At 34.2% G+C, this 67,672-nt stretch overlaps 5 protein-coding genes across 5 annotated transcripts; 2 read left to right on the forward strand and 3 right to left on the reverse strand.

Annotated features, from left to right (window-relative positions):
- Nucleotides 1-4,374: 4,374 nt before the first annotated feature.
- Nucleotides 4,375-12,130, forward strand: LOC131652976 (ATPase family AAA domain-containing protein FIGL1). Its single transcript, XM_058922980.1, has 13 exons — nt 4,375-4,779; nt 7,340-7,478; nt 7,583-7,969; nt 8,239-8,477; nt 8,781-8,908; nt 9,006-9,124; nt 9,205-9,297; nt 9,501-9,602; nt 10,038-10,140; nt 10,876-10,959; nt 11,033-11,128; nt 11,217-11,344; nt 11,442-12,130. Exons 1-13 carry the CDS (start codon nt 4,523-4,525, stop codon nt 11,541-11,543), a joined length of 1,977 nt encoding a protein of 658 aa, XP_058778963.1. The 5' UTR covers nt 4,375-4,522; the 3' UTR covers nt 11,544-12,130.
- An 11,549-nt stretch (nt 12,131-23,679) lies between these two features.
- LOC131650652 (uncharacterized protein At4g02000-like) lies at nt 23,680-24,477 on the reverse strand. The gene has a single exon (XM_058920358.1). The coding sequence runs from the start codon at nt 24,475-24,477 to the stop codon at nt 23,680-23,682; it is 798 nt and encodes a 265-aa protein (XP_058776341.1).
- A 1,418-nt stretch (nt 24,478-25,895) lies between these two features.
- Nucleotides 25,896-28,901, reverse strand: LOC131647451 (uncharacterized). Its single transcript, XM_058917340.1, has 7 exons — nt 28,795-28,901; nt 28,438-28,621; nt 27,072-27,207; nt 26,702-26,786; nt 26,531-26,578; nt 26,330-26,430; nt 25,896-26,237 (listed from the first exon to the last, which is right to left on the reverse strand). The coding sequence occupies exons 2-7, from the start codon at nt 28,604-28,606 to the stop codon at nt 26,102-26,104; spliced, it is 675 nt and encodes a 224-aa protein (XP_058773323.1). The 5' UTR covers nt 28,607-28,621; nt 28,795-28,901; the 3' UTR covers nt 25,896-26,101.
- A 3,128-nt stretch (nt 28,902-32,029) lies between these two features.
- LOC131650653 (pectinesterase inhibitor 2-like) lies at nt 32,030-32,545 on the forward strand. Its single transcript, XM_058920359.1, has one exon. The coding sequence runs from the start codon at nt 32,030-32,032 to the stop codon at nt 32,543-32,545; it is 516 nt and encodes a 171-aa protein (XP_058776342.1).
- Nucleotides 32,546-43,608: 11,063 nt separating this feature from the next.
- Nucleotides 43,609-55,959, reverse strand: LOC131652977 (sulfite oxidase-like). Its single transcript, XM_058922981.1, has 13 exons — nt 55,179-55,959; nt 48,150-48,217; nt 47,951-48,066; nt 47,811-47,873; nt 47,083-47,119; nt 46,894-46,975; nt 45,982-46,100; nt 45,792-45,887; nt 44,860-44,970; nt 44,669-44,770; nt 44,440-44,487; nt 44,135-44,350; nt 43,609-44,045 (listed from the first exon to the last, which is right to left on the reverse strand). The coding sequence occupies exons 1-13, from the start codon at nt 55,285-55,287 to the stop codon at nt 43,929-43,931; spliced, it is 1,284 nt and encodes a 427-aa protein (XP_058778964.1). The 5' UTR covers nt 55,288-55,959; the 3' UTR covers nt 43,609-43,928.
- Between the last annotated feature and the right edge of the window lie 11,713 nt (nt 55,960-67,672).

The following is a 67,672-nucleotide window of genomic DNA, read 5'->3' on the forward strand; positions in this document are numbered from 1 at the left end:
GGGATCCCCGTATAGAATATTTTTATATTTTCAGTAATATTGGATTGGATATTGTGATGGTATTAAAACATTATGTAGTTTGAAACTATAATGGAAGACCAAAATTTTCAATGGGAAACATTTTGAGAGTGGAGTATGCTTAGCAAGGATGATAATCTCTCTCTCTCTCTCTCTCTCTCACACACACACACACACAATTTCATATAATTGCATTTTATAATCATATATTGTTGGGTTTTTGCCTTGGTAGCAATTTATTGATTAAGTGTAGATTTTGTTAGAATCAGCACTACAGATTTTTCTTGTTGATAATTAAGGCTGAAAACTACGGTGTTAAAATCCATATCGTATTAAATTTGTACATTTACACATCTTGTGTAAATTTGATATTAATTCAATGTATTGCTTGATTATTTTTGGATAGCTGTTTGATTCGATCTACTAGCATATTTTATCGATTTAAGGTGACCCGTGTATATATTGTTCGATAAGCATAATCAATTTTATATGCACATTGCTTCTGCCACGCAAACTAATTTTTCTTTTAAACTTTGATAAACTTTTCAAAGTTATTTTTCAAATCGATCAATTTCATTTGAGAGGTCTATTCACCCCCTTCTAGATCGTTGCATTCTCATCCAACAATTGGACTTAAAGATGGTCTTTTGATTAGGTCTAAGCGACCCAAAAGTTTGGGAATATGGGCAACGCTGATCCAAAGGGAGCATTAGTAGAACCCGAATTTTCAAAGGCAAAAATTATGCATATTGGAAGGATAATATGTATGTACACTTGATGTTTGCAGATAAAATGCTTTGGATAATGATCACTGACAAACCTTTTATTCTCATAAACAAAGTTGACGGTGTTGTTAAACTCCTAAAAGATTGGTCAAATAATGAAACCAAAAAGATATCCATTGATTTAAAGGCAGAGAATATACTTATCTTTGTGCTAAGTGATAAAGTATATTACTCTATCTCACATCATAAGAGTGTACAATGAATGTGGAATGTTCTTCAAGTCCTTTATGAGGGAACTGAAGATGTTAAGGATTTTAAGATTCATAAGTTGGTAGAGGAGTATGAACTTTTGCACATGGAACCCGGTGAAACTGTGGAATCCTGCATACTCGTTTTCTCTATTTAATAAACAAGTTAGATAATTTTGGAAAGTTCTTTTTCTAACAAAGATTGTGCTAACAAAATTTCAAGGTTTTTGTGCAGGGAATGACAATCGAAGGTTACAACCATTAAAGAGTCAAATAATCTTACTAATTTGGATACCACAAAAACTATTTTGAAAGCTAAATGGACATGAGAATGAACTGAAACGACTCGCTGCAAGCGAAGTAAGCTCGAAAAAGAAAGAGAAGGTCAAAGAAAATAAGTAGGATATGTCCTTGAATGCTTAGTTGTCAAAGACAAAAAAAAAAGTAGATGATGATATTGATAGTTCTGACAAAGAATCTTCCAAAGAAGGAGAAATGGAGTTATTCGTCAAGCGCTACAATAAATATATAAGGAAACATGAGCTCAATTATTCTGACGAAAAATTGATCAACTTCAAGAAGTCACATCCTCATAAGAAGGAAAATACGAAGAAGAAAGAAGATATCACATGCTACAAATGCGAAAAGTCAGGTCATAATCGAACTACGTGTTTAAGAAATACGAGGGAAAATTGTGCCAAAGGTCGTAGGGATTACATCGTTTGGAAATAAGAAGATGCGAGACCTTCTTCATCGTCCAATTATAGCTCAGATGGTGAATGTGCAAATCTGTGCTTGGTGGCGCACTTGAAAAGTAAAAGACTTGAAGGTAAATGATTCTGATCCTGATTTCAAACCTTTTTACAAACAATTTTCAAAAGCATTTAGAGAAATGCATGCAGACACATTATGTGCTTTTAAGGAAATTTCTCTTCGAAGAAAAACTATTTCAAAACTTGAAAAAAAGATTAGTGATTTTAATAGTGGTTTAAATTCCTTAAAGGAAGAGCATGCATCTCTTCTTAAAGAGCACTTTAATGTTTCTGATACTTTTGTTGAAAAAGTAGTAAAGATAGATTGTAATACTTGTCCAATTTTGAAACTTGAAAATAAAAACCTTAAAAGACCATTAACACAAGATATTTCTATATCGATTATTGTTTCTACCTCTTCAAGAAAAAAAGGAAATGATTTTATGAAAAATTCTCGATTTGATAGAAGGGACAGAAAAAGTGTTTCATCTAAAGCAACATGTCACTATTGTAGGGATAAAGGTCACGTTAAGCATATTTTCCATGTTAGGAATGCCAAAATTTCGAATGGTACAATGACATGGATACCTAATTTTTCCTTAATAAAAACCAGGACCCACTATCTGGGTAACTAAATTTCATGTTTGGTTTTATGTAGGAGTGTCTTACCTCCACAAAAAGGTTATAGTTCATAGAAAGCGGATGTTCAAAACACATGACGAAATATGCTTCGATGTTTATCAAGTTTGATCATAAAGAAAATATCATGTCACTTATGAAGACAACACAAAAGATAAAATAGCAGGATAATGTGTTGTGGGAAATCCCTACACAATTACCATATAAGGTGTTTATTGGTTAAAGGGCTTAAACAAAATTTACTTAGCATTAGTCAATTACATAATAAGGGGTATTATATTGTTTTAGATACCTTAAGTTGCGTAATTGAACATAAGGCAAGTAAATATCTTGTGTTTAAGGGTTATAGAGTTGACAATCATCTATTTGATTGACTTGAATTATGTGTCAATGTATGGTACTAAATTTTTAGTCGCTAAGAATGAAGATTCTTAGCATACATAGACGTTTAGGACATATACATTTTAGCTTAATAAATAAGATAACATAAAAAATATAGTAGTTGGTCTAACAAAAATAAAGTTTTCTAAAGATAAACTTTGGGATGCTTGCCAAATGAGAAAGCAAACAAGAGTGTGTTTTAAATCAAAAAACATTATTTTAACTTCAAAATCTTTATAGCTTTTCCATCTAGACTTGTTTGGCCCTTCAAGGATAAGAAATTTAGGCAGTAACTATTACGAGTTTGTAATTGTGGACATGTATTCTAGGGTTACTTGAATGTTCTTCTTAGCCCATAAGGAAGAGATATGTTTAGAACTTTTGTTAAGTTTGTTAAACTTGTCCAAAATCTTTATAGATTGAAAAGTATCACACTCTGTAGTGATTGTGGTGGTGAGTTTGAAAACGATTAATTTGAAAACTTTTGTAATGAAAATATGATTACTCGTAACTTCTCATGTATGAGAACTCCACAACAAAATGGCATTGTTGAGCGCAAAAACCATGTTTTAGAAGACTTGGCTCAGACAATGATAAGTGGAATGAGTTTGAAGACTTAATATGATTTGAAGGTGAGAAATATACTTATCTATGTACTAAGCGCTAAAGTGTATAACTCCATCTCACATCATAAGAATGCACAAACTATGTGGAATGCTCTTCAAGTCCTTACGAAGGAACTGAAGACGTCAAAGTTGATAGAGGAGTATGAACTTTTCCGTATGGAACTCGGAGAATTCGTGGAATTCATGCAAACTCGTTTTCTCCACTTAATCAACAAGCTTAACAACTTGAGAAAGACATTTTCTAACAAAATATTGAGATCTATGTGCAGGGAATTACAACCAAATATAGTACCATCAAAGAATCAAATTAATCTTAGTAGTTTCGATATCACAAAGTTATTTGGGAAGCTAACCGAACATGAGAGCGAACTGAAACTACTCTATGAAAGTGAAGTAAAGTCAAAAAAGAAAGAGAAGGTAGAAGAAGAAAAATGGGGATCTATTCTTGAAAGCTTAGTCGTCAAAGAAAAATAAAAATAAGGACGTATTTGGTAGTTCTGACGAAGAATCTTCTAAAGAAGAAGAGACATGATTATTCGTCAAGCGCTATAACAAATATATGAGGAAATATCAACTTAAGTATTCAAACAAGAATTTGATTAATTTCAAGAAGTCTCATTCGCACAAGAAGGAACATAAGAGAAAAGAAGATGTTACATGTTTTGAATGCGAAAAATGAGATAATTGTATTATCATGTGTTTGAGTCTCAATAAACATCATAAAAAAAGATAAGGAATTCTGCAAAATGAAAAGAAAATACGCTAAAGGTCATATAACCTATATCGCTTAGGAAGAATAAGATGGGAGCTCCTCTTCATCTTTCGACTTAAGTTCAAATGATGAATGTGCCAACCTATATTTAATGACACATAAGAAAAGTGAAGACTCCGACGCATATATCCGTCCACCTCTTTCATTTTGCCACCCTAAATAAGAGTATTAAATCAAAATTATGCTTTTAAAAAACTAAAATTTGGATTGGGGGCGCGAGAAAGAGGTAAAATGGCGGGAGAAGAAGATTAGGTTACAAAAATCAAATCTCACTCACTCACTCACTCACTCCCTTCAATCAAAACACACAGATTCAAATTCTTCATCCATTTCATTCCAATTCTCACCCACTCGAACTCAAATGGAAGAATCTCAAAAATGTTGGCGAAAACAAGTAGACGAAAATCTCAAAAGACTACACTCTCTCTTGTTCGGCGTAGAACGCGCCATCGAAAACCACGATTTCTCCTCCGCATACATCCTCTCTCTTCGTCTCATCGGATTCCTTGATTCTCATTCTCAATCGGAAACCGATCAAGCTTTCATTCAACACATTCGTCGTCAAGCCTTAACCTACCTCCACACAGCCAGAAAAGCGATAACTCCAGTAACTAATCGGTAAATATTAATCGTTTTTGTTATTTCTGGATCTGTTTCGGTGATGCATTGATCGTAGATAATGTTTATAAGTTAAGAAAATGAAGTGACCTAATGTAATTTGTGTTGATATTATTAGAATTCGGCGATAGTTGTTAGGAATTTTGTGATGTATGTATATTACGGTAATGCTAAGTGGTTAGGGTTTTTTTAGGTCATAGAATTTGATGAGAAATTTTGGGAGGGATGTTAAGTAAACAGATGTGGTTAGAATTTTTTTTAAAAAGATTTTGATGAGAGTTTTCGAAATTGGAGAGTATTTTGTTTTCGGTAGCAGCGACACCTTTGAAAAAAGATGTGTCTGTATCAGTGTTGATGTCCGAAACCGACATGACACTAATGATTACGTTTAATTTATTCATTTTTTCAAATTATCACTGGTGTTAGTGTGTCAATGTTGGTGTCGTGTTTCCGGTGTCTGTGCTTTATAGATTTTGTTGATAAGTAAAGGCCGTTGTGACAATATAACTGATATATATGTATTTTGTAGTAGTTTGCTCTGAATTTTTCTGAATTTGAAGATATATATCATGTATTAGAGTAATGCAATGAGGTTACAATTTTTAGTTAAAGAATTTGATCAGAATTTGATGAATTGGATTGGAGAGTATTTATTGAATAAGTCAAGGCTGTATTCTGTTTTAGTTTGAAATATACTTTTAGGCTTAGTTGTTTATAGAACTTAATGAGAAAGTTGCCTAATTAGAAAGTAATTGTTCAAACAGTGGAACATGATTATCACATATGTATTTTGTTTATATTTGATGTATCATTTAGTTTTTTTTTTTTTTTTAATTTGAAGCCATATATCATATATCTAAGTAAGCCAACGCTGTTAGATTTTTTAATAGAATTTGATCTGAATTTGCTGAGTTCAGGAGTTATTGTCGGATAAGTCAAAATTACTGGAACAATGGAACATGATATAAATCTATTCTGTTTTAATTTCATATATATATTTTTGTGGAATTTAAAATCATATATTTGGGTTATGCAACGTGGTTAGATTTTATTTATTTATTTTGTTTTTATTGAACTTGATCAAAATTTTCTGAATTCAGCAGTGTTTGTTGGATAAGTCATGACTCTTTTAACAATGGAACATGATATATGTACCCTGTTTTAATTTGATAAATAGTTATTTTGAATTTGAACCTACATGTTATATATTAGATTTAGAGTAACACATTGTGGTTTAGAATATATATATTTTTTTTATTTAAAGAATTTTATCAGAACTTTCTGGATTGGAAAAATTTGTTGGATAAGGCAAGGCTGTTGGGACAATGGAACATGATATATGTTTTCTGTTTTAGTTTTATATGTAATATGTTTTTGAATTTGGAGCTAAATGTTATATTTATTAAAAGAATACAACACTGGTTCAAAATTTGTTTTAGAGAATTTCATCAGAATTTGCTGAGTTCTAGAGAAGTTGTTGGATATGTCAAGGCTTTCGGAATAATGTTACATGATATGTGTATATGTGTTCTGATTTATGTTTGATATAATAAAAATAATTAAAAAGAACTGGACTTGTTGTCGAAGAGTAAGAAGTGATGTGTGCTAAGTTAAATGAATTAGGTTTTGTTTGCTAAGGTTTGATGGTAGTTGTTGGACAACTCAAAGTAAACTACTGTTAGAGTCTTAATTACTTTGAGAGTGGTGTTATGTGTTTGCATTTATTTGAAACTTGAAAAATTCAGTCAAAATTTTCCAAGATCTGACTGTGAGCTGTGTAGATTGTGCATTGATAGCTTATTAAAAAGACAAATAAAAACTGAGTAGTAAAATATTCACAGAAATAAGGTTAAATAGGAGATCTGTATTGAGTAAATTTTGCGTTTGGCTTTATCATGCAAATGACAGTAAGCTAGAACCTAGGGCCTAAAAGAGGATCTGGGTTTTCCACATGAGCATGCTGTGATATTCAGGGACAATTTGAGTGCTGTTGTTTGGCAAAGTACCATGTTTATCAAAACTCAAGAGGTGAGCAAGCATATTTATATGAGGTGTCACTTCTTGAGGACTGAGACTAGAATCAAAGTGCAGAGGATTGTCACAATATATTATAGCAGACATATTAACTAAACTAGTCCCAACGAGAAATTTCATGCATATTTTGGATTTGCTCAATTTTGATAGATAGAAATAGCACTAAGGGGCTAGAAAATGACAGAAGTTGAAGGTGATTCTATAAATGCGATGAGAGGATGCTTTTGTTGTTGGATTGTAGTCTTTGTAGCTTCTTATTTATAATAGTGGAAATTCTGGCATTGTCTGTAGATATAGACAGCATTGTAAAAATCACGTCTTATGACTTCTCTTTAAGTGTTTTGTTTTTTGCTAATTTTTACCTAAACACTCTCTTGGTTACTTTTAAAATATGTGATGCAATGTTTAAACTCAAAGGATACTTGATTGATTGATATCAATTTTCTCCCATGTTTATATGCCTTGTCAATTTTCCTCTTGCTGTTGCCATGTTTCTCAAGATTTTTATTCCTATCTATTTCCTTAGCCAAGCTTTTGAGCAAGTAAAGAGGTCATCAGGACCTGTTTTTGGCACAACAGGAGATATTGACATTGACAAGATACGGAATTCAAAATATTTTCAAGCTCTCCTCAAGCCATCTAAAGAAAAAGATTGCAATCAATTGGTAAGAAACTGCACTGCAGTTGATTGAACTCTATTATTTTTGTTCCTCCGGATTCTAGAGATAATGTTTTTCGAATATACATACTTTTTTTTTTGTAATTCCAGGTTGATCAACTGAGGAAGCAAAACAAAACAGAAAAGGAAGCCTCAAAGGTAGGGATACAAGCAAAGTTAACATCTTTGTATGGGAAAAGCAGCTTGAGTACTAGTAATGGTCCCAAAAGTGTTTTCAACTTGAAAAATAACAGTTCCGAGGACTGCATGATTATTAGAAGGCCTCAATCACATCCCATCAATACAAAGGGTCCCGACTTCTCTTCTGTTATTGATGTTGAAGGAGAGGAACGGGCTTATGGAAACACTTTTTCAACAAAACGTGCACACACTGAAAATAATAGCCCAAGAGTTGGCTATGTCAAGTCACCTTCAAGCAAGGAAGAAGTTAATCCTGATGTTGCTGGCAATGGGTTCGTTACTGCCAGAACAAAGTTGGTATAGTTTTTTTACCTTATTCATCAAATTTCTCTCTTCCTCTTTTTGTTATTGATGACTATGGCCTCTCAAGAAGAATGATATACTTCCTAGATGAAAACTTTATTATCCATTCTTTATAAGGAAATACCCTTTAAAGGTGAAGAGTAAACTCACTCTATTAAAAACACTTTTGTCAGTCTACTTCAGCGTTAATATGACAATTTTTTCCTTTCTTATGTAATTCTTTCTTATGTAGAAGAGTTGATGACATAATCTTATTTGGGCAGGAAATGGATGTAAAGCAAAAGCGAGGTGCAATCGGCTCTCCCAGTGCATCTGTCTCACCCCAATGTGACAACAATTCTGCCAACAGGCTATATGGTGGGAGATCATATGGTGTTCCACGACGTGGCATTCGTGGTAATTTTGTCCCCCCTATTAAGTCCAATGGGAACAATACTGGAAATACAACTTCCCGAAATGCTGGAAAGGGTGATGATTCTTTAGACGAATCAACAAAAAAATGGTCAGTTCTGAGATCTTCATATTAGTGCATCTTCTTACTTCTAATTCCTTATCTGGATTATCTCAAATTCATTCTCTTCGTACATTCCATAAGTACAAATAAAGATGTCTCATATTTTATTGTAGACAGTCTCAAAGTGTTCAGATCTTACAAAACTACTGGGGATCAACCCTAACTTAAATTGTCATACTGGTCTATACTATTTAATTCCTTTTTCTTGTCCATAAGTTGTTGATGATCTCATGATTGATGATTGGCTGGATAATGTATGCACTCTTCCTAATATGCTTCATATTTTTGCAGTTTGGAATTCTTGTGTGGTCCTGATGGTGAACTTCCTGAGAAATTAAGGAATTTAGAACCTCGCCTCATTGAGCATGTTAGTAACGAGATTATGGATAAAGATCCCAATGTCCACTGGGATGACATTGGTAATATAAATAGCTGTTTACCTTTGTGCTTTGTTTACCAAATTGGCAGTTCGAATGAAAACTTCTTATTCTCGTTCACTGATTAATGACACTGTAGCTGGATTAGACCATGCCAAACGTTGTATCAATGAGATGGTCGTATTTCCTCTGCAACGTCCTGACTTATTTACGGGCTGCCGTTCTCCTGGGAGAGGCCTGCTTCTATTTGGTCCACCAGTAAGTTCAAATTTTTCTTACTGATGTTGTAATTTTCAAAGGCTCTGTATTTGATCTGTCTTATATACTTTGAATGCTAGGGAACTGGTAAAACAATGATTGGAAAAGCCATAGCTGGGGAGGCAAAGGCAACCTTCTTTTACATATCTGCAAGCTCGTTGACCAGCAAGTGGGTATGTTTGATATGCCCTTGCTCTAGCTGTTTATTTTCAAGATTTGCTGATATATTTCTCCTAAATCATCTTGTGCTGTTTTCTAGAATCTTTTCTGAGATGGTTTTCTGCAGTCTTTCTCAACTTGTGAACTGATCCTGTCAAATTCTAAATATTCTATGGACAATATTTTCAATACCTGATATATGTGCTGATAATTACAGATTGGTGAAGGTGAAAAGCTAGTAAGAGCACTCTTTGGAGTGGCCAGTTGTCGTCAGCCAGCTGTAATTTTTGTTGATGAAATAGATTCTCTCTTGTCTCAGGTATGCTTATGCCATGGCCAATAAAGGAAACATCAATATTTATTGCCGTAATAGGTTCATGTTCAACTATTTTTGTGGGAGTTTTTAAATAATCAAGGAATAGATTATCATCTATAAAGAAGTTAATTATTTAATGACATGAAGTTTCCTCTTGTTTTGTTTAAGGCTAAGATTGGTAATTCAGTTTTGGTAGTTACTTAGTTATAACTACCTTAGTTTGTTAGGTTATGCTACTGGATGTGGTACTTACATTAGTGATTGTATATAAGTCTTAATTCCTTCAATGAAAATAAGTTGTTGATCCATTAAATTTCCTCACTCTCAAAACTTCTCTGATCCAACTAAGTGTGAGAATTATCAAGTATCGTTGTATTCTAGTGATATTGAATTCCTGTGTTCTAACTTCTAACATTTCATAAATGTAACTTGTTGCAGCGTAAGTCAGATGGTGAGCATGAATCAAGTAGAAGGCTAAAGACACAGTTTCTTATTGAAATGGAAGGCTTTGAAGGTGGTAACGAGCAAATTCTACTTATAGGTAATTGTTGAGCCACTGGGCCCAATTTCTTACTTTTTCATTTTTTAATATACTCCATTTTAGCTCACTAACTGTCTCTGTCTCCTTTGTTATACTTTTAATGGGTGGATACTAGATAATGGTGACCTTTGTTCAACAATATTTACGATTTTATCTTTCAAAAAAGTGATCCAGTACCTAAGCAAAATATTAGGCTTCAATGTGATCCCTGTCACTAATATAATTTAGTTTTCTGCTTTGTTTGTGTATTCAAAATAAGAAAGACTAGCCTATGATTGTTTCATTTGCTTTCATATTATGAAAAATGATTTATTAACGACCACTTCTACACATTCTGATTGTAATTATGGGTATTATAAGGCCTCATATAGAGTAGTATGAGATGTTAGGTGAAGTATTTAAGTGGCTTGACTCTTTTCCCTTGATAGCTAGCTTTTAAAGGGAACACACGCTCTAACCTATTTGTAACCTTTTTGCATGATTACATATTGTAAATGTTGTCTCTTTGGTTTACTTTTCTGTACAATACAATGGAATGAATATTTCATTTTATGCATTGGAACCAAGATTGATCTTGTTATGAATTTGTTTTAGGTTATCATATATTAGATATTTTATGATATTTGTGATTTTGAGGCCAAGAAACTGCTCAATTTGATTGTAGTTAGTCTTTCTCACAGAAACTAGAACTGTCATACTATTTGTTATAGAATTTGGGTTAAATTTATTATACAGGGGCAACAAATCGTCCTCAAGAGCTTGATGAAGCAGCACGGAGGAGACTTACTAAAAGACTATATATTCCTCTACCATCCGCAGGTGATAATAATGATTCTCCATCTCTCTACAAACCCTTTTAATCCCAATCTAACGAATAAATTTGGTCTTTTAGACGCAAGAGCTTGGATTGCACGTAGCCTTTTAGAGAAGGATGGATTATTCAATCTATCGGAAGAGGAAATGAATATTATATGTAACTCAACCGATGGTATGGACAATTTTCCAGTTAATCACAGTATTTTCCAGCCTTTTCATGGTTTTTGTGATTTATTTTTACTTGGTAACTTTCTTTTCAGGTTATTCAGGATCAGACATGAAAAACTTAGTGAAGGACGCTTCAATTGGTCCTTTGAGAGAGGCAATAAATCAAGGTATGGAAATTGCAAAGTTGAAAAAGGAGGATATGAGGCCAATAACTCTTCAGGTATGCAAAAAAGGCTACATGCTGGACCTAGAAATTTTAAAATTATTTGTCAGATTGATTATTAAATTTAAGATGTTTTTTTCCCCACTTTTTGCAGGACTTCAAGAATTCCCTGAATGAGGTGAGGGCTTCTGTTTCACCAAATGAACTTGGAAATTACGAGGAATGGAACAAGAAATTTGGAAGCTTATCACTTTAGAGGATGTTTTTTCATTGTAAGAAGACTAAGTATCATTTTCAACTAGATCAAACATATAGAGATTTACCTTAATAATTTACCTACACAGAACATTTTGGACGTTATTGTCTGTGCTGATATGATATAAGTAGTATGGAAAGAAAAAAAACGTCAACAAAGTTTTGAATAAAAAAATGTCTAAAACTGCTGAAAGAGGATATAGATGAATTAGAATTGCATGAAAGAAGAGAACTTCTTGAATGGTAGGCTGTGAGTAAAACCAATAACGAACACTAGAATCATGCTTAAGAAATCACAAAACGTGATGAATGTTAAGAGTCTCAATATGTGTTTATAAGTGAAGACAATCCTCATTTTATAAGTCGGTTTTGTAGAGATGAATTATGCTAAATCATAGTTCTTATCAATGAGTTTCTTAAGAATGCAAAATCATAGCCCAACACAAGATGCAGAGTTTGCTCAAAAAGTTGATAGTGGTATCACATGTATTGGGAATTATGCACATTTTTTTTACATATTAAGTAATTCAAATTTGCCAAGAGCAAATAATCTTGTAGCTCAACACTTTGGTCCAGTTTGGATTTTGTTTTAGTTATTTTATATTTACCTATCAAAATAGTAGTTGTCTACTTGATTAAAATCAATTGTGCTTTCTTATTTCTAAAACTTTCTTGTAAGCGCTTATCAATGGCCGGTTAAAAATTAATGCTATAGCTTTTGAAACCTATAAGAATTTAAGCTAAACTATACGTACTCAATTAATGTTTTAAAAAAAGTTTTCTCATAAATTTATCTAGTACTTTGGTATGAAAGATGAATCCAAACTCAAATTAAAAATTTCGGAAAAAATATCACATTATTTTTACATGGGAAAATTGACCACATAAGTTAGGGGTGTAATCCGTTTGATTTAGACTAGTTTTTGGTAAAAAATATCAAACCGATGATATTTTTATTGATTTGGTTTTATTTGATTTTTAACATTTTTTAGAATTGGAATCGAACTAAACTAATTGGTTTGGTTTAGTTCGACTGATCGTTTTAGAGTGTTTTTTTCTAAATATTATATATTCATTATTGTATTCTCAACTATCATATTTTTTGGTATATTTCATGCTCTCTTTATTAAAAAAAATTACAAGTTGCTTTTCATTCATATGAAACAGTGACATGATTTTCAATACATCATGAAATAAGTTCACTATCAAATATAAAAGTTGACACTTGACATCATGAGATTGGGAAGAGATTTAAAAACTTGACAAATAGAACACAACAAAACAAACGTCAATTAACATGTTTCACACCTTAAGCATACATCAAAACTATTTTGTAATAAGACTATAAGAAATTTTGTTGAAGAAGAAGAAACAAACGAAAAGGTAAACAAATGAAAATTAACAAAGAGAACTTTAACATGAAGAACATGACCATAACATATCAAAATGATGGTAGAGAGAAACAGTTGCAGTGAGCAGCGAGATCAACAATTCAGTAAAAGTAAATTTTTGCGACTTATGGTTTATATTTTCATTGTTTTGGAGTTTGGTTCTAAATGCGTGTTTTACTTAAGGAAATGAAATAAAACCAAGATGGAGAGTCGTTGAACTAATAAAAAATTTGAGTTTAATTATGGGTGAAATACAATATTTAGAGGATAATTATATCTCTTGATTCGGTTCATCAGTTTAGCGGTTTTTAAAAACTAAAATTGAAAACCGAACTAACTCACATCAATTTTATTGGTTTGGTTCAGTTTTATAATTGAATCAGAAACAATCAATTTATTTTAGTTTGATTTGATTTGGATTCTCAATTTAATTAGTTTTTTCTGATCCTCTTTAATCCCCAACACAAGCCATATTTTGACATGTCATAGATAACACATAGAAAGATAAATGATTACATCAATTTTCTTTTAGCATAAATGTTTAAAAGGATAAAGTACTCCAATATGAAAAAAAAGATACAAATATTTTTGAGTAAAGAGATAAATTGTTATTGAAAGGGTTGAGTTAATTTTAAGATTATTTTAGGTTAGAAATATGAAAAATTATTTTATGTTTCCTATTAAAAAGAGCATTAAGTTCATGTATATTTAGATTCATGTATTTAGGGAGCTGAACTATTATTTATTTTTCCTTATAAATATAATATGCATAAATATCATGGTTGCTGAGTGTTTTACTCACTCAAGTACATTAAGAAAATTTCTTATTTCTATTTTTTATATGCATTAGAGTCCCTGATCTAAGGGACTCAACTTCCTCAAATATTTCTTAAACTAATTTGACTGGGCATTTTCTGCTGTCAGTAACCTCAAATCTTGACTGGGCACTACATGTTGTCAAGTTCTTCAAGTTAACTGATATCTATACTTTTCCGACACCCGTCCATAGAGTTCTGTACAATTTCTGGAAGTCATTCGTACAATTTTCTGCCATCGTTGGTACATCTTTGCACATTTTTCAGCAACCTTCTGCACAGTACTAGTCGATGTCCCTGCATTTTCTGGGCTAATTTCTTCACTGAATCTTATTTTCTTTGGTATCTTATACATAAATATTTGGTGGTTGCTTCTTTTTCCTTTATGAAAAATAATATGAAAAAATCATCAGATAATTATAGTGTGGCGTATTCTAGTAAGCTTTCACTATCATTTGAATTCCATGTCTCAGAAACACCTTCATGCTTATTTTGGATATTAGATTCAGGACCCATTAATCACATGACACCCTTTTCAAAATAATTCTCCATTTATCCCCCTTGTCCCAATAGTAAAAAAATTCTACTGCAGATGGTACTCTTGTAACTGTAGCATGCGTTGAAGATATCCAAATAAACCCTTCTGTAACTTGAAAAATGGTCCTCCATGTTCCAAAAATACCTATGAACCTTGTCTCCATACAAAAATTTATCCTGTAATATGACTTTTCATAATGATTGTTGTATATTTCAGTATAAGGAGTCAGAAAAGGTGATTAGATGTGCTAGAGAAAGGAATGACCTTTACTATATTGAAGAATCAACTCAGTGTAAAAAGTCCATTTGTCCCACTCATTTATGTCAGAGTCAATATTCTCTAAAAAGGAAAAAAAATCTTTCTTTTTCATTGTCTATTAGGTCATCCTTCTTTTGGAGTCATTAAAGTTTTATTTTCATCTTTATTCAATAAGGTAGATATTCATTATAATGTGTGCGAGTTTGTTAAACATAAGCCTCTACCTTTTCTATTAAACAACAAAATAACTCCTTCTACCTTATTCATTCAGATGTTTGAGGTTCCTCTACCAATCCACATGTTATAGGTGCTAAGTGGTTTGTGACTTTTATAGATGATTATACCCGATTTACTTGGGTGTTTTTACTCCAAAACAAGTCTGATGTCAATACTATTTTTCCAAAGTTTTTCTACATGATTAAAAATCAATTTGGAGTAAACATCAAAAGGCTTAGGTATGATAATGAAAAAGAGTACTTCGATCATGCTCTTATTTATTTATGTCAAAAAGAGGCAATTATCCACGAGTCTTCTTGTGTTAACAAAATATAACCGCAGAAAGAAAAAATGGGCATTTATTAGACCAAACCTGAGCACTAATGTTTCATCAAAATGTTCCAAAATATTTATGTGGAGAGGCTCTTCTCACTAATACATATCTTATTAATTGATTATTCTCAAGAGTCCTATGGATGTTCTTTATTCTTTCTATCCTAATTTGACAGCAAGTAGTAATCTTAAACCTCAAATCTTTGGGTGAATCTCATTTGTCCATGTGCATAGTTAAGACGAGAAAAAAGTTGAACCTAGAGCCCTAAGATGTGTTTTTATCGAGTATTTCTCTACTCAAAAGGGATATAAGTGTTTCTACCCTCCATATAAAAAGTTTTTTTTTGTGTCGTAGGATGTTACCATTCATTAGGAGGAATCGTACTTCACTCAACCTTATCTTCAGAGGGAGAATTTTAAGGAAGATAAGATTGAAAATATAGATAGTTATGGTCTTGAGTCAAATACATTCAGTTTTTCTAGTATTAAGTCAAATATGTTTGGCCATTCTAGTCATGAGTCAAATACACTAGATCTTTCTGGTCTCGAGTCAAATACACTAGATCTTTCTGGTCTCGAGTCAAATACACCTAATCCTCCCAATTTTGAGTCAAATAGGCCCAATCTTTATGGTCTCAAGTTAAGCACACTTGTACCAAACCCATTTGAGGCTGAAGAATTAGGAGTTGAGTCAAATCAATCAAATACATCAGTAGTTGGACATGGACCCAAAGTGAATTTAAGATATGGTAATAATCTGGTATACATGAGAAAGTCAAAGTCCATTCCTTAATCGAAACTACAGATGATGACCTAGACCTTCCGATTGATTTTAGAAAAGAAACCAAAAAATGCACCAAACAACCTTTATACCCCCCTTTCAAACTATTTTTCTTTTAAAAAATTCTCACTTACCCATAAATCCTTCCTTACAAACCTTAACATTACTCCCATACCTTCTAATGTTTTTGAGGCATTGTCTGATGAAAAATGAAAGAAATCCATAAATATTAAGATGAACACATTGAAGAAGAATGAAACTTGGGAGTCAGTGACTTTACAAGAAGGAAAAAGGTCAGTTGGATGCAAATGGTTGTACACAGTAAAATATAAAGCTTATGGATCAATTGAAAGATATAAAGCCACGTTGGTTGACAAAAGGGTTTACACAAACCTATTGAATTGACCATTCAAAGACATTTGCTCAGGTTGTGAAGATGAATAAAGTTAGAGCAACTTTGGCACTTGCTGCCAATTATGGTTGGGATTTACAACAATTTGATGTAAAGAATGCCTTCTTACATGGGGAACTTGAGAAGAAGATTTATATGCAGGTACCACTGAGGTATAATAAAATGTGCCTGACAATACTATTTGGAGGTTAAAAAGGAATTATATGGTCTAAAACAATCACCTCAAGCATGGTTTGGAAGATTCACCAAGGTTATGACATCTTTGGGGTACAAGCAAAGTTAAGGGGTTCACACCTTGTTCATCAAACATTCATTACAAGGGGGAGTAAGCCAAGATATTTGAAATAAAAAATCTTAGAAAGCCAAGTACTTTTTGGGAATCGAGGTGGCATATTGTCGAAAAGGAATTTTTATAACTCAACAAAAATACATTACAAATGTATTCAAAGAGATAGGGAAATAATTGTGTAAACCTGCGAGCGTTCCTATCAATCCAAATCTTAAATTCGGTAATACAGAAGAAGATATTGCAGTAGATAAAAAAATGTATCAACGTCTAGTTGGGAGATTCTTGTCTTACTATAGACTCGATATTTCATATACTATAAGTATGGTTAGTCAGCTCATGCATTGTCCTAAAGAGATCTATTTACTAGCAGTTCATAAGCAGTATCTCAAAGGAAATCAAGGAAGAGGAATTTTGCTCAAAAGAAATGGAAATCCAACCCTTCAGGCCTACACTGATGTAGACTATGCAAGTTCAATTGTTGATAAAATGTCCACTACAAGGTATTGCACCTTTCTTGGAGGAAATATTGTGTCTTGGAGGAGTAAGAAGCAAAATGTAATAGCATGTTCTAGTGTAAAGCTTAATTTAGAGCCATGGCACAAGGAATTTGTGAATTAATTTGGCGCAAAATTATTTTAGATGATTTGAAAATCAAACGGGAATGGCCCATGAAGCTCTACTGTGATAATACACCAACTATCTGTATAACTCATAATCCAATTCAACATGATCGAACTGAGCATATTGAGATTGATAAACATTTCATTAAGGAGAAGCTTGATAGTGGGTTGATTTTCACCCCATATGTATCCTCACAATGGCAACTTGCGAATATTCTCACTAAAAGGTTGAGTAACTTAAATTATGAACGAATTGTATCCAAGACGGAAATGAAGAATACTTATTCACTAGTTTGAGTGGAATGTTGAAAATAGGAAAAATTCATTGTATGTTTCCCATAAAAAAAGAGCATTTGAGTCTTTAGGTTCATGCATATTTAGATTCATGTATTTAGGGAGTTGAAGTATTATTTATTTCTCCTTGTAAACATAATATATAATTAATTATGTAGTATGTATAAATATCATAGTTGTTGAGTGCTTTACTCGCTCAAGCACATTCATAAAATTTCTTATTCCTATTTATCACATTTTCTCTTGACAATTATTTAGAGATATAATTAATTTGAGGGTTATTTTTTTAAGCGTTAGATAATTGCTTACTCGAATAACTTCTTGTGCGTTATGTTAGAGTTATACAAACACTTCTTTTCACACTTATGTGATATTGTGACTTTTCTTTGGTATAATATATTTAGATGATTAGGCTGTGACTTGATTTTATTTAAGAAACTAGTCTTTTTATGAGGCAACTAGGTCCCTTTGAACAAGACTAGTTTAGCTTTAGTATGGTAATCTTGTTGAGATACAAGTGTGAATTGAGAATCTCATATTACTTGAAAAAGTGGAGGTTTGACACTTTATAGGTGAGAGAATTCATATATCCAACGTTTTAAGGTTTTTGGTGAATATGTGATGTCTCTCTCGCTTGTGTTTTCCTCTTGACCTACTGCGGATGATCCTTCACATGACTCATAAGTGGTATAAAAGCCGATGGTCCGCGTAAGAGACCGACTCTTTCTATCGAATCTTCCTAACATGGTGGTTGTCAGACAACGTGTCATGTTGAAGTACCCGTGATGTGGTAAATGTGTTAATGAAGGTATACGTGTATGTAGATTTAAGAGTTTCTGTTTGAGTGGAAATATAGTGAGTAGACTCACACTTGAGGGGGATAATGTTGAGAAATAAGTTTGAGTTGAAGTTCCACATTGCTTGAAAAAAGTGGAGGTTGAACACTTTATAAATAAGATGATCTATATACCTAAAACTTTAAGTTTTTGAGTGAATTTATGGTGTTTCTCTCCTTGTGTGTTGCTCTCGACCCAATTTTAATGCTTCTCTTTATGAGCCATCAAATTTGTTGTGTGAGCCATGTGAAAAATCCATAAATGAGTTTTGTTTTAAATAAATTTGGCATCTACCATAAAGCAATATGTGCATATAGCTTTCTTTTTTTATGAGAAATGAGGACATTTTTGTACGTGATAATAATTATACTAAGTATTTTAATATTCAACTACTACACTGTCCCATATTATACGCAAACATTTATCTTTTAGATTTATTAAATAATTAATATGACTTTTTTTTTGACAAAAACAAACTTAACGACTTTCATTCATCAAACAAAGTTCAATACAAGGAGGTATCATATTAAGGAAACTACGCCTAGACCAAGAATTGGCCGCCTTAGCTAACAAATGGGCAACCGAATTCGCTTGGCGCTTAATGAACTTTACCTCAAAGTTCGGAAATAAATGTAACAAATGCTGAATAGACTTAATGATAAAACTAAATTCAGAAGAGCCGACATATTTGTCTTTAAGAGAATTGACGACCGTTTGGCTATCACTTTCAAAGATAACATGCGAAAAGTGGGATGAGATGGCATGATGAATTGCTTCCTTCAACGCCATGGCCTCAGCTTCCAGGACAGAAAAAAGACCCGCATCCCAAGAAACACCTGCTCTGATGAATCTCCCAAGATGATCTCTAAAGCACCACCCTCTATTAGTAGTACCACAAACATTATTATAACCTGCATCAACATTGCATTTCACCTGATTTATCAAAGGCGGAATCCAAGTCATTGAACTATTAATAGAATCACCTACTGTATGTTCCTCTCTAGCTAGGAACCAATCGTGTCAGTTGTGGTAGGCTTGTAACCCAATTCTAATAGCATCTTCTCGAGAATCTTGCCAAACCACATTATTTCTACTCCTCCAAAGGACCTCAAGCATAACTGCAAATCTACCCGCCTCCCTACGATCCTCCCGGCCACAGACATCAAAAATCAAAGACTTAGCATCATGGAAGGAATGTAAACAGGGATCGATTAAAGAAGACAAACCTGCTGCCCGCCAACTATGGGAAGTAGAAACACATCCGAAAAAGACATGCCAATCATCTTCATCTTCTAAATCGCACCACGGACAAAGAGATGAACAATTAACATGATGTTGTTGCAACTTAGAACGAGTCGGGAGACAACCCCTACAGATTCTCCATAACAGATGTTTAGCTCTAGGAGGCGCAGAAATGTTCCACAAACTCTTCCAATTGCCCGCAACAGCATGATGCATAGTACCGCTTTGCATTCCTTTCCAAAGATTATACCCCGATTTCACACTATATTCACCATTCTTCTCCTCTTGCCAAACCAATCTATCTTCCACAACATCCTCCACCAAAGGAACTTTAAGAATGGATTCATCCCCCGCATGATCAAAAAGAGAGTACAACTTACCTACATCCCATTGTTTCACGTTGGGTAACAAAAGATCTTTTACAAAAATCTCATAAACTTCTTGAGTTTGTGGGCCACCAACCCACCACCTTCCTTTTTCACGCACCCAAGGATCCAACATAACCTTAATTTTATTCCCTTCACCTATACTCCACCTACTACCAATCTTAAGAACATCCTTAGCTTTGAACAAACTCCGCCAAACAAAACTCGGATTATGACCAAGATTAGAATCAAAAAAAGAGGAGCGAGGAAAATACCTTGCTTTGAAGATTCTAGCCACAAGAGAAGTAGGATTCGTCATAATATTCCAACCTTGTTTTGCTACCATAGCCATATTAAAGGCTTTGAAGTCCCTAAATCCCAAACCTCCTTCACTCTTCCGCATAGTTAACCTCTCCCAAGCCATCCACCTTATACCTCTATTATTACGACCACCCCCACCAAAACGAGTTAAGCATTTTCTCGATATCGTTCACCACCCCATCCGGGATCAAGTAAACACTCATAATATAGGCGGGAATGGACTGGAGCACTGATTTAATCATAACTTCTTTCCCCGCTTTTGATAAAGATCTACCGCTCCAAGAATTAATTCTTTTCCAAATATGATCCTTAATAAACGAGAACACCGCCTTCTTGCTCCTACCGATCATGGAAGGTAAACCCAAATAATTCCCTGTACCCAACACACGTCTCACCCCCATCCCTTCTCTAAATCATCTTGGGCTAGCACACTCAAATTACTGCTGAAAAACACTTCATATTTTGAAAGATTGATCAATTGACCCGTCGCTTCAGCATACGTGTTAAGGATTCCCATGAGATTTGTCACCTCCCTTATACTTGCCCTGCAAAACAGAAAACAATCGTCAGCAAAAAGCAAGTGGGACACACTAGGTGCCCCCTGCAAATCTGAGCACCCTGGATATCTCCTCGAGAAACACCTCTCCTGATAAGAGCAGAGAGGCCTTTAGAAACAAGGATGAATAGATAGGGCGACAGAGGGTCTCCTTGTCTCAAACCTCTTCCTGGAATAATGGGTCCAACTCTAACTGAATTGACAAGCACAGAATAATGCACCGAAGTAACACACATTAACACCCAATGGGTCCATCTCTCCTCAAAGCCAAGGCGAAGAATAATACCTCTAAGAAACCCCCAATCAACTCGATCGTAAGCTTTACTAATATCAATTTTCAATGCTAAAGAAGCCTTGTTACCTTTCGACTTCCTTTTTAAGACATGCAAAATTTCCGTAGCTACCATAGCATTATCGAGAATGGACCTCCCTTCAACAAAAGCCGACTGCTCCTCCGACACACATTTATCCAATACCAATTTTAGCCTATTAGCTAACATCTTAGCAACAATCTTGTAAAGAACATTACACAACGAGATCGGTCGAAGGTCCTTCATATCATTTGGGGTGGCACATTTAGGAATGAGACAAATGTTAGTCTCAGTAAGTTCTGGGGGAAAATAACCTCTTGTCATCCACATAGAAACAGCCTGGAAAATATCATCACCGCTTAAATTCCAAAAATGCTGATAAAAAGCCGGGTTAAATCCATCGGGTCCCGGAGACTTATCCGGGTGCATCTGAATAAGAGCTTCATACAATTCAGTTTTGGTAATTTGGGCTTATCACCGGTTGGATGCACTGTAAAACCGGTTCATACTCCCCATGCGTTACTGCAAACAGCTCCTTAAAATACGAACATGCTATGCGACACAGACCCTCTTGATCTCTAGCCACAACCCCTTCCTCATCAACAAGCATATCTAACCTCTTGAAATTCTTCATTACTGTAGCTGATCTATGAAAAAACTTGGAGTTCGAGTCGCCATGTCTTAACCAATGCATTTTCGCTCTTTGCTTCCAATGAATTTCCTCCCGGATCAGAATTTTATTATACTCACGCTGTGCCTCACAAAATCTACTTGCTGCACCTTCATCGTTTGCTAATCTAGCAGCTTCCATAGCTGCCATATGCAGAGTAAGATTATGGCTCTTTTGCTTAAAATTTGCTTTGTTCCAGCTTGACAAGTCCGCCGCACAATTACTGATACGGTGCAACACTTCGCTATTAGTACCAGCATTCCAGCCTCTGTTAACTACATCATTCAACTCATCTTCTTTTAACCAGACATTTTCGAACCGGAAACAGTACTTCTTGGCGCTATTACGATGGATCGGATCACATTGCAACAGTATGGGACTGTGGTCAGAGTGGGAGGCTAGTAGATTAAGTAATTTAACATCCGGGAAATTGTCCCACCAATCTTGCGAGACGAGAGCTCGATCTAGTCTTTCTTCGATAACGTGTTCGGTGCCTCTACTTTTGATCCATGTGAAAGGGTGTCCTTCCAGCGGCACATCCAGTAAGTTACAGTCTTATACAGCTTCACGAAAACCGGTACACAGCCAGTTGGGATGTTGATGGATGCCGACTTTATCATGTTGCGAGAGTAAGTCGTTAAAGTCCCCGATAACGCACCAAGGCACATCAGACATATTTCGAAGAGCACGCAACATATCCCAAGCCTCTCTTCTACGAGTTCTCTCCGGATAACCATAGTAACACGTAAGACGCCAAACGCCCTTTGAATCGTCTTCAACCAATAAATTAACATAGTTTCTAGAGAAATTCAGAATGCTGCAATTTGCAGAACCTTTCCATATCACTGCCAAACCTCCGCTTCTACCAACGACATCAACCGACAAACAAGAATCGAACTTCAACAACACACGAATATTCTCAAGCTTTTGCTTCTTCGACAACGTTTCCGACAGGAATAACACATCCGGGCGATGCTTTTGAGCAAGTTGTCGCAGGTTCGGAATTGCACGCGGGTTGCTCAAGCCCCGACAATTCCAACTAAGTATTTTCATTTGTCCCGGCAGTCCTGGCTGCCAGGACCTGCCGATAAAAAAGTCGGAGTTGCATTTACATTATCTGTACCACTGTTAGATAGCTGTTCCCTGCGGCGTTTACGTTCTAACTGACCATCACCATTTTCTTCTTCGAACACTTCAGAGCAGGAAGGATGGGTGCTACCAATCAAAGGAGACTTAAGCTGAGTAGGATTATGAGAGCTGTGTTGGGAGGCTAGGTTACTGTTAGCAATTTTTGGAGTGGTAGTTTTTGGTTTAAATTTGTGAGGTCTAGTATTTAAGTTACTGGTTTTTTGCTTTAGTGTGGTGGTATCTTTCTTTAGCTCTTCAGCGGAACTGGTTTGGGAAAAAATGATGCTGTTAAGGTGAAGAGAATCAGAATTATGCATGCTGGTATTTTGTGGGTTTATGATTGGTTGAGTTAAAATAGGTGGGCCAGTGGAATTTTGGTACAAAAAAGAGGTGGGATTCGACAGCCACGTAGGCAGCGAAGTCTGCATGTTTGGTTTGGGTAGTGGGGGGGCAGCGTCATTTATGGCCAATGATTTGTGTGTAATATTGTCTCCCAATATTCCTTTCGAAAAGGGCAAATGCTTTATGGCAGCATCTGGTCGTTGACCGCTAATTATGGGCTGCATTAAGTTGATTTGACACTGACTTAATGCTGCATTATGATCATAAATCCCAATAGCTGATTCTCCTGAAATACGTTGCACCATGTGGTCCCCACCAGGAGGACCCTCAGAGCCAGACGCGTGTGTACGAGCGTGGTGGGCACGCACCGATTGGTCTCCCATGCAGTACTGTTCATCAGAACTACGATCTCCCATGAATTATTGTGTAGCATTACTACTAGTACCTTCCTCCTTCAACCAACGTGAACTTGGACCAGTATTATGTCTTCTATTGTCTACTCTAAGATCAATAGACCAACCTCTCAATCCATTATCTTCTTCCATAGCAAACCGAATTTCACACTTCTGTTCTGAATGACCCAAAATGCCACATACAAAACAGAAAAGTCCCAGATTCTCATACTTAAAGTTAACCGTGCACCAATCTCCGCCTTTATTTTTCACTTTGGTATTTTTCTTTAAAGGTTGACGGACGTCTACTTTCACTCTCAGTCGCATATACTGTCTCCAGAAACTATAATTGTTATTTTTATCATATTCAACAAACGTACCAATAAAATTCGCCATAGCTTTACCGACTTTCTCCAACATTAGACCTGCAGGTAGATTATGAACCTGAACCCAAAATTCAACATGGAACAAAGGGATATTTTCAATCTGAATACCGATTTGAACTCTCTCTATGATCAACCGATGACTACCGAAAGTCCACGGTCCTCCTTTCAACGCCGCCTCCATATCTAGTTTATGAGAAAATTGAAACAAGAATAACCCTTCCGAAGCTTTCTTGATAATAACCCCCTTCACCGGACGCCACATATCCGCCACTCTCTTCTTCATAGACATAACATGAATCGGTTTATCACACAGAAATCTACCAACAAGACACAAACGTAAATCACCACCCTCAGAGCTTTCCTCCTCCACATCAAAACAAAACCCCCCTTCATCGTCCTCCTCTTGCAAAGATAAGTCTTCAAAGTTTCGACCTGACATACTGTGAAATCAATCGATAGAGCGGACCCAAAAAAAACCACGAAAAGAAGATCAAGGCTTCTCAGTGGGTGAAGAAAAAAAAACCCCTAGCAGAACTAGAAAAACATATTTAGTTGGACAAGGTCAAAAAAATATTTTAAAAATCGTGTTTTGTTATGAAATTATTAATAATTAATATGACTTATTATTATTATTATTATTATTATTATTAATATTATTAATTAAGACTCAGATCTAATAATACTTTCCCTAAGCTATCACCCTGTCTTCAAAATGATTATTAGTAGTGGTGTTCGCGGACCGGTTTGGTTCGGTTTTGAGAGAATCCGATACCTAAATCGATTAAAATTAAATGGATTGGTTTGGATTGGATTTACAAATTTTTGCGATAAAGTCCAAACCGAATCGAACCGAGAAACAACGGGTTGGTTTGGGTTGGATTGATTGCGTATTAAAAAAATGCAAAAGTATTTTTAAAAAATAACTTATTTATGAAAAATTAATTTTTCATAATAATACGAAAAAAATATAGTATTAATAGTGTTCAATTGTAAATATTAGACTAACAATTTTTACTAAGAGATTCAAAAGTATCTAACATAAAGGCTTTTAAATCTATAACTAATCACTTGAGTTAGTATGATATGAATGTGTCTCATAGCTGTATGTTCAGTTTCCACATTACACTAACAATTTTCTAATAACAAATTAAAATAGCAAAACTTGTCCACATAACTTGTTCACATAAGACATTTCACTTTTTTCTTCTTGAAGATGAATACTTGATAGTAATTTTCATGATAATTAATTATAGTTGGTTTGAGTTAGATTTGCGAGTAGAAAATTGAAAATCCGATGTCTAAACCAATTGTAATTGAATTTTATTGGTTTGGTTCGATTTTTGCCCGAATTTAAAAAAATCCAACCTAAATATTATGGTTTCGTTTAGATTCTGGTTCGGTTCGGATTTACCCGAACCAATGAAGTATTTTATTGACATCTTGCAGCTCAACATTACCTCTAGGTCCCACATTTGGGAGGACAATTAATATTTCGAGATTATTACATTGGCATTTTTTGGCCTTCTTTCATAGGTTGGAGAATGCACTGAATCTCTTTGTAGTCGTTGTGCTCCGGACAACAATTTTGTTAGTCAGATTCGTTGGTGGAAATAAAACCAACATGCAAGAAATTCCTTTACTTGGTATTTGTATGTCAAACTAATATACACATTTTAACGTTAGTGCTAATTAATCATTGGTTAGTAATGGACAAAAATCCATTGTTGTTTATACTCTCAAATACTCTGAATCGATACGATGTTACCAACATACTGAAATTGGAAATAACATTTTTCAATTAGTTCATCTGATGACATCATGGCAAAAACCTTAATTTCACAACATTGCTACACATAATTGATACATGATGTGATCAATTACCAAATTATTGCTTAGTCAAGTGTTTTTTAATTCAAGATATGGTTTTAAACATTTTCATGCATCATACCATAAACAAAAGCGGTTGCGAAATCGCAAATCACAAATAAACAGCACAAATTTTACTACTCTAAGCTATAAAATCAATGCTCCTACAACACCAGCACCAGGAGGGGTTTGTATTTTTACTGAAGAACATGTATCGTAATGCGATTGTTGAGGCAATATGTTCCATTCTTTGAGATGAATGCATTCGCCGCTTGTGTCCTTGAGTGAAAACGTACCGTCGCCATTTTAATGGGTTCTGTACCCTCTCCAGGTCTGAAACAAAAAACCAAGTGTCGTCGGCGTAAGAGAATCATAAAATGAAACATCAAACAAATTTAAAAATAATATATATTTGATGTGAAAACCTTAGAAACATGTTGACGGAAGATGAATCATATTCAAAGTCGGATATGATCTGTTCCAAGTCAGCGTATGCTGTGTTTCGTGGAAGTCCTTGAATTAAAATCTTGCAAAAATGCAAAATCAGACACAGTTAGATAAGAAAATTGTTTTTACAGTAACTTTTGCATAAAACAAAATCATATAGTAAAATAATGTATACTTACAGTTCTTCCATCATAAGGAGTAACAATGTCCCATTGAGAACGGTCAATCTGATACAAGTGAAAAGAAACAAAAAATAAAAAATTTGCCAAGTGGAAACAATGGAGAGTTTATTTTTTTTCCCTTTCCTTTGGCAAGACTCAAGAGATAAATATATATGTAGAGTAGCATACCCTATCCAATTTGTACAAACGACCCTTCCTTCCGATCACACGAATAGCATTGTCGTAGGCGCTGTAAGTAGGGAACTGCAACATCCTGATGATAGCACAAATTTCAATCTAAATTATGTTCTTCAAGTACACAATCTAGTTAACAGTGCTATAGCGTAGCAGAGTTTGAACAAATCGTTATTGTTCCACGATTATGCTATTTATTACAAAGTGTTGTAAACTAGAGGCTCTGGTGGCGCTACAGCATAGCAAAATTTGAACAAATTGTTATTTTCTACAAAATGCGATTGAAAACAGAGCTCCTATCATATACTTTTTGTGACACGTAATGAAAAATTAACAAAGCATGACAAAAGAGAGAATGCATTACATTGAAACTGGGTTGAAGCCACGGGTGTATTCCATTTTAACATCCTCCATAGTCAAATTAGAACCTTCAAGGAAATTGATGATATCTGTTTTGAGTGCATGTTTATGAACACCGAGCAGCCTTCCATATGTCAAACCTAATCAGAGAATGAGAAAGCAGCAGAGTTATAACCTCAAATGAAAACTACTTAATCTACAAAGTGAACAGAGTTATAACCTCAAATGAAAACTACTTAATCTACAAAGTGAACAGAGTTATAATCCTTGTGTTGGGTCAGTCCATACAGAGCTCTGCTCTGGCTTTAAAGGGGACCCCCGCTAGTGGACGGTGGAATTGGTCCTCTTGGATTAGTCGGTCGCAAGGCCGGATACCAAGATTTTAAAAAAAATAAATAGTAGCGAATGGGGATTAACATTTTAATTAACACCATGTTTTTTCAGAATTCACATGTATTTTAGTTGGCCAAATGCAAATGCGAACAAATACGTTATGTCAATGTTACTCGCATTACAAAGTTGTCATTCAATCTGTAAAACATGAACACTGGACACGACACTAACACTGCAACGCAACTAATGTCCATAATGCAGGAAACTGGGACACTGCATACATTTTTTGTGTGTATGTGTAATTAACATGAGAAAAAAAATATTAACCTTATAAAAACAAAGTTAGAATAATGATAATGACCCTCACATAAAAGAATACAAAGACTATGGAATGACTTACAATGCAAATCCTTATATCTAAAATCCTAAGACAAGAAGATGAACCATGTCTTTAATAACAATTAGTTAATTCTATGGTAATGAACTTCCCAGAAAAATGACAAGAGATATATTTGTCTCAAAAAGTAACACATCTAATCTAGGATCATTAGTGACCAATAACAGGTGTTGGACAAATTACATGAATAATAACTATAAATATATGAAGTGCAACAGAGGGGAGAACAGAGTGCAGAGAGAGGCGAGGGACGAACTTCTGATTTTTCTTTGGAACGACCGAAGTGCAGAAACATCCATGAAGGAAGGTTAGGGTTGAGTCTCAACTCAAATTTGATTGAAAAACCCAAAATCATCCTTTAAACGTTTTAAATTTAAGTGGTAATTTCCGTTTTTCAGAGGAGAAAAGGATAGCAGGACAGAAACCGCTCCGCCCCGCTACCCGCTACTTACCCTATAGCGGCTGCTCTGCTATAGTGTTATACACCGCTAAGGCTCATTGCAATTTCCCGAAACAACAATAACTATCCCAAATGAAACAATTCAATTCATAGTTCACAAAAACTAATTCAAGAACCTAACTTCAATTTCAAATTATGCAGAAAAGATAGACTACAAACAAATCCATAAAATGTGTATACCTGAATTGTTAGTTTGCAAAAATGGAGGTGAAGTAGGTGTTGAACCCTGTGGTGGATTTGGATTTTGTGCCTCAGTAGAGAAGAATCTAGCCACAAAACCATTACTTGTCTGAAATGCACAAACACTAGAGTTTCTTTTCTTCAATGTAGCTCTAACAACACTACCCATCTTCAACAATAAACCCTAACATTCCCAAAATTCACATAACAAAACAACATTCATAAGAATCAATTTATCACCATAAATACATACAATTTTTACATCAAAAATTTCAATTTTTGAGCTCTATGAAATAAAATGAAAAATGGGTTGAAAAAAAAAAGAAGCGAAAGATGAGATTTTTGCAGAATTATTACCTGTTCGATTATTTTCTGCTACGAATACGATCGTTGGAAGAAACAAACAGTGAGAAAAGAAGCATAGGGCACCAAACAAGTGGCGTGAAATGGGCTTTTGGTTTTGGGGGCCCAAATGGCCAATTAACAATTTGAAGCCCATTTTTCTTATAAAATTCAAAAACTTTTTATTTTTAATAATTTAGAGATATTATAGTAAAATTATTTAAAAATAATTCAAAATATAATTAAAAAAATCTACATTTTAAAAAATTAGTATTATTTTAATATAATGATGAAGTGACATACCACAAAAAGTTTTACACACATAAATAGAAAATCTTGAATTCAAACTCAAACTGCAACGTCAATTTCAAATATCTAATAGCTTGGTCGAGAAGATAAACAACCAACTAAGATGTTAATAAAAAATTGATAAAAACTACAAAAATTGACATATAAGTAAAAATAAAAAATGCGGTGATAAAATTATCCATACTAAAGAGCTCAAGTAGTTGTTCTTGTTCTTGTTTAGTACCATGGAAACCAGTGAAAAAAAATGGCCACCAGAAGATTACACTTAAGATGGCACATTAAACTTACAAGGTAGATCCGTTTTAAGATCAAAGACTAGAAGATGGAAAACTTGTTCCTTCCTTGTAGGTAAAATAAAGTATTTTACTGCAATATGTATGCATCCTTTTGAAAAAATAGCAGTTTTCATTTTACTACATGAAAATAATCATTTAGGAATGTGATATGTGTAATTCATGGGGTATGAATTGTTTGAGAGGATGACTTACTATGGAATATCAACAAATTTAGTGGTGTATCTAACAAACAAGCTCCATCAAGGTACACTGGAATCTTCAAACAATATTAGCAATTGGGTAGGATCAGTGTGGCTGATGCCACTTGCAGGAGCTTACAAAGTTGATTCCCGTCTTGGCCGATATTGGACCTTTGTAATTGCATCATATATTTATCTCGTGGTATGATATTGTTGAAGCGGTAATGCAACAAGTAAAAAGTAATAGGTATATTATTACCGGATGATATAAGTTATATCGTATTGTCTCCATAGAGGTTAATGAGAGAGAAAAACTACCGTTCAACTGTTTCAATCTTTTTAAATTTGGTTTTGGGTGTAGAAGGTAAAATTGCGGGAAAAGTAAATAAAACAAATAAACAATATATTGCAGCTCAAGAGAATTCATTCTGGAATCATATTTCATTATACCAGTTAAATACTTAAATCTGAAGATCTATCACACTACACCTACAATACGTATCAAAATCACCAAGCATCGCTCGAGACGTGCCACAACAGAGGTTATGTCTAACGCAAAGTTACAAACAACTATATCACCCGCGTCGGCGATTTCGCGCGCGACACAAACAACACATAGGCATTAAGCTCCGATACCCATAAAAATTATCAGCTCTAAATCTATGTCTAGAGTTTAGAAACTAATAGATTTCATCCCTAATCAAGATCCATGAAGCATATGTCTATGACAACACAAATCTGAAACATTTAAGCAAAAAGATCAAGAACAACATCAATAATGATTTGTAAAGCAAATATAAATACAACAACACCCCTAAAATGTTTACGCGCTCTCGATGCTATGAGGAATTTATTGATTTAGTTAAACGTGCAAATCATCTCCGACAACACCTCTGAAATCTTTAGGTCAGGCATCAACTGCGTTGGTTGTACCCTAGTTCACGTGCATTCACACTTTGATGCCCTAAAAAGGGAACAAGACAGAAAGCAGAACTGCAAGAATATAATAGCAATACATATATGTATATAGTTTGCATTTAACAATTATATTAAGAATTGCAGCCAGGAAATATATTTACAAATACATTAATTCAGTCTTGCGGTCGGCTGCAAGTGTGTACTGATCGCTCACCCTCAAATGTGTTGCCCGAGCGGTTTAACTGCAGACTAATTTAGAGGACTGGGTTTTTGGACTTGGGAGAAGGTTGGCCTTTACTAAATGTACCTGGTTTGTTCAGTCCATTCTCAAACAGAACCCGAGTGTTTTGTGGTGAATCACCCAACTAGGGTGTTAGATAGCGGTTAGATGTGGATACCGACAAGTCTTTGAGTAGTCGCGGCTTGGGACATCCTTCAATGTACACCTGCAATAGACGCATGCTTCGTTGTTCGGTTGGTGGAAATCGTGATGCATCTCGCGGAAATCATACGAGATTCGTAGGGTGCACCCCAATATTCGTTCGATGCTCGACGTTAACTACGCACTTGCGATACTTGAGCGCCATTAACTACAAACTTGTGATACCTGCATGATGCTGCCTTCGGGACCATCCTGGATGTGGAGGAAAGCGTGAGCTTCTCTGCTCGATCGACGCTTTGCTCGGTGAGCGTCTTCATGAAAATTGCCTTCTGAGACAGGTGCAATCCTAGATCTAGATATGAGGTTTTTTCGGTGTGGATCTCCAGAATTTTAAGAGTGGAGATTAAAGATTGTGTATCTAATTTTTTTTTGAGAAGATATGTATACCTTGGACTCAACGAAACGCACATTTAATAGGATCTTACTTAATTAGCATTTGACTGACACAAAACATATATTAATTTGAGTTAAAAATGTAAATCGACCGGGATTCAATTAAAATATATACTTTTGCTGAATATATATATATATATATATATATATATATATATATATATATATATATATATATAATTAGTCTATTTAAAATTTAATAATTCATCTTCTACTTTTCATTGATAATTATAAAATCAATCAAAGTAAATACTAAGATAGTAGAATTAATTAAAAAGATAGCATAATGGTTAATTATTCTTTTTTTTTTGTTAGTGTTTTTTCTGTGTGCTGCATACGAATATGCAGCCAAAATTTAATTGACCAAGATTCAATTAAAATAAATATTTTTATTGACAAAACATTTATATTTGACCATGATTCAACTAAAAAAATATATTTTTGTTAAGAATATATATATATATATATATATATATATATATATATATATATATATATATATATATATATATATATATATATATATATATATATATATATATATATATATATATATATATATATATATATATATATATATGGTAAAATTAAAATAATTAGTCTATTTAAAAATTAATAATTCACTTTTTACTCTTCATTGTTGATTATAAAATCAAGTAGAAACAAATCAAAGTATACACCAAAATAGTAAAATTAATACGAAAATCATCGTGATGGTTAATTATTCTTCTTTTTTGTTTGTGTTTTTTCTATGCGCTACATCTTCGTATGCAGCCAAAGTTGTTTCAGTAAATGACATTTGTCAGAAAGCAAAAAATCCTTCATTTTGTTCAAATCTTCTCAATCCAAAATCCGGTGCAGACCTAGTTACACTTGCACAATACACAATTGATGTAGTTCGGGCCGATATAACCAACACAGTGAAGCTTATCAATACTTTGATTGCAAGTTCTCGTAGTGCCAATGCACTAAACCATTACAAACTTTGCTTGAAAGTGTTTGTTAACAATGGAGGTGCTCTTTTTGTGCTCGAAAATATCCAAAGAGTTTTGATGGAGGGAAATTATCAGCTCATGAATGTTGGAGCAAATGATATCATAACTGATATTAATAATTGTATTAATGATCCTAGTTTTCAAGATACTTCTTCTCTTCCAAAATCTGCTGGAGATGCATTGCAAGCTGATCAAATTATTCAAATTTTATCAACTTTTTTATTGTCTAATTAATTAATTGATTGTTGTTTGAAATTTGTACGTGTAAGGTTAATGTTTTGATGACCGATACTATAAAATAAGACATTTTAAACATCATCAACGAATAGAATTGAATAACCAAGCGTTTGGGCTCGAGTGGCAAACGAGTCTCTGCAAAGAATCGCTTGGCCAGTGCACGTGCCTCCATGGCACGAGTTGGATTAGTCGATCTACTATGTAGGTCAGAACCAGTGCGAAAGAAAAAAAAAGAATAGATTTGAATAAAAAATCACAATATGATTCAAGATTCAAAGTGTTTTTCTTTTTTTATCTTACAATCATGTTGTAAATAATGATGTCTCTTAAGAAAACATTTCTGAAAAAGGAAAATGGGTTTTAATTTGGATAATCGATTATGGTTATGTGACAATCGATTATGAAGTGTATCTCACCTCATAATCGATTATGGATGTGTAATAATCAATTATGCACTTATTTTCAAGCAATTAATCAATTATGGTTGATGTGTAATCCATTATGAGCGTATCAGGTCAAATATTTATTTTAAATAATAAATTTTAGATATGTCATAATCGATTATGAACATATACAAATTATTTTCTAAAGAAGCAAAAAACACAATAAGAGGTTGGATTGAGTTTTTGAAACAAATTAAAATATTTGACACGTTTAGTTATCCTGGTTTGTTTGAACTCAAACTACTCCAGTCCACCCTGCCAAGGTGATTTTGCCTCTCTCTTACGAGGTCTTAATCCACTAAATCAAAAGTTTGATTACAATGACACGAAGACAACCGTCAACCTCTTCTCGAGATCAAACCACAACCCAGTTTTCTCAAGGAACAATAATTACAAAATAATTCTTTAGTGTTACAAAGTTGCTTCTAGTAAGCAGTATCACAACTGTGATGTATACACGAAGTTATAGCACAATAATAAGAGATAAGAAAATATGAATATTTTATAAGCGCTCTATTTGTATTCACGTGCGTGAGAGTATCAAATTCTTTATCATTGTCTTCTTTATATAGAATGGGCTTGAAGAGTCATTGAGGGACATGATGACTTGTTTTGGAAGGTTGATAAAATGCGAATTGAATGTTCTTTCCAAACATAGAGATTTTGTCTTTAGTAATGATGTTCCAGCCATTAATTTTTGATCCTGTATTAATGATAGTAACGCAAAGAGCATCTTCTGATTATCAGAGTATTGAATGCAGCTTTGGTGCTTGAAGCGTTTTATGTATCAGAACTTGAGGATTGTCTTGTTTGTCTTCAGAACTTCTTGTTCTTGTAAACTTCCTTCATAATCTTCAGAGCTTCTTGTTCTTATAAACTTCTCTCTACGTTTAAATATTCTTATTCTTGTAAACCTCTCTCAATGTAGTCTTCTGCTTATGAGGGTGCACGTGCCTCCGTAGCACGAGTCAGATTAGTCGATATACTATGTAGGTCGGAACCGGTGCGAAAGAAAAAAATAATAATAGATTTGAATAAAAAATCATAATATGATTCAAGATGCAAAGTGTTTTTCTTTTTTATCTTACAATCATGTTATAAATAATGATGTCTCTTAAGAAAAGATTTTTGAAAAAGGAAAATGGGTTTTAATTTGGATAATCGATTATGGTTATGTGACAATCGATTATGAAGTGTATCTCACCCCATAATCGATTATGGATGTGTAATAATCAATTATGCACTTATTTTCAAGCAATTAATCAATTATGATTGATGTGTAATCCATTATGAGCGTATCAGGTCAAATATTTCTTAAAAACTATTTTAAAGAATAAATTTTAGATATGTCATAATCGATTATGAACATATACAAATTATTTTTTGAAGAAGCGAAAAACACAATAAGGGGGTTGGATTGAGTTTTTGAAACAAATTAAAAGATTTGACACGTTTAGTTATCCTGGTTGGTTTGAACTCAAACTACTCCAGTCCACCCTGCCAAGTTGATTTTGCCTCTCTCTTACGAGGTCTTAATCCACTAAATCAAAAGTTTGATTACAATGACACAAAGACAACCGTCAACCTCTTACGAGGTCTTAATCCACTAAATCAAAAGTTTGATTACAATGACACGAAGACAACCGTCAACCTCTTCTCGAGATCAAACCACAACCCGGTTTTCTCAAGGAACAATAATTACAAAATAATTCTTTAGTGTTTACAAAGTTGCTTCTAGTAAGCAGTATCACAACCGTGATGTATACACGAAATTATAGCACAATAATAAGAGATAAGAAAATATGAATATTTTATGAGCGCTCTATTTGTATTCACGTGCGTGAGAGCGTCAAATTCTTCATCATTGTCTTCTTTATATAGATTGGGCTTGAAGAGTCGTTGAGGGACATGATGACTTGTTTTAGAAGGTTGATAAAATGCGAATTGAATGTTCTTTCTAAACATAGAGATTCTGTCTGTAGTAATGATGTTCTCAATGTAGCCTTATGCTTATGAGAAATCACTGTCTAGACCATCTTCTTCTTATAAGCTTCTCTCAATGCAGCCTTCTGCTTCTGAAAGATCACTGTTAACTACTTCAGAACTTCTGCAATGTAAAAAGTAGGATTAGAGTGCATATTTGTTCTTATCTAAATTTATGTGTTTGTTATCATCAAAAATCTTTCGAAGATGTAGAACCAAACTATGTTCTAACATTTTCGTTATTTCTTTCTTAATGGGATTTACGACAGTTCAACTATCTATAAGACACTGGTGATCATTTGCAAAATACACCTGTTGACTTAAAAACATACAAAAAGTCTTCTCTCTCACACAATTTTTCATGATTTTCATACGCTTGATATATATTTACGTTAAGATAAAAACCTCACACACACACACACATGCACACATACACACACATATACATACAAAAATACACACACATGTTTTGGATCGACCATATCGACCCCGACCAAACATCATGAAGGAACAACACTTCTTCTAGAATCTTCTCAACACGCGAAAATTATAATCCCCGTGATTACAATTAATTTAAACAACAAGTTCATCCAACGGCTTTTCGCAAATCACTCCTAACAAATAGCGAGTTTGCAGGGCTTGCACCCATCTTTCTTGTAAATTTCCTTTGGATACCGGTGCAATCTTAAATCTGATGTGAGGCCCTTTTCTCCGCCGATCTGGAGAGGTTTGAACAAAGAGACGAAACAGTGTATGCGGATTCACAGAGATCGTTTGGATCGGAAGGTTGAATGTGATTTCGATTCGACATCAATGGGATGTTACAAATTGGTGAGTCAAAAGTAGGATCATGAACTGTGAAAATTGTAGAAATCAGAAGTCGTTTCCCACTGAAGGTGTCATTGTTCCATTGTGGAACCAGAAACCTAGAGGATTGCGAAAACTACGGCGGAGCGAAGCTTCCTAAGCGATTTAGTGACGCAATACCATGGATTGAAGGTTGCGATCATGGTGCCTCTCAAATCATATACATTGATCTTGAAACAATGTTACCAATCTCCAGTACGACAGATCAAAGGAAGGGTATCTGCATAGTTAGCACTCCAAAATCTAAGTCAGTCGGCGGAGAAGCAGACATGAAGCAGACATTTCAATAAACCTAATTTTATTGGGCATTTGTCCGACACGTAACAAATATTAACATTGAGTTGAAAAAAATATAAACTGACCATGATTCAATTAAAATATATACTTTTGTCGATAATATATATATGAATTATTAATTTTTAAATAAATTAATTATTTTAATTTTACGATATATATATATATATATATATATATATATATATATATATATATATATATATGATAAAATAAAAATAATTAATCTATTTAAAAATTAATAATTTATCTTTTCCTCTTCATTGATAATAATAAAATCAAGTAGAACTCAATCTGAGTAAACACTAAGATAGTAGAATTAATACAAAAAACAACATAATGGATAATTATTCTTCTTTTTTGTTAGTATTTTTTCTATGTGCTACAACTTTGTACTCAACCAAAATTTAATTGACCAAGATTCAATTAAAATAAATACTTTTGTTGACAAAATATTTAAATTTGCCCATGATTCAACTAAAAATATATTTTAGTATATTTAAAAATAAAAAATTCGTCTTTTACTCTTCATTGATGATTATACAATCAAGTAGACACAAATCAAAGTATACACTAAGATAGTAAAATTAATACCAAAAACATTGTGATGGTTAATTATTTTTTTTTTTAGTGATTTTTTATGTGCTACATCTTCGCAACCAAAGTTATCCTAGTAAATGCCATTTGTCACAAAGCAAAATATTATTCATTTTGCTCAAATCTTGTCAATTCAAAATCCGATGCGTACCTAGTTATTCTTGCATAATACACAATTGATGTAGTTTGTGCCGATATGACCAACACGGTGAAGCTTATCAATACTTTGATCGCAAATTATCATAGTGTCGAAGCATTAAACAATTACAAACTTTGCTTGAAAATATTTGTTAATGATGGAGGTGGTCTTTTTGTGCTTGAAAACGTTCAAAGAATTTTGAAGGAGGGAAATTATCAACTCATGAATGTTGGAGCCGACCTCTTTTCGCGGAGGATCCATGGAGGAGCTCCAATACGGCGCGGGTCTGCTTGTGGAAGCAAAAGTTTAGGTTGGGCGCGATTCTCGAGCCAGGTCGATTTAGTTTGCGTATCATTTCACAGCTCTCAGACCGAGTCATGTTTTGGGACCAAATTGAATCTTAAAGGTTTCAAGAGTAATAAATATGGTTCTCTATCACTTGTTACTAGTATGAGTTATATAAGGTGTAGAAATTCTAGTGAAAAATCTGGAGAGACGATAATAAAAATTTCTTCAAATGTATTTTTTGGAATTTGAGAAATTTTTTGAGGTATTTAAGCATATTGGGAAATACTTTTAAACACGGTTGATTTGTGTGATTCATATATAGAAAAATTTAAAGAGATTGAGAAACACTTTGGTAGAAAAATAAGTTTGTTTTTAGAAATTTGAGACTCTTTTCTTGTAACTTATTAATAATCTATTGTAATCATATTGATTAGATTGGGTAAACAAGTTCTTTATGTGTTCGTCTTTTACATTCATCTTTCTTATTATGAATTTGCTCACATTGTTTAACACCATAATTTTTGCTTTTGATTCCTTGATTGATTGTAACTATTTTTTCCTCCACATCAATATTCTTAATTTGATTAATATTAGTGTTAGATTTTGAGATATATTCTTTTTATTAATTATTATAATCATTTTCATTTAACATTTCATTTTCAATTGATATAAAACTATTTCATCATATATTGTTTAGCATTTTAAAAAATTATAATAAAAGAATAAGTTAGGTAAAATAAAGGTAAAAAAAATTGTAAATAGAATAAAGAGAATACTAACCGGTAAAATTGATTGAGCCTATAAAAAAAACTTCTTAAACTAATATTGTTTATCAATTAAATTGTAGAAGAAGGATCTATGTGTTGTTTGTTGTCATATATCTTTTAGATGATAATTTTAATTTTTGAAAAAGTCAAAATTAACGTGTAAAAATTAAAACAGAAGTGACACGCATGCATATATAACCGAGACAAATTCTATGAAACAAGATGTTATTTGATAATTTCTTAAAGCATCTTGTTGATTAAAGGAATAAATTGGCACACTAGATTATTTCTTAAACTAATCAATTCTTAACCTATTATCAAGAGAAAGACAAACTCATATTTAAATAGTAAGATCAATTGCACAGTAAACATTGATCTTTATTGAACACCAAAATTATTCAACACAATATATTGTAAATAGTAACTAAAGATAATTGTTTTAATGATATCTTCATGTGTTGCACAAATTTTCAATACTAATCAAATAAGCCATCTTTCCACTAAAATAAAACAATGTAACATACTTTAAATTGAAGCTATCTTTCCACTAAAATGGTGGAAGAAGCCATAGTGAAGGTGACATTCGAGTGAAGCAAAGTTGGGAACGACAATGTTGAGTAGAGCTTCCACTTTTTACATTATAGATTTTCTTATCAAACTCTACACTAGCACAAGGACCCATATCTTTTTTGGAATGATCATTTGCATAATCATACTAATCATACTAAATTATAATCTTATAAATTCTTTAATAAAATTTATTAACTCCACTAACTCCACTAACCATTTCTCATAGAAAAGTGATAGTAAAAATAAATTAAATAAATAACTAATTAAATCAATAAATAATTAATAACTTTTATCAAAAAAACATATAAAAAACTAATTTATAGAAAACTATCCCCCGTGCTAATAAAAAATTGATATATAAAACTAACCCTACACATCCACATTCCCTCTTATTTTTTAATTAATTACTTTTTTTTTTCTATTTGAGTAATATAATTATAGAAAAAAACAAATAAAATTGATATTATTTGCAATGTATTTCCTCATTAGTGTGATTGTGCAAAAAAAAAAAAAATAGTCTAGGATCAAGAAATTATTGTTAAGACATTCGAGCATCTCAATACATGACATAACTGACTTTATAAATGAAGTACAAACTATAAGCAATTCTTCAACATTGAATCTACATTTTAATCGTGTGTAGCTTATAACAACTTTATCATCTACACTTTAATCATGTGTAGCTTATAACAACTTTATCATCTACATTTTAATCATGCGTATCTTATAACAATTTTATCATTCGATAGATTATATGTCAACAATTTTATTTTATATTAGTGTCACATATTTATTCGGTTTTAGATTTTATATTGAATGATTTTTTATAGTATTTAACTAAGACTGACTTTGAATTACGTGTAAGTATGTTTAGTATTTCTACTATGCAACATTTTCTTAACAGGTACCATTTATTATCATTATTTATTTACTTTTGTTGTATGACACTATTTTGAAGTGTAATTAAACTTATTCATTAAAATATATTATTTTCTTATTATTATATTATTACTATTATCATTATCATTATCATTATTATTATTATTATGAATTATGAATTAATCTTCTAACAAAAAAATACACAAATAATTGACAGTTAAAATACAATGTTTTTTATTAGTTACATTGTTAATTAACCTCCTACCAACATCATTAATTATTACTATTATTTTTGTTAGTAATTTATGGCTCTACCAAACAAACCTACACCTAAAAAATCGGCCACTTAAGTATTTTGCATCATAATTTAATAAAATCTATCCTTTATATAACAATTTAGAATTGACTTTATCATTATTAATATGAGAAATGATAAGTTTACACTGTTTTCTTACATCAACACCGTAATTTTATACCACAATGTACCAGTTTTAATTTTTTAATAATTTATCTTTACTTTGAATTGTGTGCATGAATGGTTTGCTTTGTTAAAGTTTACCGTGTAATCTACTGTGTAAGAAAAATGGGTGTAAAGATAGCATGGCTCTATTAATATAGTTCTTTCAATTAAAAAATTATTTATAGATGATTTGACGGTTAAGTTTTTCAAGACAATATAATATATGATATTTTGATACATAATTATTCGTGTTGATATAAGAACCACAACTTTCATTAACATTCTCATATAAATTTCTTATGTTTTTTTTTGAGTTGCTATGGTATGTAATATTAAGCATGAAGCATGCACTCATGTGATATTTTTCTTTTAAAGTATGTTATGATTTACTCTTTTGTCTTTTTTTTTCAAAGGTTAGGGATCACAATATTCTTGGAAATGAAATTATACATCGTATAAAAGTGAAATAATATTTTTAATATATTTTAATTTGATTTATTACATTGTAATATTAATCATAGTTTTTACTAAATTATATATAATTTTTACTAAATTATTCCGTGCATCGCACAGGCAAACGTCTAGTATATTAAATCCTTTTGTAGTACTATAAAATTTCCCTCCAAAACTAATTTATATATTATTTAATTAATTAATTAATTAATTAATTAATAAAAAATCTTAAAACAAAATTAACAATAAAAAACATATTAAAAAAATAATATACTATTTATTAACCCACTAACTCCACTAACCATTTCTCCGGGCGATGGAACAAAATAGGGGATGACATTTGTATGATGGAATGAATCCTTTGAGTGACATAATGTTATTTTCAAGTCCCACATCATAGACTAGGTCTTTATAAAAGATACATATTTTCAAGTCCCACATCATAGACTAGGTCTTTATAAAAGATACATTTTTAATAGATTGATAATAGATAATTCATATTTTATAGTCAAATTTGATTATCCATATTTTTAAGGAATCTATTTATCTTTACGCAAAACTTTCGATATACCATTCATCATCATATTCATAAATTCATAATCAAAACTAAAAAAAAATTAGTTCAAAATAAAAACAATCCTCAAACAAAAAGAAAAAAATAAAAGAAAAAAACATGAAAACAACAACTCTAATAGAATAATAGTAATAATAATAATTTACTCATGTTTTAAAGGAATTGAAATATAATAATTATTAATAGAGTAATAACTATTACATTATATAACTTTCTCAGTATAGTAATAATGATTTATTAATGACAAATTTAATTGAAACGATTTTTTTAGAGTATCATGGAAATTTCTTCTTGAAAAGAAGAAGCGTGATTCGTATCACCCAACTTTGGTGTTTTTTGAAGAGAGTACAACATGGCATCGTTCGTATACGATTCCATCGAGTTTGGTCCTTGCGATTTCAATTGAGTACCAGCATGACATCATGCGTTTTTTCATCTGAACAGAAAGAATGTTAGTTCTGCCATAAATTACTACAACAACATAATTGGGTGGCCTAACTATAGGGTTGAATGATAAAATAACTTTATGAACATTACATTCATTGTACCTAGCCCCTCTAGTTATATTCGGTATCTTATAGATGGATGGTAGAGAGATGGAAACTCCAATTTTGAAGGGATTCAATAGAGTTACAAATCCATTATCAAAATTCTAACTTTCAATCCAACCCTCACTCGAACCACAAAGTCTTTTGTTAAAAGGATTTGACACTTTAAAAGGGTAAATTGTTTCGGGTGAAATTCCATATAAAAATCTTTGAAATAACATGGGTAAGACATTGTTTTTGGTTTGAAAATTTCGATAATTGAACTTTGCAATAGAATACCAATGCTTGCATACCATACTAAAAGATATGTGATCTATAAGCTCTATCAACTTACTAAAAATCAAATTTAGAGGAAGTTCTTCTAAATTTCCCCAATCGGCTAACTCCATTGATAAGATATTGAAATATGGAAAATCAAATAAAAAAGATTAATGTAGAAGAAAATAGGAAAGGGGTTGGTTTCAAATGTGAATAGATGAGGAAATATAATGACGCAAAATCTTTATTGGAGTAACTAAAAGCAAATATTTTAGGCTAAAAAAATGCCAGATTTTTAGAACTAAATAATATAGCCAAATTTTAAATCTAAATATTTTTTCAACGAAAAATCATGAGAAAAAATCTTTTTTCAAACAAGATCCCAGGCGTAAAATCAGGATAGAACTGTTATTTGATAGAATGGCATGGACTGAGAGCTACTTAGAAAATAGGAACTCTTTTACCAAAATTAAAATTAAGAGATCATATTATTTTGATTGTAAATTTGTTTAAACTTAGTTTAAATGAATTAATATTTCTTTATAAAATTTAATTGTCATATTTTACTGTAAATTTGTTCAAATTAGTTTAAATAAATTAATTAGTTGTCACATGTAGAGATGAGAATAGGTCAAGCCGGCCTATACAAGCCTATAGTCTAGCCTATTTAAGTTCAGTTGGGCCTATTGAATAAAAAGGTCGGACTTAGATTTTTTAAAATGTCAATTTAATTAAATAGATTAGACTTAGACTATTAAAAAAAATCTATGAAATCTTATATATATATATATATATATATATATATATATATATATATATATATATATATATATATATATATATATATATATATATATATATATATATATATATATATATATATATATGAGGAGGGTTATATTGACTCCAAGAGTAAGTTATAATAACATACTCCACATCTTGACAATTAATTCTTTTCAATCTAATGGTTAAAAATAATAAGGAATAATTTTCTCTTTCCACATTTAATGACTTATTATTGTTAACCATTAGATTGAAAAGAATTAATGGTCCAAGATATGAAGTAAGGTATTATAACTTACTCTTGGAGTCAATATAACCCTCCTCATATATATATATATATATATATATATATATATATATATATATATATATATATATATATATATATATATATATATATATATATATATATATATATATATATATATATGGGTAATGCTAACTTGTGCCCCAAGGGCACATGTTTAGAAATCTATAAATGGAATGTTTGTGTTGGATATAGAAACTTTGTGTTTGAAAATTGTGTATTGATTTGATTAAAAGTTCATAGTTAATTTATTTATTTACTTTTTCAATACAAACATTCCATTTATATTTTATTAACATGTGCCCTTGGGGCACAAGTTAGCATTACCCCATATATATATATATAGAAAAAAGCTAAATCGGTTGGCTTATATATGCATATATGTAAGAAAAATTGCTAAATAGGTCGGCCTATATATACATATATAGGCCGACTTTAAGGCTTCTTAAGTTATATGGATTAATTTTTGTCAAAAAAAAAAATGGATTAATTGAAAATTTTAATAAGAATTAGGCTTTTCAAAAAGGCTCTTAGGTTAGACCATACTTTTAAAAAGGTCAGACCATACTTTTTAAAAGAGACTATAGTAGGTCATAGACTAAACTCAAACCTCGTAAGTTTATCGTAGGCCATACTCAAATCTTCTAAAGACCATAATTTTAAAAAGGTCAGACCATACTTTTTAAAAGAGACTATAGTAGGTCATAGACTAAACTCAAACCTCGTAAGTTTATCGTATCGTAGGCCATACTCAGATCTTCTAAAGTCTAACCTAGCATAGTTTATTTCCACCTCTAATCACATGAAAAGATACCTGACAAGAAATTAATTGTAAAGAATAGACATATAATTAGGTAGAAATAGGAAATTCAAATATTATAGGTAAGGTGTTATACATGAATGTTTTTCTATAGATGAAATTACAATAGCCAAACTCTTCATGCTTATGATCTCAAAGTAATAATTTCTAAAAACAAAGTTAGTCTCATAGACAATCACAAATGAAACTTGAGTAAGTGATTATTCATAACCCCTACCCTCTAGCTCAAAAGCTCATTTATGTTATTTTCTTAATATTTTTGTACAGTTTGCGCCGATGCAGGTTCAGAGTTCATTGTTCAGCCATATGCTTCAAAAATCACTCAACAGGTTGGATTGTTGGTACAAATTTTACAAGCTTGAGTGACTCGCTTGAACTTGCACGCGGTGCCATGAAGTGTTTAATATCCCTCTAAGGTTCCAAATGTCTTCGACCTTTTCAGGTTGAACATTTCCGGCTGAATCTACCTGCATATTATACAAACCTATTAATTAATTATTAAGATGTTACAAACTAAATTAGAGTGGTCACGATTAGGAGAAGATATGCAACATACCGCTTTTGCAATAATCTCGGTGCTATGAAGAATATCAGCTGTAATCTCGAATAGCACCCAAGCCCATTTTTCACTATTGGCATCATCTGATATATAGTGAATGTCCTTTTTTTGAAATCTCGAGGCTTCCATCCATGTTTTGCCTCCATCAACAGACACATCTACTCTCTCAATGCCTCTCCCACCACCTGATGCTGCATAACCGCTTATTTTTACCTGCACGGCATATGTAATATTTAGAATTTCATTGAACTACCAAACTGACAGAACATGTATGGTAGAGCTGACTCAAAAAGTAAACTAACCTTTCCAGGCTTTACAGTGCTTACATCTTCCAAAGAACATATAACACACTGCCACAAAACAACAACTAACCATAGGTTACAAAAGTTTGCTCAAATCATCATTCATTCTGCTTAAAAACTTGTAACAAATTAAATTGGCACTTTAACTTTCTCTATATCACAAACTGGTTAATTTCTATTTACTCAACTTAAGCCAGAAAAAGCTGAAAGAGGACAAAAATAAAAATACCTGAACAGGAAAATCCATTTGGGGTCTCCTGGTTGACCAATCAATATTGTCCCAATTCACTGATGGTGGAAACATTTTGTAGTCTTTTTGCATGAAGAAACCCTGAAATACATAATAATGTGAAACTCTAGAGAATTATAAAATGGAGATTTTCGGTATTTCAAAAGTATGCTACATCATATATATCATACCTGGCATTCTTCTGCAATGATATTGATAGCTTCTAGCCATTTAACAGACCGGGCTCCAATGACACCAGGAACAATCACACGTAATGGGTATCCATGATCCCGGTTAAGAATCTAGAGAAAGGCAAAGATTATAAACTGAGCTGAAAACACTAGACTAATATGCAGCATGATATAGATTACCAAATGAAGCCTTAAAATAACTCCTTCCACAAGCGGCGGTTTGACTTTGACCCAGTGTTATGGGAAGCAGATGTATTTAGAGTAAGAGCTACGTGACAGTAAGTGAGGGAGCACCTCAACTTTAAGGAGCTCAGCGGAAGCGGACCGTGACAGAAAGTCAGAAATTTGCCACTCTGAGCCGCCATTCCTATACAAATTGCTCATGGCGATATCAGGAATTCGACCACCACAATCCGCCACGACCGGTATTTGTCAACACTAGTTTGACCTCTTAAAAAACCTTCACATAACATCTATATTCCTATTGTTCTCAATTTTTGAATTCAAACTAGCATCTATACAAGCTTACATAATTCAAATTTAAACAAATTATCCCCTAATATAAGATATTGAATTCAAAGTTACAATAACTATTCATTCATTAATATCTATGAATGGAACTCAAATTTAAATCCTAATTTTTTATTACTTCTATTATTCATTACTAAAAATACAAGTAATAGAATAAAACTATTTTTTTAATAGCAAAAAGAAGTGCATAGCATCGGCTACTTTCTAGTTTGTTTTACATCATATTACCAAATTAAATAATAATATCTGCTGCTCCTATGCTAAAAAAAACTATGAATAACCAATGTGGCATGAATCCTAGATACAAACAGAAAATAATTCATGAAAAACAGGATTAAAAAAATTAAAAACAATGTTTTATTTCTGTCAAGATTAGCAAAAGAGAAATCAATTGCACTTACTTCTCCATTCATTTCATAAGCAAGTAGAACATCTGCTTCAGGATTTGCAGCCTGACTGAGTGGTATTGAAGCCTTATATGGTCCTCCATTTTCTTCCTAATTTTGTTAAATATGAAAGGAGTTCAATACAGCACTAGTAAGGAATTCAAGGTCATCATCAGATAAAACAAACAGGCCATTACTCCCTTACCTTACACCTATCAATGCTGACAAACTCAACATGCTTTCCACCAAATTGAGTGACACTTGTCAACTTTGGAATTCCAACAAGTTCAAGAACATCAGCCAATTTGGCACCACCCCAAACAGCTGAGAGATAAACATATTGAAACAGTAATTAAAAGTACAAAGACTTACTACATTAGACATCTTAGAGCCTATTTGGATCAACTTATTTGAGTTTATTATATTCCAGCATATGTTCTTGTAGAAGTGTTAGGGAGACCTTATAGAAACAACTTATGACATGTCCATAAATTCTCCAGGATAACATATGAAAACAACTTATGACATGTCCATAAATTCTCCAGGATAACATATGAAAACAACTTATAGCTTATCTAAAACTGTTTGATTTTATTTTATCTTTTGTAGTTGAAATAGCTTATACATAAACACTGATGTGATTAAGTGTTTATATTATAAGTAGTCTATAGCTAAGCATTCAAGGGGCGACTAAGTTTCATTGAGGACTACGCAATCCAGAGAAGAAATCCAAGTCAGGTTTCTTTGTTCGCACTTTGACTTAACTACCCCAGCGCATAAAAGGTCTAAGACTTCCTTTACGGACCCCCCTTTCCCCTCCCTCACAAGAAAAACACACAAACTCGAGGTAAAAGAAACAAAAATAACTTAGGCTAAGTTTAGATTGATGGAATAAAATGAAAAACTTCTATGTTCCATTGTTAAACTTCCACCCTTTACTTCTCTATTTCGGAGAATAAGATAAAATTGGTGCTTTTTTCCTTCGTAAAAAATTTGTAATTTTCTTTAGTTTTATTTATTCTATTCCACTCCATTCAGTACTTGATATCCAAACACATCATGAAGCTCCTTCGATTCCCAGTGTACTTTTACAAACAATCAAACTCACAACACTTACCATTTCCAATAGCAGAAACATCCCATCCAACCCCTTTCACTGTCCTAGTCTTGCTCATAGCAGTCCTCCGATTCCCTGCGCACTGAGACAATTCATTTGCAAAATGATGTAGTCATCCGAAAATCAATGTAAAAACACCAAAACAATCACTGCTCCACTTCAATAAAAGTTTAGCAAGAGAACGCATACCTGCAGTGTGGCAGTTACATTATATTTCGGAAGCTTCCTGTCATCAAAATAACAAGGTCACTTGTCACTAAAAAAAAAAATCGACAAATAAATTTTTTTGGGGATGTTTGGCAAAGCAAAATTAGACTTGTCGTATGACACGAGCACATATGAGCACTGGTGTAAGTGCATAAGAGAGACTCTCAACTCACTAATCATTCAATGTATGACTCCACCAATGTTGTTAGTTAGCCACTATAGCATAGCGGAATTTGAACATACTGCTATTGTTCAGCAATATGCTATTTAGTACAAAATGTTTCAAACAGCCGCTATGGTGCTATAACACTACCGCATAGCACAAATTTAACAATATGCTATTTTCAGCTATCCACAATTCACAATAAACACTTATAGCACAAGAGCTTCTCATATAAGTGCTTATTCAAAAGTTATTTCCATAACAAATAATAAAATAAAGTCAACCTGTTTTCATATAAGGTATAAGATGTTTTCATTATAACGTATAGTCACAACCTTTTTCTATAAGCTCTTCCAAACATTCTCACAAGTGCTTAGGTTAGTCTATAAGTTCAAATAAATCAATCCAAACAGACTCAGTCGAGTAAGAAAATCCTAATCAAATTCAAAATCCGCAATAAACTATGAAAAAACAAACAAATTAAGCGCAATCACAAGTGTGAGTGTCAATGTTACATAGCCAATAAATCACAAAGTAAGTAACTAACCTGATATCATTCATAAAGAGCTGTTTGGACTGCTCCACAAGACCAGAAATCACCACGCAGTATCTATTAACAAAACCAAACACGTCACAACAACTACGAAACAATCGATTAACCGATTCAATACAAGAAAACGAACGAACCTGTCAATATCTTCAACGATGGGAATCGGACCGTGATTCCTCTTGTAGAAGAAATCCGAAGGTGTAACGTACGATGCGATAAGCGCTGAACGTTTTGGCTCTGCATTGAAAGGCTCCTGAGAAACGAAAAACGACGATGAGAGTTAGCGTTTTGGAGGAAAGATTGGGAGGAGAAAAGGAAGAGAGTGTTTGGTTGTGCCTTAGAGTTGATTTGAAGAGAAGGGTGGCGAGGAGGTTCTTGCGAGTAATCTGAAGGTGCTGTTAGTCCTGGCATATTTTGAGTGGAATGATTGATGTGTGAGGAAGAAGGAAGAGTGATGGAGATAAAGAGAAGAAGGAACTTTGGAATAATCTATATCAATGCTATGCTAGTGTACCAACAATGGTGATTAAAACAAATAATATACCTTTTTCTTTCAAAAGATAAATACAGTAATAATTTTAATATTTAGTTTTTTTTATTGAAAAAAATTAAAAACAACGACCAAAGAAGAAAAAAAAATTGAGGAGTTAGAAACTCTTTCAAATCAAACTCGTCATTATAACTGATATGTGATACTTGCAAAATAACACGCATAAGAACAATTAGCTTCTTGTTAAATATGTTTTATGTTATATTTAAAATATGTTGGGTTCATGAGATATAACACTTTAAAAAAAATAAGGAAAATGGAGGTTATGGATCTTTTGAGAGATGATCATATCGTTGAAGTATGTGGCGGGTGGCGGTTATAGGGATGGGTAAACGACAATTGGAAGTGGGGGAATTGTGGTTTGGTGGAGCCGGAGGAGGCGGACATGGTGTTAGGGTCGATTTATGCCTCTTTCCGTGATTTGTTGGAAGACCGCGAGGTTACTAATGTGGAGAGGTTTGTAGTGAGCTGGAATAGTACACCAGAAGGTGAGTATTCCGTAGCTTCTTGTTATGATCATTTTAGCAGTTCCCGTATTCCATTCGGCCCGTTAAGTAGGTGTGATGTGGCTTTGGTTTTGCTTTGGAAACAGGGGCGGACTCACCTTGAGGCACCAAATTTTTCAATTTTTTTTTCTTATATTATATATAATATTATATATATATAAATTAAGGGTCTTGCTAAGGAGTGTCCGGGCACTCTTTAAACATTCTAAATGAAGAAAATATTATTTATAAGAGTCAATATTTCAATTTTTAATGCATTGAATACATATATTTTTTAAAAACATACTATTTTAATCACTTAAATAATATCCCAAGAACACTAGTTAGTGTAGCGGGGAAAATCTGATATCGAAGTCATAGGATTGATTCGAATCAATATTTCGTTTGAAATCGCCACCGCGCTTTATTTTTTCAAAGGAAAAGGGAAAAGAACGTAAAACCCAAAGTTTTGTTTTTAAAACAAGAAAGAGATCTCAGGTACGGGTGTTGATTATATGAGGGGAAGGTTTAAAGCACCCCTCATATCTGTGGTACTCCACAGGAACCTTTTTGAAAATCTGTGTTGTGTGTGTGCTAAAAAAAGGGTTTGTTTTATTTTTAAAAATAAGCTCGGCAAGGCGTTAAGCCTTGGGCCTACATACCTCCTCGGTGCAATGGAGAAGTCAGAGCTAATGTAGTTCCGCTTAAAAGGGAAAACATTTTTAAAACGAATAAACACTTTATCGTCGTTGGAGAGAAATACTCAGCCATTGATCTTGAGCATGAGAATAAACGAGTTCTTTGCATCACTAATGAAAGAAGGGCTCCAACTCGGATAAAATCGACGAGTAGGCCACTAGCTCTCTCACGCGGAAAAGATCTCATTATATCAATCAATTTCAAAATCGTGAGGTATAACCACTCGTTTCGACAATTAACGGTGTCTAAACTTTGAAGAAAAAGGCCACTAAGGGCAAAAGATATTTTAAGAGAAAAGGTTTTGAAAAGATTACAAACATAAGAATATTTTTGAAAAAGGGAGAGATTTTGAAAATTTAAGAATGGGAGGAGATGAAGAGGCTATCCTATTGCGTAAAATAAAAGCTAAGGAAAGAAACGGTCTAACCGAAATAAGAAGCCAACACTTGACATTATGAGTCAAGGTAGATTTCCCATCCTTTGGAATATCAATACTAAACCAACATTATCACTTGGGGATCCAGATGAACTTATTGTCTTAGCACCACTTTGCATTAAGCACATTAAAATTCTGACAAAAATCGGGCAGAGTAACGGCTGTTTTCGGGTAAAATCCTTATCTCAATGCCTTGGAATTAACCATCAAGGGCTTTCAAGGAAATACCTGCATACACAAACAAACAACAATCCAATGCCAGACAGACAGAACAATCACAGAGTAATAACAGAATGAGGGTCCAGAGGTCCTAAGTCCATAAGTCCGAATCTCCAAAATGCTCAGGATAGTAACCAATAGTCCGAAATAGAACCTTATGTGTTTTTTAGATTTTGGTTGATTATTAGTGTTTTAGCATAAAAGTAAAGTATGGCCCAAGTGGACAAAAGAAAAAAAATAGCGGAAGCATAAACATAGCGTCCAAATGGACAAAGAGAAAATAGCGGAATGTAAATATGATGAAATGATAAAATAAAGCGATAAAGCGAGAAATATAAAGAGTAATATAATAAAGTGCGGAAATTAAAGTCAATTGTTAGATGTTAAAGATAACCATCTTGAAACTTGTCAAGTATGTTATCAAAGTTAGTAATGAAGATCGATGGTGAGTGAAGGATGTACTCGGATTTAAATTCAATAGAAATTTATCAGAAGCTTGATAAAATCATAGCGACTACACGATAAATTTCCATAAGTCTTAAATCAACCGCATACAATTCTCTTCCATATTTGATCTTTTGATTCGGGACACGAAATATTGCGCTATGTTAAGCAGATCGCCAAGTGATTTATGTAGAAATCACCCTACAACGAGGCCGGTCAAAACTTTATGTGCTAATGCATGCGAGAAGAACGATATGTAGATCGTTTTCCGAAAGCAATACCGCACGAAAAGAAAAATGGTGAGTGATCTCGTCTTTACCAAGAATCCATAAGAATCCTCAAGGTATTAAGACTTTCATCGATCAAAATAAAGAGAAGTAAAAGATGGAACCACATTAAAAGCTCCTTTCATCCATAATTTCAATCACATAATTTTGCGGATTTGGATTCTCATCCTATCGACGCCCTAAGTCCATTGAAATTAGAGAGAAATTAGGCCTCTAACTTGTGATTCAAAGAAAATATCAAAAGAATGGAGTAGAAGATGAGTTAGAACCAAAAACAAGTCAAAAAAGGCAAAAAAACACATTCTGCTCAGATGTAAATCGATTTGCACAGAGTGTAAATCGATTTACATAACTCTGTTTTCAAATTTGCGCAGTTTTTCAGTTATGTAAATCGATTTGCACCAGATGTAAATCGATTTGCACAACACAGTTTTTCAAAAAAAACAGCAAATCAAGAGAAGAAAACTTGTTTAAACATAAAACCAAACACCTTGTGATCTTGGATCAATTTATGCACGAAAATGTATCAAGTAAGCAAGCAAAACTCATCAATGTAGCACCAAAGGTGCATCAAGCATAAACAACAATGGATCACATCTTGAATTATGGATTGGATCTAGAATTTTACCAAATCATTCACAAACTTTGAATCTTCTTCAAGAACACACAACCACAAGCCTTGATCTCTCACAATTGATGAAGAAAGTAGTGTTTATGTTGAGGTTTAGCTCTAAATTAGTGAGGTTCAAGATGTAACTCACTAATTTTGTGGAAGAAATGAGAGCTTTGAGTGAGGGGTTTGGAAGAGGTGAGGAGAGAATTTGCAATAAGTTTCTTGGCTATCAAAGCTTGAAAAATGAGGAGGGGAGTGCCTCAATTTATAGCACTTAGGCTTGGGAAATTTTGTGGCTTGGAGTTAGGATTGGAAAATAGAATTAGGCTTGGGAAAATGATTTGGAGCCAAAAATGAAATCCAATGGTCTTGATGCAATCACATGAGGGTTTATGATTAAATGATGTAGAGAATCAAATATAAGAACTAAGTCATGCTTCCCATGCTTGCAAATGATGTCAACACTTTCAAAAGCTGAAATTTGCCTTCATTTTTCCAAATTCGCACTGGTGCAATCGATTTACACTTTATGCAAATCTATTTACATTGCTGAAAAAAGGCAAAATCTGGGGCAAAAACAGTTATGCAAATCGATTGTTGTCTTATGCAAATCGATTTGCACTGATGGCAGAAGCAAATCTGGTGCAGAATTAGTTGTGTAAATCGATTTACACCTTATGCAAATCGATTTGCATAGTGAAAATGTTGAAAAATGCTCTTTTTGATGGATGTTTTGACTTGATACCTACAAAACACAAACACACAAAAGCACAAGGCAATATTTTTGGTATTTTGGTTAGTAGAACAATATATACAAGACTAAAACATGGGTGCTCGATGATTCCCTTGCAGATGGATTGAGCACAACATCACAAGTAGAGTTCTAAGTTGAAACTTCTTGATTGATGATTGGTATGCAAATGATGTGTGATCTTAGGGTCAAAAATTGGGGTATGATAGTTAGCATTTCCCATAAATTAAAAAAATACTACAAACACATCAACTCACTTTTTTCTCTCTTTTAATATCTCTTCTCATTTTTCTTTCGCTCTCCCACGCAATAATTTCTTTTTCTCTTCTTCTCAACCCCCACCATCTCTTATATTTGTCTCTTATTCTCATATTTCCTAATTCAAAAACCTCTTATTTTTTCTCCAAAATTTATAATGTTAAAAGGACTTTCAGATCTTTGTGGAAACAAATAAGTGCAACATATTTGATATGGTTTATAAGCTTTTGAAGTTGACATTAGTCTTGTCGGTAGCAACTACAAACGCAAACGTGGAACGTATTTTTTCAACTATGAAGTTTGTGAAGAGTTAAAAGGAGTGATCAGCAGTTAAATGACCGTCTTGTAACTTTTATAGAAAGAGATGTTCTTGGAACAATTAACAATGATGTCATTTTAGCTCATTTTCAAGAAATGAATGATAGACGATTTTTTTTGTAATGTATTGCATTAAACAATATTATTATTCATTTTTAATATGATTTAGTTCATCCTTTCTTTTATCTTTAGCCACACCAATATATATTGTCTGGATCCGCCCCTGTTTGGAAAGCCCATGTGCCTTTTAAAATCAAGGCGTTTGAATGGAAACTTTTTGTGAATAGGTTACCGACTAAAGATTTACTTGTGATTAGACACGTCACATTGTCTATAGAGAATTCTAAGTGTGTTTTTTGTGGAATTATTCTGGAAAGTAGTGACCACTATTTCTTCAAGTGTTTGAAGGTGAAAGTTGTTTGGAGGGAGATTGCAAGTTGGATTGGGAAACCGTTAGTAGGTTGGGAGGAAGATTGTTTACCGAGTTTCATGGAATGGTTCTCTTTTGGTAAAAAAATGAAGATTAAAGAAGGAAAGTATGGTTTGGTATGGCTAGCTATTTTATGAAGTATTTGGTTAGCAAGGAATAGTTCTTGCTTCCGAAATGAAGGATGGAATGTCAATAATTTGGTTTGGGATATCAAGTCTTTAATTTGGAAATGATCTTTTTTTTGGAGAAATGACTCACCCCATTTGTATTTTTTACGATTTTAACAAAGATCCTTTGTTATTCCTTTCGTAATCTCTAATTGGTTTGTAATTTCTTTTTGTGGGCAGTATTTTTTTCTGACCTCCTTGTGTATACAAGTTTTGAGAACCCTTAGTTCTCTATTTATATATATCCTTACTTACGCAAAAAAAATCAAATTAACCATAACAATAAAATTGGTCTCGATAAAAAAGGAAGATAGTCTCAATGTATTCTCAAGCCTTGGACTAGCCTAGAGTTTGATCAAAATGGAGATTGATCGACAAAAGTTACCAAAAAAACACTAGCATAAATTCTTGTAAATTCCTTAAAAAGACCCCACAAACTAAAAGTCTCGTACTAATAAAGTAGGACTCAAAAGCATGATATATTAATTTTGAAAATTTCTTTAGCCACCTCCCTATGGGGGTCACCCCCAGCGAAAAACCCAAAATACCCCTGCTTCGGAAATGAACTTCCGAAGTGTAGCAACCTGCCCTAAAATTTAAAGCTTTTAGAGTCGCCACCTATTCTGAAGGGCGAATAGGAAACCCTACGCAGTATAGAGATCAGGGTAAGATACTATATTCAGGTCGAGGGAAGGTGTTAGGCACCCTCAACCCTTTCCTATTGGCTTTGAATCTAAGGTAAAGATTTGTGGCTAAAATTATTGAAGTTTATAGGTAAGGAAATGAATAAGAGGAAAATTGAGATTTTAGGGAAGGGGGACTCGCCTTGTTGCCAAGTGCCTACGTACCTCCTTATGGAGGATCAGAGTCTACGTAGTTCGGGCACCGGGTTGTACGCCTTAGAGTTGAATTGAATGTATTTGAATTTGTTTTGAAGTTGTTTTGAAATGCGAATGTTCGAAGGTATTTTGAGTTACCTTATCGTAGTTGTGAACATCGCAGTGTTGAAACACTGTAGTATCGTGGTTTAGTGTATTTGGAATGTTTTAGGATTTGGGCGTACAACCCTGATTTGGCACAATTAACCGCAATGATCAATGGGTTTGATCACCATAGTCAACAGATTAGTAAAGGATTGCTGGCAATTCTAATCGATTAATTCGATTATCACTTTTAGCAAATTGATGTATTTTAATCATTAATTTATTAATTTATCGTTACCCCTCATAATCGATATATTCGATTACAAATAATAACGAATTGATAAGGGAAAATATGCTAATCATCATAACCAATAAGATGGTTAAAACCATTTAGCAAAATAATGTGTATTTTAATTTATAGGATTTGATTAATTAAATTAATCGATTATTAACCATCGCGACCAATAGATTTAGTCGGAATGAATAATAAATTAAATCCTAATATCCTTGGCCACGTAGCCACATGGGATTGGGCGAACCCTAATATTTTGGTTACACACTCCTAGGGTTTTTATGATTTAATATAATTAAAATTAATTAAATCAATTAAGTCGAATAATCGACATAATCAAATAATCGGGGAAAATGTTATACTCCTAACCCTAATCCTAGTTTTATATTCTAATCCTAGTTCTAATTAATTAATTAAACTAAACAAAATTGATTTAATTTAAATAATTTAAACAAAACAAATAAAAATAAAAATAAAGAAATTGTATAGAAACCTGGGCGTGATCCTATGTGGTGCGCCCCTTGATGCCTATGGTGAGCTTCTTCTCTCATACCTTCAGATCTATCCATGTGAGGATCCGGTGATGGAGAACGAGGGTGCATAGTAGGCCCTGACGTGCGCGCGCGTACTGGATCTCAAAGCATAATTTGATTAGAAAATAAAAGCCTGGGTAGGATTCGAACCCAGGTTTTGTGAGACTGTCTCCGACCCTGCTTACCAATTGCGCTGCATCCAATTCACGTTAATATCATGATCCAGAATTATTATATATAAACAAAACGCGAACTAAAATTTAAGACGAATCCAATCTACATGCGGACTGTATCTTCTTCGTCAAATTTTCTGGAAAAAACAACATAGGCCTACAACAACGTTTTTTAAATGTGGCCATAAGTCTCCCACCTTCAAACCTGCAAAATATTGTAAATAGAGACCAAATAATAACCCATATCACATATATGTAACATCACGAATCCAATGGAGACCTCCTCTTCGGCCAATTTTCCCTTTAACTTGCAATCCCTAAATTAGAGCTTCAAAACCTAACAATGGTGAAATCATGAATCTGCACAGAAACTTCAATTAAATGGTTCTAAAATATTCCAAGCATGATTATGAGTATGAATATACGGTTAAATTATACTTGCAGTGCATAAATTCCCATAATTCGATTTTTCCTCTTTCTTGAGTCTTTTCTTTTTTTTCACGGTTTTGGAGGCAGCCTCCTCTTTCTCCTTTTTTTCGGTCTGTTTTGGTTCTCCACAGCCAAAAAATGTTTAGCGGCCAATCCCTTTACAGCATCCCCTCTCTTTTCTTTTATATTAGTCTATTTTAGGTCTTTTTTCTTATACCTAATGGGCCTACTAAAATTAAACCTAATAAACCTAAATATAATCCTAGTAATAATAATAATTAGTAATAATAATATTTACTAATAATACTAACTAATGTTAATTACTAATAATGATGATAATAATAATAATATAAACTAATGATAATTAATAAAACCTAAAAATAAAAACCTAATAAAAATAATAATAAAAGCTAATTAAAAAAAATTCTAATATTAACAACAATTAACAATGTTAAATACAAATAGTTAGTCATGTTAAAATAAATAATAATCAAAATGTTAGTAAAACCCTAAAATACCCCCAAAAATGATAAAACCCTTGTGTTAATTGTGCCCAAGCGATTGGGTCCCAAAACACCTGTTATTTGCACCCCATTTTGATTCAGGATATTTTATAAGAGGATGGGTTTGACAATAGGGATGTCGAACCCCATGACTCTTAATTTTGGCCCTTGATGAATTAAAAGATATAGATCAATCGGGCAAATTTTGGGGTATGACACGAAGCATTGATTTTTTTAAAAAAATTTCACAATTCGGAAGTGCATCTCCGAAAACACCTCATGGGGGGTGTTTTCGGAGATGAACTTCCGAAAACACCTCATGGGGGGTGTGTTCGGATATGTACTTCCGAAAACACATTTATTCAGATTTTGGGGGGTTTCGGAAATGAACTTCCGAATTATGCAGAAACTGTGTTTTTTTTTGTGTTTTTTCTTAACAGTCTCGCATTTTTAATTAAACGCAAACGCCAAATAAAATAAGCAACAGATAAACTGAAAATACTAATATGATAAATCAAATCCAAATAATATATACAAGCCGAAAATAATAATAATACTGTGCGAAAGACACAATCCGAAAACAAAAAATAAATAAACCCGACCACTACTGGGTGTGCCTAACCCTCTCTCCCTGGGACCTCCTCTGCCGCCTGTATGTCGCCGCACGGCCCGCATCAGTGACAATCATCTCCATCACGGCGACTGCCTCTGGACCGCCCTGCTGAACGACACCTCGATCCAACGTGTCCCGCCCAAGCATCTCTATCTGCTGGCAGATCGGCATGAGATCAATGGCGTGGTCATCCTCGGCCTGCTGGTTCTCCAGGATCTCCTCGTGTGCTGGCCTAGGAGCGCCGGGAACATCGGGTCTCAGCAGAGGATGTGACACCCGATAGAACCATGTGACGTATCCCTCCTCACTGTGCCAGTCCTGTGTGACCCGAGTGAGACAGTACTCCTGCGGTACCACATGATGCTGCCAGTCCTCCCATATGGCAGTGAGCTGCACTCGGGTCACTGTGTCGGGAGCAGCCTCAAAGGGTGACCTGGGTATCCGCTGCACGAATCCGAACTGACGCATGCACCACTCAGGGAGATACCGGACCATGATGCCGGTCCCGCATGCCAGCCAGCCTGAATATAGAGCAATGCCGTCAAAGGGGACAATCTGAGCGTAGTCGCTGAACGGCCTCCAGGTGACATCGTCGTGCATCGTGCGGTCCAGGTATCCACGGTATGGTCCCATCGCATCGTTCCCCCTCTGGAGAACGTATCTGGCGGCCCTGGGCATGGCGTCCACGTACGCAGGATCGATGTGAAAGCCGTGGATGCGGGAGAAGTAGGAGATGATCCAGCTCTGAAACAGAAACACGGTAATGTATTAAAAATAAATACGAAACATAAATAAATAAATACGATAATGTATTAAAATAAAACGTACCGTAAGTAGTGTGCAGGATCCGACCAACTGCCTCGTCCTCCAGTTGGAGGCCTCATTCAGCTTCTGGTAGAGGTATGCCAGAGTAGCTGCCCCCCAGTTCCACTGGTGAACGGTATCCAGGTCCATGAAGTAGCGGAGGTAGGTCACGTCGACGTACCTTGCACTCTTGTCCACAAAGCATGCAGCGCCTACCACATGCATGTACCAGCACCGGAGAGCGCAGCCGCGGTGATACTGTGTGAATAGCTCGTCACCCGCCTCCTCAGCCTCGGCTGCCGCGTCCAAGTGGTGCTCGAAATAAGCGTTCAGTGTGGTGAACCGGATATGAGGCCCAGATGTCGTGACGCACTCAAAGTGAGCAACCTCGTGCTTCATGCCCAAATAGAGCGTCATCCACTCAATGGCCTCGACCCTCTGGATCCGGGAGTGGTGCAACAGCGCCCCCTAATCGGCAGGTGGAGAAGACACTGCACGTCATGCAAGGTGATCGTCATCTCCCCAACCGGCAAGTGGAAAGAGGACGTCTCCTTGTGCCAGCGCTCCACAAATGCCCCCTGCATGCCGGTGCTGATGGTGGTGTACCCCGTCATGCAGAGCCCGCTAAGCCCTGAACCTCGCACATGGTCGTTAAACCACTCAGCTGCTGGTTTAAACAGACTGAAAATCTTCCGGGCGTGGTTCACCATTTTCAACGGCTCTCTCCTGTTACAATAAAAAACAAATAAGCGACATATATTAAATAAGCGACAAATAAACGGTTAAATTATAAAAAATGGTGACAAATAAACGGTTAAATTATAAAAAATACCTCTCCCTCCCAGATACGCCGAGCGACGTGATCCTGGTAGTTAATCAACACGGAAGTGTCAAAGGGCCCTCCCGGATAGCTGTCCTCCTGCTCATCCTCCTCCCCGGCTGGAGGGTCAACATCCGGTACCCCCTCCGGCTCGTGGTAAGGCACTGCCGCCACCTCCTCCTCCTCCTCCTCTCGCTGGCGGGAAGAAGATACCCGAGCCAGCCGACTCCTAGATCCTGAAGTAGATGTACCCTCTCCCATATCCACGGGAACTCGCACACGTCGTCTCCCGACCCTGTCTAATGCGTGCTGGTTGGTTGCTTGACATGTTCCTGTAAACAATTGAAATCAATTAATATGCGAGACAAAAGAAAAAACTAAAAAAATTGAACTTCTGATACAATTCGGAAGTTCATTTCCGAAACTGGGATGGAGGTGTTTTCGGAAATGAACTTCCGAAACACCCCTGCGATGAAGTTTTCTGCAACTTCCATGGCAGACCCAAAAACCAGACTTAAAAACTACTTTTGCAATTTCTAAACACCCTAAATATCAGTACCAACCTACCCCAATGTGGTTTTTGCAATTTCTAAACACCCTAATAGAGATTTTAATAATAGATCTAAAAATTGAAAAAATTCAAAATCTTACCAATTGAAGAGATTAGGATGACTTAGGTTGAGTTTGGGAAGCTTTTGGAATGCACACTTGCTTTTGCAGAAATTTTTGAAGAGAGGAAGTTTGAAGAAGATTTAGGGTAAACTGAATGGGGGAGGGGGGCTGTTTTGCTTAATCTGCAAAACGCGCAATATTTCGGAAATGAACTTCCGAAATGTTGTTTTCGGAAGTGCATTTCCGAAATAAGACAATTTTTCAAAAAAAAAAAAGGCGCTTTCGGAGATGCATCTCCGAAAACACCTTTTTCTTTCATTTCGGAAATGCATTTCCGAAGTCAGAGGTAGTTTAGGTTTTTCACCAGAGGTGACCAAGAAAAGAGAGAGGTAGGGAAAGAAATTTTCGTAATTTTATAGAAAAGTATTCATCATTTGAAAATTTGTAGATGGAAAAGTTCTTATTACCATGAGTAGGAGATATACTATTAGCAATTATGGAGTAAATATAACGAAGAAACATGCTTAATTGAATTCCAATATAATTTTTTTGAAGAAGTATAATCACTAGTTGTATAGTTACGAGAATGGGAAGGAATGTGATTACCCATATCGAGGAGTTTATCATATCTTGGAATCCAATTGTAATGTCAAATTTGATAGAATGGTCTTTAGGAATTACCCAAGGCATGCCATTCTCCACAAAATTCAAATTACTTACTATATCTCTTCCAAATGTGTGAAGTTTTAAATCCACAATGAATAAAAGGAATAGTTAAATTATCACATTATATTTAGCTCGAATAATTATGACTATGAAAGTGAATTCTTGCTAACCAGTGTTTTCAGGATACTCTTTAAACATATTAAATAATTTTTTTTTTTTTATAAAAGTTAACATTTCAATTTTTAGTACACTTTTAATGCATTGAATACACGCATTTTAATAAAAAAATTACCACTTTAATCACTTAAAGAGTGTTCCAAGGGCACTTATTAGCATTTCTCATATTTTAATGATCAAATGTCAATTTAGCTTCATCATGTAACTTTTGTTAACACTCGTTAGACTACAAAATTAGAAACCCCCATCCTTTTTTGGAGTACAAATTGATTTCCAATACATAAAATGACATTTTCTAGTATTTGAAGTAGATTCTCAAATAATATTTCTGCAAAACTGTTCCACCTCATTACAGATGGATTTATGTATGATTTTATATTGCATGACATAATTTGAAAGACTCATAATACAACTTTGAGCAAGAGCAATGCTACCACTCATAGAAAGAGAATTAGTCTTAACATGACCCACAATGAAAGCATAATAAGTATTCTCTTTACAAACAGAAGTAATTTGCACACCAAAGTATTTTCCAAGATTAGATGTGGCTTCAATATTCAAGATAATGATGATTGAATCAGCAATGGCTGGGAGGTTGTTTTTATAAAAGAAAATTGTAGACTTAGGGATGTCAACTTCTTGTCTAGAGTGTAGGAAAAAGTGATCTAGAATACCCTTAATCATGATAACCTGGTCATTAGATGCTTCACCTACTAAAATGATATCTTTGCCAAACATCAGATATGGACACATAAGGTACACTGTAACCAAACTTGATAGACTTTCATGAATGATTCGTAACAACATAAAGTGTTACTTCTCTTTTTCTTGGTTGACATTATGTTTGGTAAAACTAACTTATGGGAACATGTTGAACAAATATTCTATCCACTTCAACTGAAGAGACATATTGAGTAAGATGTCCTATGAGGGATCATCTGACATCGTGACTGTTAAGTACAGTTGGGTCTGTTTAAGTCTGTTTTTAGTTACATGTACATAATATTTTGGAATATTGTGCAATCCTATGTGGCGCTTGATTTAGGGATAAAAGATTGTTTGTGTTTTCAAGACGTATATTTAGTTTCTAAATATGGAGAATATTTAGGAAACTAATGATTGAAGCCCTATCTTCATGGAGAAGATTTTGGAGTATTTTCTGAAGTGCCCTACTGTGATTTGAAAGCCCAATCCAATCCAGAAGATTTTTTTTTTTAAATAGCAAGCAACAAATCTAATTGTTTCGTGGAACCTACATTATAGTTTGTATTAGGGTTTATGTAGTCTTGTGAATTGTGAGCCTCTCTAATATCATCTTGATAAAAGAGTAGGACTGTGTTTTTGAGTTGTAAGTTATGTGTTCATTCATAAGCTTTTAAGCATTGAGTGACTGTGTCTTTGAAGTGTATCTTCTAAAGTTTTGTAATGGATTATCATGGTTGTGATTGAGGGGGATTGAGAAGGGTCTCATACCTAGGTGAGTCTTAGGTAGATGTATAGCACAGGTAATGATTACGCGAGAAGGCACTAAACTAGAGTATGTTTACGTGTGAACCAAAAACTGATATTATCATAGTGGACTCATCCCTGGATTGGTAGCCTCCATAGTAGGTATTGTTATATACTGAACTGGGTGAATAAAATTACTAGTGTTCTTTTAAGTTTCTACACTGCTTTACTGTATATCTTGTTATTGTGTGTTATTTAGATATCATTGTCTCGACATCTCTTAGGACATTTGAGATCTAAACACCATAATTTCATAAAGGATTCAATGGCTTAATATTTCCATATTAATCATAAAAATATAAGAAGATGAAGGATCCCCTCGCCTGATATCACTAATCTGTAAAAAAAACCTTGAAATGGTCCATAAAGTCAATTAATGTCCATTACGAAAAAAGAAATGCAAGTCATCATAACATTAATTACTTGAGATGGAAGAGAGATAAGACCAAGACACTTTTTGATAAATTTTCATTTTAATGTATCATAGGCTTTAATAAGATCCAACTTAATTACCATAAAACATGATTTTTCTTTGATAGATTGTTTGGTATTAATGATTTCTTGCAGGATAAAATTATTTTTAGTAGTACTCCTCACAATTATGAAACTATTTTGATTTGGAAAATAATCTTAGGCATTACTTATTTTAGCCTGCTAGAGAATTTTTTTATTAGAATCGTGTACATCATGTTACAAAGAGTTATTGGTCGTAAGTCAATGGATTTTGTACTGTCCAAAAAAGTACAGGTGTGTGTGTGTGTTTTTCTTGCAAGGTCAGGGAGATTCAGAGGCTCTATTAGCTATATTACACGTGGGGGGGGGGAGGGATAGCTTACGCGACGAGTAGTCCTGTACGGTGGTTTTTTAGGCTATTTAAGGGGCCGACTCACATGAGGTGAGAGGCCCTGCTGGTGGACAGCGCTGTTGGATTGCAGGCGGGCGGTTAGATTGATGGTGTTAAGGCTACTATGAGCAAAATATTCTCTAAATAGTAATGGATAGTAGTAAGTATATATGACATAAGAGTCCATCCCCTATCTCCTTGAGGGATAATGTATTTATAGGAGTTCCCGATCCCTAGGATTTTCTTGGGAAATGTCGTTGCCCACCTAGTTAAGAGATGTATAGTTAAATCCATATTCCCAAGGGAAACGTTGCTCGGTAACGACTATGACTTTCTCTTTATCTAAGACACGTCTTATCCCACGTTTATTCTCCCCAAGGGAGAGGAAAACATAGGGGCAAGGAAATACCTCTCTTCAGGCAACCTTGCGTAGTCTCCCTTTCCTAGGACGGTCCTAAGTTGTCTCCCTAGGCAAGGTTATTTATAAATATAACACTACACACTCCCTTAGACACGAGTCCTTTGGTAGGGGGTGATGACTGATGTTTTCCCTTATGAGGTTCTAGTTGACCTTTAGGAATCAAGACCTTTATAGTCTTACTTACATGTGGCTTAGCCTATGAGGCTAAGTCCCTCAGGTAGGATGTACTTCCTTTTAGAAAAGACTTCCATCGATCTCTCTAGCAAGATTTGACACCAAATCTCTAGGGCTTGGCATAGGTCGTACTCCTTAGGCGTGATTTTTGAAAGCAATCTTGCCCGTGGAGGTACTGAGCCCTCAGAGGACAGCTTTATCAACTCTGGTGATTCTAAGTCCTTCAAATGTTATATCATGAAGCCCGGATGTGGGAGACGTTGAGTCCCTTAAAAGGGACATTTAACCTTCCAGGCAGGACTTCCATCAAGCCCTCGGACAAGACTTGACACCAAGTCTCTAGGGCTTAATATAGGTCACGCCCATTAAGCATGATTTTCGGAAATAATCTCGCTCGAGGAGGTAACGAGTTCCTCAGGCGAAAGCTTTTCAATTATGGGGGTTCTAAGTCCCTTAGATGTTATATTTGTAGCCCGACTAGAGGAGACGGTGAGTCCCTCAAGAGGGACATTTAACCTTTCAGGCGGGACTTTCATCAAGCTCTCAAATAAGACTTAATAATAAGTCTCTTAGGCAAGACTCTAGTCGCTCTTGTGGTGCCCTTAGGAAAACCAGAGGATATGACGTTTGTAGCATACACCTACCTCCATATCTTCGTCGATCGGCTCTAAAGAGACCTCTCCTGGATAAACCTCTAACGATAGTTCTTGTTGCGTGATGTAGGACCATGTCAATCATCTCATAAGATAAAGAAAATGGGATGATAGGTCGGAGTGAGAAATGTGGCCAGGTTAGTTTTATCGGGCCCCCTAGTGGGCGCCACTGTACTATCCAAAAAGTACAGGTGTGTGCGTATTCTCCCTACAAGGGCATAGAGACTTAGAGGTAGTAGTAGGTATATTACACGCTTGGGGGTAAGTTCTAGCTCACATTGGCGAGTAGCCCCATATTATGATTTTTTAGGCTATTTAAGGGACAAACTCACGTGAGTTGAGATGCCCTATTGGTGGTCGGCACTGTTGTGTTGTAGGTTGGTGGTTCGATTGACGGTGTTAAGGCTATTAGGAGCAAACTGCTCTCTGAGTATTAGTGGGTATTAGTAAGTATGCATGACTTGGGAGTCTGTCCCTTATCCCCTTAAGGGATAGTGTATTTATAGGAGTTCATGATCCCTAAGGTTTATTGAGAAAGGCCGCCGCCCACCTAGTTAAAAGGTAGATAATTGAATCCCTATTCCCAAGAGAAACGTGGGTCGGTAACGATTTTGACTTTCTCTTTATCCAAGACACGTCTTATTCCACGTTTATTTTCGCCAGGGGCGAGGAAAACATAGGGGCGGGGAAATACCTTCCTTGGGAGGCCTTCGTCATCGCCTCTTCCTAAGGCAGTCCCAAGTTGTCGCCTTAGGCAACATGATTTGCAAATATATCTCTACATATTTAAAAGGATAAACACCTTTTGGAATAAGAGTTAATTGAGCATTGTTAACATTTGTAATGGGCTTTCCAATAAAAAAATCTTTTTGACAAAATCAAATATTGATGAATAAAAAATATCCCATTGTTTCTTGAACAAAATGGGTGAAAACAATTTAGACCTATTGGTTTGAAGTTAACCATAGAAAACAAAGCATATTTCACTTCCTTCATTGAAAACTATCTTCCTAACATACTCATTATCCATAAAAATGGAAAAATAAGTATGAGTAGCGATGAGAGTTTGATTGACAATACCTTATTAACTATAAATATTCTTTTAGAAAACCATAAGTGTGTCATAAATAGTTTGGTCATCATATACTTACTCACCATTTTAATTTTGTAGAGTCAAGGTATAACTATGTTTTTTATTAACAAGAGTAGTTTGATGGAAAAAATGAGTATTGAAATCTTTAAAAGAATCCATTTGGATACAGCTTGATGAAACCAATAAGTCTCTTTTTGTAAGAGAATGATTATATGTTCTTTCTAAAGAGTATCCCTCAAATATATTATTCGCTTATCATTCCCATTAAGAAGGGAATGACCAATCACATCCAACTGAGCCAAAATATGCTTCTCACTTGTTTGATTTCTCATCAAAACAATGTTGAAAAGCCATGCTGTATACTTCACCTCGATTATGAATTCTACTCTTAGAATTTCTTCAATGACCCTTTTGCTTGTCTCGGTCTTCTATAATGATTGTTTCCTTATATAGTGGGCCACAAATGGAACATGAATCAGAAGGGACAAGGTGTGGAAGGCCACCTCGAGGCTGAGCCCTGCCATCTCTTTCAGTGATCACCCAAATAAATCACGATTTCTTCACAGGCACTCTGTTCATTCCTCTTGCACATATTTAGGTAGGCATGCCCCAATTTTCGTGACTTTTAAAGAATAGTCTCCTACAAATATTTCAATGAAGTCCCAAAGTAGTTATGGTACTTACATCCATCTCTTTGCTTCTATAGGTATGGCTTCCTTTTCCCATGTTATTTTGTCGAGGGTGAATCTTTGGTCTGAGTATCTAGATCCATTGTTTCTTCAAGACTCTTGCACAAAATATATATCTCTTCCAATGAGTGTTGTTTGGCTAAGAGGGTTGTGAAATTGTTTACGGTGATTTCCGGTAAACAACCGCTAGTCTTCCAAACTATAATAAATATGATTTGGTTACTTGCAGGATCGACTAGATTGATCCTAGGACACATAGTCAAGAAGATTGTTATCAATGTTTGTTCGAACCATATTCATTATTTGTCTTCTTCAATAAGCGTTGTTCGATTAACAGAACAAATAGTCTTGACAATCACTTTGTTACATATAAATGTGACTTTAACGAAGTGACATGACATAAAAAATTAAAAAGACAATTGAAACGTAAAGAATCTTAAACTGCAGAAATATAAAAGACTTTGAAAGTAAATAGCATGAAAGTAATTCGAAAGTAAATGACGTTAAAGTAAAGATGCAGAAACGTAAATGGCAAGAAGTAAACGAAATGCAGTAATTCTGAAAGATAAAAACAAAAAGATAATACACATGTATTAAAATGGTGGTGTCATACGTACATTTTCTCAGCGAACTCTTTCTCTTAACGCTTGATACTTGAGTAAATATGTGAGTGATTTGTACAAAATGAACACACAGAATCCTAACACTAAGACTCCTATTTATACTAGTTTCGACCTTAACGGTCCTATACTAATCTGCTGCCACGTTTCTCATCAGAACTTCCAGCGAAGCCATCTGTTGTTGAACGGTTACGAAACCGTCTTCGAATTTCAAATATTCCCGCCTGAGTCCATCTTCGACGCGTGGCAGTGTATTAAACAAACACTACTAAAAAACACGCTAAGTAGTAATACTTGAATACATATTCTATGAATTTTGTCTAAGTCCCGAAGACATATGCTTTCATTAATCTTTCAGCGTTCACTTATCTTCATCGAACTTAGAAGTCTTTATTTTTCGAAGCATGACCATCAGTAGCCATTCTTTTACTTTTTAAGGGATGGCCATCAGTAACCATCTTTCCTTCGATTCTCAACTCCTTCGATTCCCAAAAGATTTAAAAAGGTTTCCGTTAAACCTTTAAATACTTGATCTTGTGTCCCTATACCGCCTTTCATTCATCTTCTTCACCAAAAAATTGAAACATCTTCACTCTTTTTAGAATCTTGTTCTTTTAATCAAAAAATTTCTTCATGGCTTCATCTTCAAATGTTCTTCAACCCGCTTTGAAGCTCCAATCAACAACACGTTCTGGGGAACGAGAGTTCGTTCCAAACCCTAACACTGAAGAGATACGCGCTATTTACGCTTCCCAGGTAATCATTCCCTTTGAACTCTCTGAAAAAACTCTTGCCTTTATGGGTCCGTTACCGAGTGAAAGTATCCAATCTATGAATAAGTTTTTTCCTGCTTACTACAAGACTAGACCATTAGTTAGCAAAGTTAAGATAGATGAAGACGGTCGCTCTCCTTTAGGCAAATCTGCTAATATTGAGGAAACTTCAACCGCAATCCCTTTAGCTTTAAACAAAATTAGGTTAAACTATATGACCAATTCTGTAAAAGTGTTTAGGTCAATCCCTTTAGCCAAAGATCCTGACTTGTACTATGCCTGGCTAGAAAGGGTAGAGAAACAAAAAGGATCCTTCTGGAAAACATTAGGAATATACGATTTGATTCAACTGTCAAGAACGGGTTTAGAATACAACCAACCCATGTTAGTAGCAGCGGTTCATTTTTGGGATGCTTCTCACAACACCTTCCATCTCCCATGTGGAATGGTTACCCCCACGCTTTTCGACGTGGCCGCTATTACAGGACTTCGACCAACTGGTGAAACCTTCGACCCCAATGAAATGGATAATGACACTATTGGTTTTAACGATTCGCAAGTCACTTATACGGCATTCATCCAGAAGCATCATATTACCACTGAAGCGACAGTATCTGATGAGGAGCATATTGCTTTTCTAGCATTATGGATTTCACGATGTGCCTTCTGTTCAAGGTCTATTCAAGTTGCGAAAAGGTACCTTTGCATGGCTAATCAATTGCATGCTGGGAAAAAGCTCAACCTCAGCCAACTACTTCTAGGGTCTCTTTATGAAAACCTTAGTGAAGCTGCAAACCTTACCAAAAATTTCAAATCTGGTAGTTTACTTTACGCTGGTCCTTTCTGGTTATTGCAACTGTGGCTTAATGCTACATTCGAAA

Source organism: Vicia villosa, linkage group LG2 (assembly GCF_029867415.1).
Source record: "Vicia villosa cultivar HV-30 ecotype Madison, WI linkage group LG2, Vvil1.0, whole genome shotgun sequence".
In the NCBI taxonomy this organism is placed as follows: domain Eukaryota; kingdom Viridiplantae; phylum Streptophyta; class Magnoliopsida; order Fabales; family Fabaceae; genus Vicia; species Vicia villosa.

What these genes read in the sequence shown, in the direction of transcription:
- LOC131652976 (XM_058922980.1), top strand. Translation starts at nt 4,523, where the DNA reads ATGGAAGAATCTCAAAAATGTTGGCGAAAACAAGTAGACGAAAATCTC. An exon ending in TGCTTCTATTTGGTCCACCA is followed by an intron (nt 9,125 to 9,204) that starts GTAAGTTCAAAT and finishes TTTGAATGCTAG; the next exon opens with GGAACTGGTAAAACAATGAT. An exon ending in TATTCCTCTACCATCCGCAG is followed by an intron (nt 10,960 to 11,032) that starts GTGATAATAATG and finishes TTGGTCTTTTAG; the next exon opens with ACGCAAGAGCTTGGATTGCA.
- LOC131652977 (XM_058922981.1), bottom strand. Translation starts at nt 55,287, where the DNA reads ATGCACCCTCGTTCTCCATCACCGGATCCTCACATGGATAGATCTGAA. An exon ending in TCAGCATTGATAGGTGTAAG is followed by an intron (nt 45,888 to 45,981) that starts GTAAGGGAGTAA and finishes TAACAAAATTAG; the next exon opens with GAAGAAAATGGAGGACCATA. An exon ending in GCACTGTAAAGCCTGGAAAG is followed by an intron (nt 44,351 to 44,439) that starts GTTAGTTTACTT and finishes TATGCCGTGCAG; the next exon opens with GTAAAAATAAGCGGTTATGC.
- LOC131650653 (XM_058920359.1), top strand. Translation starts at nt 32,030, where the DNA reads ATGGTTAATTATTCTTCTTTTTTGTTTGTGTTTTTTCTATGCGCTACA.
- LOC131647451 (XM_058917340.1), bottom strand. Translation starts at nt 28,606, where the DNA reads ATGGGTAGTGTTGTTAGAGCTACATTGAAGAAAAGAAACTCTAGTGTT. An exon ending in GTTTGTACAAATTGGATAGG is followed by an intron (nt 26,579 to 26,701) that starts GTATGCTACTCT and finishes CACTTGTATCAG; the next exon opens with ATTGACCGTTCTCAATGGGA. An exon ending in TCCGTCAACATGTTTCTAAG is followed by an intron (nt 26,238 to 26,329) that starts GTTTTCACATCA and finishes TTTTTGTTTCAG; the next exon opens with ACCTGGAGAGGGTACAGAAC.
- LOC131650652 (XM_058920358.1), bottom strand. Translation starts at nt 24,477, where the DNA reads ATGTCAGGTCGAAACTTTGAAGACTTATCTTTGCAAGAGGAGGACGAT.